This window comes from Rissa tridactyla, chromosome 6 (genome assembly GCF_028500815.1).
Source record: "Rissa tridactyla isolate bRisTri1 chromosome 6, bRisTri1.patW.cur.20221130, whole genome shotgun sequence".
NCBI lineage: Eukaryota > Metazoa > Chordata > Aves > Charadriiformes > Laridae > Rissa > Rissa tridactyla.
Genome location: NC_071471.1, coordinates 14,563,299 through 14,632,226, shown reverse-complemented (window position 1 = coordinate 14,632,226; position 68,928 = coordinate 14,563,299). Strand labels below are relative to the sequence as shown.

The following is a 68,928-nucleotide window of genomic DNA, read 5'->3' as shown; positions in this document are numbered from 1 at the left end:
CTGGTTGCTTCCCTGTTTTCCAAATAATGAAACTGATCAAGAGAAACCAAAGGAGTCTTGCACAGGGAGGTGGGAAGGAATTTACAAAGCCTCCAGCGCTTCCTTCTATGCCAGTCTCGCTGCTCCGAAAGAACCGTGCTGGAAGCGGAGACGATGTTGTCACACGTGTGCAACCGAGGCTGTAGTCAATATCAGCCTTGAAAAAGCATTTCTTGTCCAGAAGGTGAATTCTTGAGAATTCCGTGGGACAGTACAGGTCCACAGCTCACTGCTCTCTCTCTTTCTCTCTCCCTCGCCTCGCAGGGGCTCCCCACCAGCAGAACAACCTCTGGAACAGGATGGACCTGGTGAGGCCAAAAAGTCACCTGCCTGTGAGGTGGAAGAAAAGAAACCGCCAAGGCTGCAAAAAAGAGCAGAAGGCTTTACTCCACTCACAGAGGTACCGTAGCTGACAGGCTCTTTGACAAAAGAGAAGGCTGTGAAACAGCTGCAAGGAACTCCATTTGTTATAGGTGGTTCTTCAGGCTTTTTGAAATCTGAAGAACTTGCATTTAAGCTGTCAGGGAGTGTCTGCAGCTGTGACTTCCCAGTGCAAAGGTCAGCACTAAAGCTGGTTTGAAGGATTTAAAGGATTTAAGCATCTTGCTCCACACACTCCTTGAGTTGTGCTCTAACCTAAGGGTTGGTGGGGCTTCTGTTACTCGGACAAAAATGAGTGCAGGTTTAACAGCAGTCTCCCAGAATAGTGCTGACCTGATTCCTACAGTTATATGGGATCTGCCTCTCAACCTGTCCTAGCATGAAGATAGAACTTGAAATAGAAGCTTTTACTGCTCCGTGGTGTTGCCTTGCTTGTGGGGGACCTGAGCATCTTGCGTACGTCCTCGGGATGTCACCGAGCCGCGGATGCGCTCTGGGCATGGTTGCACTGCGTGTAGCAGTGGTCACAGGAGTTCACTTAGTTACGCTATGCAACAGGGAGTGGGAGTTGACGTTCCCCTGCTTGTCTGAATTTTGGCCGCTTTTATTCTTGGGAGTTGCAGTCTGATCGAGCGCCCCCTTTTTTGCCTCTTGAGGATTGACTTGGAAAGGGCTAGCAAGTCCAGAGTTTACAACGTCTGCGGGGTGATGCTCAGTACAAGGAAAACCAGGGGTGTTCTTATCCTGCTAGCCCACGTTCAACTGAGAAGAAGATGCTCTGGCAGTTCAGAGTATTTTATACTAACAGACCCAGTGGTTTATTTGCGTTCCTTAAGCGGACTTAGATGGAAACGTCCAAGTGACAACCAGCTGCATGCAGAGCCTGGACTCCCGATTGCCTGACTGCAGTGTAGCTGCCTCGGTTTCCCCCTTTGCTGGTACTTCAGCTCCCTTGAAGTTCCCCCCACCTTCCCATTCTTTCAGGCTCCTGACGTAGCTGCCTTGGCATGGAGAATGCCTGCTGCGGTTGCCTTAAACCTCAGCGTTGCGAGGGCTGCAGCATCGCATGGGAAAGGCGTTTGCTGTGTGTTTGCTCGTCCCTGCGTTTTGTCTCAGCTTCCTTGGTGAAAACAAATTGAGGCAAACCTGGGCCCTGAAGTTCCAAGTCAGGATGCTGAAACCAACCAACCAACCAAAAAGGGCGATTGCTAACCTAGCCGAAAGCCGGCAAAGGCAGTTGCTCTGTCACCTGAGCTTCGTCTCCAGGCCGTGTTTGAGTTGAAAGCTGCCCACAGGTTGGCATGCTCGATGCTGTGTTTCATAAGTCCTTCCCCATTTAATTGTCCATTTCAGGCCATGGAGAGAGAGGTCGTTGCCGCATTAGGCAAAGGTGAGCCAGATGAGATCCTGAGCAGTGCCTTCAAACTAAGGGTCACGCGCCAGGACGTCCACACCCTAAGGAAGCTTTGCTGGCTAAATGATGAGGTAAAAGTAGCTGCAGCACAGGGATCTTCTAATGGAGCGTTAATTTCAAAATACCCCTTCAGCGTGTACAGAAGTCTTTGCAAAGTTATTTGATGACCTGCACTGCAGAGCCTAGAAATCTCTGTGCAGTTCTTATTTTAGGTACTGAAGGGTCCGGTGCTTCTGGCAGTTCCTTTACTTGTATTGTGCAGCTTCCAGGAGTTAGTGTAGGTTCTTGGAGTGGGTGGCAGGTGTTTTTACCAAACTGCAGATGTAACCAAGTGGGAAATTCTCACAACAAAAGCTGGCAGCTGAGGCTGGAGTTCTCTCAGCTGCGTACTTCAGGGTGGCCAGAAAAGAGATGTCGCTGTGCTTTTCATTTGGTAAGCTAGTGTCTTGTTTTACATCTCAAGCTTACTCTTTATGGTACAGGTCATCAATTTCTACATGGGTCTTGTGATGGAGAGAAGTAAGAGGGAAGGATATCCATCAGTCCATGCTTTTAGTTCGTTCTTTTATGAAAAACTTGCTTCTGGGGGCTACAAAGCTGTAGGAAGATGGACCAGGCGTGTGGATCTCTTCAACAAGGACATCATCTTAGTGCCCATTAACTTGCGTTTGCACTGGACACTAGCGGTGAGTCAAACGGGCTTGTTATTTAGAGTTGGGTGGGGAGAAAAAGCTAGCAAGAAAAGTCATGGAGGTTTGTGCAGCACAAGGTGGTGCTTTGTCTAACAGTCACCTTTGAATAACAGGTCATAGACACCAGAACGAAGACCGTCAAATACTTTGACTCCCTGGGACAAGGAGGGGACAAGATTTGTGAGACTTTGCTGTAAGTAACTGCTCAGTCAGTGCTTTTGTGTTGTGAATGAGGAGAAGGTTTTTGGGTTTTGCCTCTGTGACAGGGCTGCAAGTTTCCACATTTCCTGTAGATAACAAACCAGAAATCTTGGATTCGCTTGCTGCGAGTTGTCTGACAGTGACTCCTTCCCTAGTGTCACGTCGTCCCCTCCACCCAGCGTCTTGGATGCCTGGGTTCTGCCACCTTCCCCCTATAGCACAGACAAAGACATGGTAGCCCCGTGGCACACGGGCACCAACCTTGTTAGTGATCAATAAAACCCTCCTGCCATTCATCTTCCTGTGATCTTTCAGCAGCTCTTTTTTTCTCGGCCTGAATTACAGCGATGAAGAGTGATTTTTTTTTTTCTTCTTTTGTTTTAAACAGCAAATACCTGCAAGACGAGAGCCGTGAAAAAAGAAACATGGAGCTGAATGTTTCGGAGTGGACTGTTCACAGCATGGAGCCACATGTGAGTGAGCACTGCTTGCACTTGAAACGTGAACTAGAACTCCTTGTCACAAAGCTCTTAACGCTTTCTCATAAGGCCAGGACTTCAGAGAACAGCCATAAGCATCTTCTTCTGGTCCCACATGGGGCTGCAAGTGGACCAGGAAACCATGCTGGGATGAAATCTTTGAGCAGTGCCTCTCCTTGCTGGCCGAATACTTTGTTGGTTTTTTTTTAATTCCTCTGCCACGTGAAGGTGAATTTGGCTTTGCCCCCATTTCACAAGTCAAATTTCAAGTCTCTTTAGCAGTCGTCAGAGAACGTGGGCTGCTTGTTTGCAGCCCAAATCCTGGCACGTGACAAAGCAAGGGCTTGGGCTGATGTTTCTCAGCAATAGCGAAAAGCAGCACCGAAAGCCTCGATTTAAGGGATGTCACTTCAGAAAGACACTGTAGAAACCTCCAGACACCTTGCAGGGAGGAAGCCTGCTGTCCCTTATCAGCCTGCCAGGAATTTGGCTTGTAACATCCGAGCGTAGGAAGCCGAGGGGAGGGATGATGTGCAGTTCCTGGGGTCTGTTCCTTGTGTTGGGGAGCGGTTACTGGGGATGGTGCAAGTTCAGGAGTGTCTGGTTAGGGTATTTTTGGTAATGGGTGCTACTTCCAATGGGTGCTTTTCCTTGAAGATAGAGGCAAATTCTCCATCTTCTTTGCATTCCTTAGGAAATCCCTCAGCAATCGAATGGAAGCGACTGCGGCGTTTTCACCTGCAAATACGCAGATTACATCTGCAGAGACAGACCGATGACCTTTACACAGGTGAGTGAAGGTTCTAAACAGCTCCAGCCCCTTTCGCACAGAGACAAGAGCCAGGGAAGTTACGCAGCGGCTGAGGTGTCTGCTCCCAGTGAGATTCCTCTTGGGGGACATACTGGAGCCAGGGGGTTTGTGGGATCTGGCCTTTGGATCTTTGGGAGAAATGGGTCTCAGCCTTTGACCAATGCAGACACTGGTTCTTTTCCAAGGCAGTGCTCTTCTGTGAAAGTGCTTGTGAGCTGTTGTGTGGTCAAGGAGATCTGGTTTTGGTGTCATGTCACCCTCTTAGGAGCTGTGCGGGTGAAAGCCAGGCTGTACCCGAAGGGCAAGTGTTGACAGTTCTTAAAAGGAACTTCATAGTAAAGAATTAACTGGGTGTTTCTGCGTATTTTGTGTCTCTTTCTGCCATGAGGTGCATTTCATGGATTTTCTTTTCTTTTCAGACCCACATGCCTTACTTCCGTAAGAAGATGGTCTGGGAAATACTCCATCAGGAGCTGCTGTGAGACCTGCACGACAGGAGGAACCGTTCTTCTAGTTATTTTTCTCATACGTTATTGTTGTTAGATGTTTTTCTCCGTAGGTTAAGGAAAGAGTTTTTCTCTGTAGGTTAAGAAGTAGTGGTTAAGATTATTTCCCCCGCCCCCCGCCTGCCCCTATTTTGGAGACAGTAACTCTCTTTGAAATTAGCTAACACACCTTAAGCACAAGCTGGAAAGGTTGGTGTCACCTGGCCAAGGAAATGGTTAAGAACAAATGCTGTGAACTTCCATCGCAGAGAGGGCTGCTCACACCTCGCAGCGCACGTGGCCGCGTTCTGGACGAATGGGACTCATCTGGTGGTGGTGACATTGCACGAGTGGAACTTCTCTCACAGCACACGTGGTCACGTTATGGACAAATGGGACTCATCTGGTGGTGGCAACAGTTGTGTGAGCTGAACTTCTCTTCCCAACAACAAGGTGCTGAACTACTGTTTCCTCAAAGAGAGTTTTCTTCTGTTTCTGGAGTAATCTGCCATCTACTTGATGCCTACAAGTGGATTTGTGATGACCATCAGAAGAAAGCATTTACCATCTTTTGATTTGCGAGAGAAACCCCTGTGGTTGGGGTTGGTTTGGTTTTTTTCTTTCTCCAGGGAGTTTTATAATGTGAAAAGAGAAGTATTTATTTATTTTTATTAAAATAAATATTTAAATTATTTAAAGAGCCTTACTGGAATGAAACTTGATCTGGTAATGAGAGTGATTTAGGGTTTTTTTGTCTTTGAAAATAAGGTTGACATATCAATGTGGGTTTTAGCTCACTCACAGTCTATGGAGGAAGACGACTCTGGCCAGGCTGGGTATCAGAGCACCAGAACCTCCAAGCGATTGTCCCAAAATGCTGAAGGGACAACCAGGACATTGTTCAGCAGCGAGAATCCCAGTAACAGCCAAGTAGGAGATTATTGCTGCTCTGCCGCAGGCGATGCCTCCAGGCGTCTGCCCAATGAAGAGCTTGTGTCGATCCTCGCTCTGTTACGCTCAGACCCAGCTAGATCAGTTTAAACATGGCGTTTCCCACTTTCTTTCATTTTTTTCCCCCCTCTAGCTTACACTCCGGAGCTGGAGTGGGATTTCAGGTCTTTCCTTGACCATCGCAGAGGAAAAATTGCCCAAGAGGTGGTTTGGAAGCCCCGTGTTGGAACGTTTGTACAAATGACCGTGTGGTGTTGTTTCTGTAATGGCAGTTACCATCATGTGAGGTGATTCCTGCCCGGTGATGCGGTCTCTCCTCTCCTCAGCTTTGGGGGAAAGCTGGTGATTTTGGGGCCATGCCCTCTGTCGCCGTGGGTGGGATCAGCCTTCCCGGGCTGCTCCTCGCCTGAAGGTCTGCTCTCCTGGGCCGGCTGACGCGGTGGTTTGGCTGTGGTGCGGGTCAGCAGCCACATCGCTCTCTGCTTTCAAAGTGATGAGCTTAATCCGTCCCCAAATCAGAGGAGATTCTCCAAAGGAAGAACTATTACAAAGGCAATGTGTCGTGGTTTGTCCCTCCATGAGATACTTCATCTTCCCGGAATCCCGGAGGACGTGGAAGATTTTAGCTGTTTATTACCGCTAGGACGCAGTAGCTGAATGCTCGAAGTGTCCTTTCCCCTTCCCTTGGGTTCTCGCTGTCTGGGGGCTGCAGTTTTGAGGCTGACCCTGTGTTCTGCTGAGTACAAAAGCAGAATCTGGGTTTTTTTGGGGAAAAAACCCCAGTGAACCAGAGAACAAGCCCTGCAGAGGGGCGAGTGGGGTAAGGACACTGCCCAGGTCCTCCTGGGCCCCCCCCGTTAAGCAGAGGGGGCTCGGGGGTGTGATGGAAGGAGCAGGGTGATGCTGCTGTGAACACCTTACCTGGTGCCTTCTCTGTCCTCTCCGCGACCCGCCAAGGACTTGTGTGGAGTAAACCCCGTCGGGGGACACCTGCTGCTGGTCGCTTGGCAGCGCTTGTGGCTGCTGAAAGCCTCTGTGTATGAGGCGGTGGGGAAATTGTACGCGTAGCAGCCGCCGTCCCCTCTGATCCATGGCTCTGGCCCTTCAGCCGGGGCTCGTGTCCTTGTGCCCCGAGGCGGTTCCCGGAGAGCAGCCCCTGGGGAGCAACAGCCTGTTAACACTGTGCTCTGGGTGAGCAGTTGTGTGGGAGCTGGGCCTCGCTTCTCCTTAGGAAATGGCCTTTTGGAGATGACGAGCTTGCTCTTTTTCGTGCTGATGGGCGAGCGCGTGTGCGGTGTGAGTAATGCCCTGCCGCCCTCGGCGGGGCAGGGGGGACACACGCTCCTCATGGGGCTTCTTCGCACAGTTGTGACGCTGCCGGCTGCCCCGTGAGGTGGTCCTTGCTCACAGGAAGGCCGTGGAGTGACTGGTTCGTTAGTGACTGGTTGACAAAGTCCCCTGGGAGGCAGTCCTCCAGGGCAAAGGAGCCCAGGAAGCCTGGATGGTTTTCAAGAAGGAAGTCTTAGAGGCGCAGGAGCAGGCTGTCCCCATGTGCCGGAAGACAAGCCGTCGGGGAAAAAGACCGGTCTGGCTAAACAGGGAGCTAGTGTTGCAATTTAGGGAAAAAAAGAGGATCTATGGCCTTTGGAAGGAAGGGCAGGCCACTCGAGGACTACAAAGAGGTAGTGAAGCTATGTAGGGAAAAAATCAGGAGGGCCAAAGCCCAGCTGGAACTAAGCCTGGTTTCTGTTGTCAAGGACAACAAAAAAAGTTTCTATAAATATATTAGCAATAAAAAGAGGCCTAAGGACAATCCCTGTCCTCTAGTAGATGGGGCCGGTAACACAGTGACCGAGGATGAGGAAAAGGCTGAGGTACTTACTGCCGTCTTTGCCCCAGTCTTCAGCAGTAGGACCAGTTGTGCCCTGAGTACCCAGACCCCTGAGCTAGAAGACAGGGATGGGGAGCAGAATGAAGCCCCTGTAATCCAAAGGGAAATGGTGAGGGACCTGCTTCAGCGCCTGGAGGTGCACAAATCGGTGGGGCTGGATGGGATCCACCCAAAGGTACTGAAGGAGCTGGCGGAAGTGCTCGCCAGGCCACTTTGCATCATTTATGAGCAGTCCTGGACAACCGGGGAGGTCCCAGCTGACTGGAGGTTGGCAAATGTGACAGCCATCCACAAGAAGGGCCGGAAGGAGGATCCGGGGAACTACAGGCCAGTCAGTCTGACCTCGGTGCCTGGGAAGGTCATGGAACAGATCCTCCTCAGTGCCATTACACGGCACGTGCAGGAGAACAGGGTGACCAGGCCCAGTCAGCATGGGTTTGTGAAGGTGACCCACTTAATGGATGAGGGAAAGGCTGTGGATGTTGTCTACCTGGATTTTTGCACAGCTTTTGACACCGTTTGCCACAGCATTCTCCTGGAGAAACTGGCTGCTCATGGCCTGGACAGGTGTAACCCTTCGCTGGGTAAAAAACTGGTTGGATGGCCGTGCCCAGAGAGTGGTGGTAAATGGAGTTAAATCCAGTTGGTGTCCGGTCACAAGTGGCGTCCCCCAGGGCTCGGTGCTGGGGACGGTTCTCTTTAATATCTTTACAATGACCTGGAGGAGGGGATCGAATGCACCCTCAGTAAGTTCGCAGATGACACTAAACTGGGCGGTGTGTTGATCTGCTTGAGGGAAGGTTGGCTCTGCAGAGGGATCTGGACAGGCTGGACCGATGGGCTGAGGTCAGTGGTATGAGGTTCAACAAGGCCAAGGGCTGGGTCCTGCACTTGGGTCACAACCACCCCATGCAGCGCTACAAGATTGGGGCAGAGTGGCTCGAAAGCTGCCTGGCAGAAAAGGACCTGGGGGTGTTGGTGGACAGCCGGCTGAATATGAGCCAGCAGCATGCCCAGGTGGCCAAGAAGGCCAACAGCCTCCTAGCCTGTATCAGGAATAGCGTGGTGAGCCGGACTAGGGAAGGGATCATCCCCCTGTACTCGGCACTCGAGTACTGCGTTCAGTTTTGGGCCCCTCACTCCAAGAAGGACATTGAGGTGTCGGAGCGTGTCCAGAGAAGGGCTCCAAAGCTGGTGAGGGGTCTGGAAGACAAACCTTATGAGGAACGACTGAGGGAGCTGGGGTTGTTTAGCCTGGAGAAGAGGAGGCTGAGGGGAGACCTTATCACCCTCTACAACTACCTGAAAGGAGGTTGTAGAGAGATGGGGGCTGACCTCTTCTCCCTGGTGACAAGCGATAGGACAAGAGGAAATGGATTCAAGTTATGTCAGGGGAGGTTTAGATTGGATATGAGGAAACATTTTTTCACTGAAAGGGTTATTAAACGTTGGAATAGGCTGCCCAGGGAGGTGGTGGAGTCACCATCCCTGGAGGTGTTTAAAAAAAGGGTAGATGGGGCACTTAGGGACATGGTTTAGTAGTGGTTTTTTTCAGGGTAAGTTAATGCTTGGACTTGATGATCCTAAAGGTCCCTTCCAACCTCAGCGATTCTATGATTCTGTGATTCTCTGTGTTAGTTTTTTTATAACAAGTTGATGTAGTTGCTGTTGTGCAAGTCAACTGAAAACCAGTTCAAGACGGCAGCCGAACTTTAGTAAAGGTTTGCCAGGATAACCTGCGCTGTATTTCCAATCAGAAGGAGTGGAAACACGAAGACCTTTCGAGCAAAGTCTTTTTGAAACACAATAGTGCAGGGTACGACAGGACAGCAATTGCTATCCCACCTGCTTCCCTAGTCTCTGCTTTTCTGTTCTTCCTGCTTCCCTACTCTTCCCTTTCCTATACTTTGATTTCAAACAAAAAATAATAAAATCACGTGCGGGCAGTCTTCCCCAAGGCTTCAAATGAGCGATGGCTGAACTTTTGTGGGTCATAACTAGGTAAGGTGTATGTGTGGGGGTGTGCTCTCCCCTTTTCCCCCCCCGGCTCCTGCTCAAGCCATGGCCATCAGCGGGAGTTGTTATGAGTTGCACTTGAACTGTGGGAGATGGCTGGCGACACAACCAAAGCACAGTCTGGAGTGGGACCCTAGGTACCCTGTTCCCATGAGCATATGACTATAGGTCCATTATCTTACTCCAGAAAGAGTGGACAGCCCAAGAGCCCTTTGAGCTCTCCTGCACGGCAGCGGGCTGCACGACAGGATCTCCCCTTGAGTGGGGACGCTCGCTTAAGGTTCTTCTCCTCGAGGCTGAGCGATTCCTTGCCGCAACAGATTCTCGGTAAGTGACTGACAGCATGCTAAACTTTGCAATCTTAGCTAAGTGATCTAAGGATCGATTGCGCGTACATAATCCTTTAGACATAAACCGTTGAGCAGGTCTGGGACTAGGATTGGATCCAGCCGCACCTCGACTCCTCTCTGAGAAGGAGTTTAGAAAGCAAGGGGGTCCTTTCTGAACCTCGTGACTCAACGGGAGGGTCTCCCTGAGAGCTTGTCTGACCCTGGCCTCTATGCAGTGACTAACCCAGTGTACCCTGGCATCGCATCGCGTAAAACACTGTCGCATTCACTACTAACTTTGTTACATCACTGTTTTATGTTCATAAACGTTTCACTACTCTCTTACAAGCGAAGTTATTCACTCCGCCCGCGACAGTATGCAATGTACGTGTTTGTAAAATTAAGAGAGAAAAGCACAGAGCTACAACCTGCTATTTCAGACTAGATCAGGGAGCGGCTTTTCTAATGCTCTTGCTAGTGTTATTTATGATAGTTTTGGCTTACTTAAGGCTTCTATTTTACCGAGTCAATGGCTTTTCTACTTTTTCAAGCGGGAAGCGCTCAAGTCTCTGCAGAGTAGCAGCAGCGTTTGGATAAAGAATCTAGGATATGACTTTCCGACTGTCTGTTGAGCTGCTCCAAGTCCATGCTGCCAACAAGAATTGTGCTCCTGAAAACGTGTTCTGCTTTCTCCCTTATACTAGTGTTTGGACAGCCAGTCGGATCTGGGAATTAAATCAGCTGATTTATTTTTTTTTCCCTGATTCCGTTTCCAGCTGCATTGCTTTGCAGGCTTGACTGGATTGTGGAGCCACGAGTCCTAGTGTCAGCATTGGGGATGGAGAAGAAATACCAGGTGCTTTCGCAAGTAATGGGACTTGCTATTTCAGCAGCAAAGCAAACTGAAACTGGTTTATGTCACAGTCTAAAAAGGGAGGGGAAAACAAAAAAGAAGGGAAAAAAATTGGAAGTTGTGGAAGAAGAACTAAGGAAGCAGTTTGAGAAGGTTCGAAACAATCTGATAGCTGGATGCCACCAAAAGGACAGGTCGTTCTTTGTGTTCCTCCTTCATCATCTGCCCCTGATCTGACTTTTTGTTGGGCTGGTCGGTACCCGAAGCTGTCAGAAAATCCTTTGCTTTTTGCTGCTGGACTAGTCTCCTGCCGGCTTGGTGGCACGGAGTGAGCCCCAGGGCCAGTGCAAGCGGCAGAGGTGGTGGGAGGAAGCTGGGCTTCCGTGCTTCTTGTCTGATAGTCTCATTTTTCAAAACACATTCTTGTCTTTTTTTGGCTTTTTTTTTTCTTTTTGGTGGAGTGTGGGAACTGTCATGGGAAGGGGCTGCTCTGCTTTCCCTCCCAGTGGATTCCCAGCCCCCCCAGCAGTGATCTGGTCTGGTGCTGGTGTGCTTCAGGGGGAGAGAGCCAAAAGCTGTTCCTTCTCTGTTGGATCGGTTGCTAAATTGAGTAGCAGGGGGGTGGAAGGAGTGTGAAGTGAGCGTAATTACACCTTGCGTAAATGTTATCGTAGATTTGATGATGTGTAATGTGGGGCTGCAGCTTTCCTTAAGAAAACAAGTGGAAATACATAATTGTATAGGAATTTAGGATTTAAAAAGTACCTCAATCCCTTTATTTGCCGGTATCTTCCACTAAGGAAGTGAAACCTGTAACTTGGGTCCCCGTGAGGAAAACCTGGATCTCGGAAGCGCAAAGAACACGCGGTCCTCACTTCCATACCTTACGGCTGCTTCTGTCCACGGAACCCTTTTCTGTCTGCTGCCCCCCAAATAATGCTGCTGCCCTGGCATTCCCTGCCTGTGGAGCAGAGGACTGTAACGCATCTTGATGAACGTGCTCCGAAATGTCTGTCATCCCTACAGCATTACCCGTTGTTTTCAATATGCTTCAAGGATGGAGAGAATGATTTGGAAACACACAAGCCTGGACTTCAGGGCTTCCACCTCGATGCCAGCAATGCCCAAGGAAGGGGAAGAACTGTTGGTAACCATCAAGGGAGCTGGTGGTTTGTAAAATGGACACGTCACAAATTCAAGGTCAGAACAAAATGGTTATTTAATACTAACACCAGTCCTGATCTGCTTACCAGCAGAGTTTGAATAGAGGGAGGATAAAGAAGTTTGGCTTTTCTTCTTTTTTCTTCCGCATTCATTCCAGGAGCCTGGTTTGGCAAGAGAGCAAGGATTAGGAAGAGAAAATGCCTGAAGAACAACAGAATGAGCTAGTAGAGACTGTGGAATTTGGGTGAGCTGTGGGAGTGGCTTGTACGAAGCCTCAATATGTGTCAGGATGCTGGGGCGTAAACTGCTTTTGGAGGGATGCAGGCTCCTGGTGTTTGACATTTTAGCCAGGGAGGATTTCCTGGGACTTGGTGGGGGGTGAGAGCTTTGCCATTGTAGGGGTTATTACCAGTCTCAGGAATATCTGGAGCAGGTGAGGTGCCAGGAGTTCCTTGGAGGCTGGAAGTACTAAAGAAGTGGCATAATCCTGTAAAATGGGGGAGATTGAAGAGGGAGGTTTCAAAGAATGATGATCTGGAAACAAAAACGTCGGTGTTTAAAAACTGGACAACGTTGTAAAGTCCAAAAGAGCGGAATGGATCTAAGCCAGCTGTTTAATTTTCTGGTTTAGATACACGTCTCTTTCTTCTCAGATCACAGGTGTCCCGCTTCCACATCCATCTTAACGTGACAGAGCAAAGATTGTTCTAAAAATATAGCAAAGGGATGAAGACTTCAGTCATTTGCTTATGCTCATGGAATTTCTCTACTGATTTCTTCAAAGCTTATTAACTTCTAAACACTAGAAAGGGGTACGGGGTATGTCTGTGGGCAAGATCCTCCCTGCTGCTTCCCTCCGGTTGTGCATTTCTGGTGTCCTTCTCGGTATCAGACCACCCGTATTTCGACAAGGTTCCTTCTGTCTTGCCTGATCCCGCCAAGAGGGTGAAGTTTTATGAACAGAAGTCTTTTTCCCCAAAGGAAGAACAGCCTTAGTTTGGGGTTTGGCCCTTCTTTAATCTGGCATTGTCTAACTCTTTTACAAAGAGTTGAAGGCTGCTTACAGCGCTATTAATACATTAACTCAGAACTCATGTCTGTGGATTGTTTCCTTTGGAAGGGAATAACACGTTGAGGTTAAATTTGTTGTTTGTAACCTAAATTAGTTCTCAGGATTTGCACTGCCCTTTGCAGGGTTAATATGTGAGGTGGCCATAGTTTAGGACACCTCCTCCAATATTTTGACGGAGAAGAATATGGCCTTGATTCTCTTGCTCCTGGAAGTCACTGAAAATCTGCTTCATCCTGCGAGTTGTGTCCCACCCCGTCCCCACAGTGTTGGATGGGAGGCAATTGTAAATAGTTCAACTTGAAGTTGTTTGGAAGTGGTTTAAGCACGATCCCATGTTGGTTTAGCAAATGAATTTCAGAACGCTTAATCTGGAATGCCCATTAGGCTGAATATTCAGGTTTAAGAGATGCTACAAAGACAAACCAGGTGATTTTTGAAAAAAATCCGGTACTGCGGTGTCATGGCTGAGCGTTCTTGATCAGAATTGACACAAAATTTAGAACTGTTTGGTTTTAGGAAAAAATAGAATTCTGCTGCTGCTGAACTTGAAATGTTCTTTAATCTCTTGAAAGAAAGAAAAAAAACCTTCTGGTGTGGTCAAACCAAGCGTTTAGGCAATGGCACTGAAGTTAAGTTTTATACCGATTAAAAAAAAGTCTCCAATGCTAATGAGGGTCTGTCATTACCAAAGAAGATTGCAAGTAAATAACAGAGTAGAGGGGGTATTATTTGAGAACAGTGTCTGAGCGTGTGACACAGAATTGCAGTTTCGGTCGGTGGAAAATGAGGATTTGTTTGGAAGTGTGAAGCCTGCACATGTAATGACACTTGTGCCGGTGTGTGTATATATGGATATATATGCACCATGCGGCAGGGGAGGGAGCAGAGCCCATCTCCAGGAGTGCTGGGCACCTCTCTGGTGACACCGGGAGGACAGAGCAGGGTCTCCGCACGCCTCCCCCAAAGCCATCCTCCCAGCCCAGACCAGATGTGGAGCAGACGCTGCAGCGGGGCTTCGCTGAGCTGATGTGCCACCTCCATGCAAGCCCCTGCCATGGCAATGGTGGCGGGAAGCTGAGGGACCCCTGCCCGGCACTCCTAGTCCTTCTGGGTCCACAAAGAGGTGGTGATGGCCACTAATCTGGCCACTGTTATGCCACTAAGTTGAAATATGCTGCTTCAGCATCCAGTTCTATGAAGCTGCTTTCACACTTTTCTCCACCGTGGACAGAAACGGGAGTGTTGCAGGTGAGTTTTGGCTTCACAGAGAGAAACCGAGAAAAACCTCGCATCTTTCCTCACCCAGGAACTCAAATGCCCTGCGCCCCCTCCAGCTCTCGGCTGCAGGATTCAGCTAACACCTGCGGGATGGGGAGAGGAGAGGGAGGCAGAAGCCGACTGAAGAGGCATCTCCAAGTCGCAGGCCCTGCGGGGGGCTGCCCTGCCCTCTGCCGGGCTGCTTCCACCGCCCACCCTGCCTGCAGCCTGCCTGCAACGCCTCTGCCATGGCCACTTCTGCCTCCAGCGCTCAGGCATCTTCCTGGGCCAGAGCCCTGAAGCATAAAGTGGAGCGGCAATTAAGTTCCTAAAGTAATGAGGAAGGTCGTTGTCATTAAACCACAGCCCACCACCACTTAAGACTCCCTGCAGGCGTCAAAAGCTAGGGGGACCTCCTGTGACAAGGGCTGTCCCAAAGGGCCATTCCTGCCCTGAGCCCTTTCATCTGCCCCCTTTGCTCCTCTTGGACTTAACCATTCATTTTCATTCCTCATGTGGAAAAGGCTCTCCAGGACGTGGCTGCAGCAGCACGGGCACATTTCCACCCCAGAGGCAACACCTGATAAACCACTAGGAAGAACCCTATTAAACCCCCCACCCCTTAACAGCGGGGCAGGGCAGAGGATGGCCCCCGAGCGCCAGCCAAGGCCACCAGGAGCCAGCTCAGCACTCGCCAGCCCCACAGCGGCCGCTTTAGCCGGGCTCCCTGCAGCGGGCCCTTGGCCGCCGCTACATCACGGTTCGTCACAATGGTCGAACGCAGCGTCCGCGTCCCTAGTTGCAGCGGAGCCATGGCGGAACCGCACGCAGCGCCTGCAGCTCCCCAGCGGAGAGGCACAAAGCGTCGCTTGGGCCGTGAGGCCAGGGCTGGGTAAGCGGGGCCTTGTGGGACCCCCCGGGGCCTGCTTGGGGGTAACAGGAGTCTCGGCCCCATGGCGTCGGCCTGAGGGGCTTGAGCCGTTAGCCGCTCTGCGGGCTGGGGCGCAGTGTGGTGTCCTGCCCCGGGGTCCCCGCCACGCTCCTGGGCTGGGCTCGGCCCCTTGAGGCTTTTCCGTGAGAGAAGGATGAACAATTACGGGCGTGAGTGGTGAAGGTGGTGGGCAAAGGAGATAAGCGTTAGCTACTCTCGTACTGCACTGCTGAAGCGCAGTCTGCGATTTTTTGGGATGGGGGGTTACCCTGTGAAAACTTGAATTTTTTACAAATTCAAATTATAAATCTTAATGAAGTGCCCTCAACACTGGTGGGGGAGGAGGTTTTGAAAAGAGGAGGGCCTGAGCTTCTGTGGGAGTCTACAGAGTTGCTGAGTTTTCCTAATACCTTCTTTCTTTCCTGTCCTTGCTAAGGAGGCAAGTCAAATGCTGGGCGTAAATAGGTGCTGTCTCCTGTAGAGCGTGGAGAAGGACATGAATGCGTCTCTCCCTGGAGAGCGGTCTCAAGTTGCTTTTATGTTCTGGCCCGTTTTTTCGGCATGTTTCAAATACTACTCAACACTCTGTGCGCTTCCCTGTTTCTGGCGGGTCCTTGGCAAAACCCCAGTTGCAATGACACAGTTTAACCTCCTCCCGGGGTTGTGTATTCCCATGGGAGAGAGAGGTAGCTAGGCTTAGATTGATTTTTTCCTTCCCTTTTGTCCATGCACGTTCCCTGGCCATGCCCGCTTCAGAACAGCAAAGGTTTCCACGTTTATTTCTGAACTGGCAAGAGAGAATTCATCTTTTCTTGTGATCCAAGTAATTCTAGCCCTCCAAGTGTCTGTTAAAGTGAAAAAGGAGAAGACAAGGCTGTCACAGGTGTTGGGTGCTCTGGTAAAGGTGGAGAAAGAGGCACTTGTGTTCACAAACTGTGGTTATGAACCGCAGTCAGGCGTTTAAACCGTGCTTCTCTGAGGAAGTAGCCTTGAGGAGGTTGGATTGTGCCGATCCCTGCAGAAGAATGAGGCTGGAAAGCTTTCACTGAAAAGCAGCCCAGAATGAGCTAGCTCTTGCTGAAGTCGAGCAGGAGGATACCAATATTTTGGGTTCCTTAGTTTTACCTTCTGCCACGTCAAATATGCTGAGTAAGGTTGCATTTTTATTATAGTGTATTTGCCTTTCAGACCTCCCTCCCCGATATTTTCTGCCTGACTTTAACAGCATAGTAAAAGCAAATATTCTTGGTATTGTATGAAAGGTGCCGCTAAGGATATCGGTTCCTTTTTGTGCTCCTGATACAGAGAGAAGATGAGATAGTCCATGAGTGGTGATAGCAGCAGGTTTTGGGGGCCTAACAGTTTAAAAGGAATGATTTTGTGTAAGAAAGACGGAAGAATTCTTCAAAGAATCCTTGGCGTCTGTCATGGCATTTTGTGGGGCAAATAGAGGAAAAAACCAACTAGGAGCAACCTTTGTGCTCCATTCCCAAAGTAAAAATGTGTACTGGATTTTATCGTTGTTATCAAGTGATAGAATATTTGGACATACGCTTAATAAGAAAGGGTGCAGCTAAGAATCCTTTGAAGAACGAGTTCCCGAGCACTGCTTTAGCAGTAAGTTATTGCAGTGGCTGTCTGCATGAGTTGCTTTCCCACCTTTTGTTTCCTGTCCTACTTAGTCTTTTCTTTGCAACTCCGTGTAGTGACTGAGGAACTTGGAAGGCTTAGTAGTGGCTGGTATGTGGCTTTCCTTGAGGAAAGAGGAAAACTTGGCATCGTAACTTCTGCAAGATTTTGGTGATAGGAACAGATGTAAAACATTAGGAAGCATTAAGAGAATGAGGAAAAGAGGCCTAATAGGGTGTAGTGGGATAATGAGCTGTGTGTGAGCGGTCCGTTGCCTGGGAGAGGTTGTGGGGGGTTGATGGGGGATGCTCAGCGGTGTGCTCAGGTTGGGTGTGTGTGCCTGAGATGATCGCAGGGGTGCTCGGAGGGGGAAACCTTTGGGCTATGAAAAGTAACTTTGGAAGTTTGGGTCCTGTGAAGGGAAGTCAGCCTGGTAGAAGCTTCAGGAAGTTTCAAACCACTCTTCTGTGTTTTCTTTCCTCAGGATTTCTACACCTGTGGAGGATCCCGATGAGCCTCCAGCCAAAAAGAGGAGGACAGGTATTGGACATTACAGAAGTCTTTAATAGGCCTGATTTTTCTTAGGTTTCATCTGCCTTAGAAAACTCTGGCTTTTGTACTTCTTTTGACTTTTCTACTTTTTCTATTTTAGTTTATTACTTTTGTGGTAAACACGTACACGTAATAAACTGCATGCATGTGTGGAGGGGGGAGGAGGATAAATTGCACCCTGTGCTGCTTCTCCGGAAACAGGGAATGTTCCCCAAAGCAGGGTTTTTTTGCAGATCTGGCTGGCAGACTCACGGGTGGGTTAGTCTTTGAGCTGTGGCTCTGAGGGGCTGCTCAGTGAGGCAACTAATACAAAAATTGCCACCAAGTGCTGTTGGCAGAAGGGCGTGAAACTTGAAATGGGTTACACTACTTTAGCTGTGGCTTTGGTGCCAATAGAAATCCTAATCTCCTTTCCTATCATGTTCTTATATGGCCTGTCTTTGCGTTTTTAGATTTCAACGACTCTGAGCCTGGAGAGAAACCTGGAGAAGTTTCCTCTGTGGTGAAGTTGCAACGCAAGGCAACTAAACGCCGGAGAGCGTCAGTCAGGGACGATGCTGCGAGCACAGAGTCTGGGGAAGAGGTTAGCAAGGGTTGGGAAAATAGGGCGAATCAGTGGAAGATGAAAGAGCAAGCGTCTCTCCCTGAAGCGTCCTGAAGTTGGGCCTTCCAGATACTTTCCCATCATCCCAGTTTATGGTTGTCCTGTGTTTGTAAACTGTTGTTACTCTCTCTCTCAAGCTTGTAGTTAAGGAATCAAAATACACTACTTTGCAAGAAAAACTGCGTACTTCCTCTGGATAAACCTCCTTCTCATAGGTTCATAATCCACCATTCCGGGGGAGGATGCCTGTAGGACTTGGACTCTGTCAAAATGAGTCATGAGCTGCTTGACTTCCCAGTTTGGTTCAAGTAGTAGTGCTATTTTTCTTATTGCCCTATAGGATAAGAGGAATAAGAATCTGTCATGCTCTGACTATTAGTTCGTGAGAGAGTCATTCTCTCTTATTTGTTCAAAATATGTTTTTGAAGGGCTAAACTACCACACTTTGGACTAGTGATAACTGCGTGACAAGCTTATATTGTTTTAATCACTGCAGGTATGAGAGCCTGTATTAAAAGCCTAAAGTGTAGTCATCAGAGATCCTGCAAAGATTGGCATTCTTCCGCAGTCTGAGCGGGCAAATCATGGTCCCCAAGTCATACCAGAGTTGACTAAATTTCAGGACGTTTCTGTTTGCTGACATTCACATGGAATTCACGTTTTACTCTCGTTGTTTTCCTTTTTCTTGTTTGCAGTCCATCTTTTCTGAGCCTCCAGCTAAAAGGGCGAGATGGTGTATGGAAGAAGGAGGAACGCTACGGATTGGTAAGGCTGACATGGAGTTATGAACTCGTTTCTTTTTCACCCGCCCTTGTGCACCGTACAGCTGGACCCCTAGAGTTCTGTGGGGCTTATTGCAGGCACAATACTAGGCAGCGTCTGGGAATACTTGAGTGTGAGCTCTGATTCCTGCCTGCATCCTTGCATTGCCTCTGGAGTGGAGCCAGGCGTTGATCTTGTCATCTCAGTAGACGAGCTGCCTTGGATGCAGTCCTTCAGTTCTGATATGTCCACTGTTGGCTTGCCAGAAGTCAGTAGTTTGAAAAGCTGATTTTGGGTAGTAGGTCCTGATAACCCTTTTTTATTTCGGGTTTTGGCTGACAATCCCTTGTGTGCACAACTTTCTGTAGTTGCCAGTATGAAACTCTGAAACTCTCCTCAAGTGACATAACACAAATAATATTATGATGTAGGAGAGAAAATGACAAGTTTTCTTTTGTGAAGCTCTTGACTGTAAACTCATAAAACCCTTCAATTTCTTTTTGTTGTTACTTCCGCAGCAGGCCGGCGCGGGGCCTATGTACCACCGGCTGCTGGGGGCCCTCGGCGTCGTCCTCGCCACCGTCGCCCACCGCCCCGTGCCGCCCGAAGGCGTCGTTGCCCTCCAAGAGGCCACCCCCGAGGTCAGTGAGCCGCCCCGCCGCCTGCGGGCCACCCGTGGTCCTCTCCCCCTCCCATCACCCCATCCCATTGCCAGACCCCGTACCCTGTGGCCTGCCCCGGCTCTGGGGCATTGTGGGACCCCCCCGGGGCCTGTTTGGGGGTGGCAGGAGCCTCGGCCCGAGGGGCTTGAGCCGTTAGCTGCTCTGCGGGCTGGGGCGCAGTGTGGTGTCTTGCCCTGGGGTCCCCGCCACGCTCCTGGGTTGGGCTTGTCCCCTCTGCCCGCCCAGAGCCCCCCCTGCGGGGCGGCAGGGCTCGGCGTGGGCTCCCAGGTGCCATGCGCCGCCCTCTCCCACCCTGGCACCCCTCCTCCCGGCCCGGCTCTTGCCTTGTGTGGCTGGCCATTGGTCCCGCCGCTGTCGGGTCGCCCTGTGCCCGCGGCCAGAGTTGTTCACTCGTGATGCTGAGATGAGTGTGGGTTCCAGGCGTTCCCCCCGACTCGCTTTCCCTCTGCACAGTGTAGGGGTTTGAAAAGAAAGAAAAGGGGAGGAGACTTGGAGTAGGAGTGTTGAAGGAGCAGGGAACAGTCTGTATACATGTAGGGATATCTTGGGTGGAGGAGAGGCATGGCATGGGGATGTGGCAGGTATGTGGGGTGGAAGACAGGGGGATGCCTTCCCAGACGTTAAGCATTGCAGGTGCCCCAGAGCTCCCAGTGACAGATGGCTGAGCCATCTGCGTGCCTGTCGCATGTGTCTCTGCAAGGAGAGGGAACATCTGGGAACACGTGCCACGTTTTGGGGAGTGTGGTTGCTCCCTCCGGGAGCAACTTGCTCCAGGAGGCTCTGCTGAGCGTCTCATGTTCCCCGGTGAATGGGAAAAGCGAAGGCCTTCTGGAAGGAGCCACTCGTTGCACAAGCAGTAGTTCACAGCTGCTGTGCAGAGCACAATCCCAAAGTGAAGAATGCGCCTTTGTGGGCGCTGCAGGCTGTCGTGTCACGGCCTGACCAGGAGACCCAGTTTTGCTAAGAGTTCACTGGGAGTGACAGGCGAAGCAATTAGGATGAAAGTCAAGCGAAAGTGTGTTAGACGGCTTGAGAAGCTGTCCTGCTGAAAATAAGTTTTCTAACAATGCTCTCCGAGATATGCAGTAAAATAGCAAAGCTCCCTTGTGTGAGTCTCTTGAAGGCAATCTAAAGCACAGGGTGGTTGTTATTGCTGCCCCTTGAGGTTTTTCCGTGATAGAAAGATGAACAATGATGGGCATGAGTGGTGAAGCTGGTGGGCAAAGGAGATAAGCATTAGCTTATCTACTACTGTAGGTAATAAACTGCATGCGTGTGGATGTATACGTAATAAACACGTACACGTGACAAACTACATGCGTGTGTGGAGGGGGGAGGAGGATGAATTGCACCCTGTGCTGCTTCTCCGGAAACAGGGAATGTTCCCCAAAGCAGGGTTTTTTTGCAGATCTGGCTGGCAGACTCACGGGTGGGTTAGTCTTTGAGCTGTGGCTCTGAGGGGCTGCTCAGTGAGGCAACTAATACAAAAATTGCCACCAAGTGCTGTTGGCAGAAGGGCGCGTAACATGGAATGGGTTACACTGCTTTAGCTGGGACTAAGAGGAGGGGCTTTGGTGCCAATAGAAATCCTAATCCCCTTTCCTATCATGTTCTTATATGACCTGTCTTCGTTTTTTTAGGTTATGAGAACTCTGAGCAGAGAGAGAAGGCTGAAGAAGTTGCCACTCTGGTGAAGTTGCGAGCCAAGGCAACTAAACGCCGGAGAGCGTCAGCCAGCCATGATGCTCCAAGCACAGAGTCTGGGGAAGAGGTTAGCAAGGGTTGGGAAAATAGGGTGAATCTGTGGAAGATGAAAGAGCAAGCGGCTCTCCCTGAAGCGTCCTGAAGTTGGGCCTGCTCTGAGCCTGTGCAGCAGTAGGTGGTTCTTTTCCATTTCTAGCAGGCAGCTCTTGTGTGCTGGGTTTGCCTTCCTCAGCTCTGCGTCCTCTGCTCTGGCACTTGCGGCCGAGGAAGGAGCAAAGCGTTTGTTGCCTTCCAGATACTTTCCCGTCATCCCAGTTTATGGTTGTCCTGTGTTTGTAAACTGTTGTTACTCTCTTTCTCAAGCTTGTAGTTAAGGAATCAAAATACACAACTTTGCAAGAAAAACTGCGTACTTCCTCTGGATAAACCTCCTTCTGATTGGTTCATAATCCACCATTCCAGGGGAGGATTCCTGTAGATTGCCATTCTTCTGCAGTCTGAGCGGGCAAATCATGGTCCCCAAGTCAGAACAGAGTTGACTAAATTTCAGAAAGTTTCTGTTTGCTGGCATTCACATGGAATTCATGTTTTACTCTCGTTGTTTTCCTTTTTTTTGTTTGCAGTCCATCTTTTCTGAGCCTCCAGCTAAAAGGGCGAGATGGTGTACGGAAGAAGGAGGAACGCTACAAATTGGTAAGGCTGACATGGAGTTATGAACTCGTTTCTTTTTCACCCGCCCTTGTGCACCGTACAGCTGGACCCCTAGAGTTCTGTAGGGCTTATTGCAGGCACAATACTAGGCAGCGTCTGGGAATACTTGAGTGTGAGCTCTGATTCCTGCCTGCATCCTTGCATTGCCTCTGGAGTGGAGCCAGGCGTTGATCTTGTCATCTCAGTAGACGAGCTGCCTTGGATGCAGTCCTTCAGTTCTGATATGTCCACTGTTGGCTTGCCAGAAGTCAGTAGTTTGAAAAGCTGATTTTGGGTAGTAGGTCCTGATAACCCTTTTTTATTTCGGGTTTTGGCTGGCAATCCCTTGTGTGCACAACTTTCTGTAGTTGCCAGTATGAAACTCTGAAACTCTCCTCAAGTGACATAACACAAATAATATTATGATGTAGGAGAGAAAATGACAAGTTTTCTTTTGTGAAGCTCTTGACCGTAAACTCATAAAACCCTTCAATTTCTTTTTGTAGTTATCGATGCCTTACGCTCACTGTCCCTTTGTGACAAGATAATTCCGCGTCTGAGGTAAAAATCCTTCCGTTTTCTTGGAGTTCTTCTCCGAAAGGTTTATTGCCTTTCTCTTTCGTTGTTGAACTTCCTCCGTATTGCCTAACATTTGTATTTGTGTCCACAGAGCAATATTCCTCCAAGGTAGCCTGGAACTCCCTCAGGCTGCTGTACTAAGGGAGGTCTCCAGCTGCTTTTTTGGTTTTTTCTCCCCCGACTGATTTTAAGCTTTTTCTTTAAATCCAGATACTTCATAGCCACAGGAGATTAGATAAAGATTAAAGGTCTGTGGTAAGAGGAAGTGTAGAACTTGAGAAGAGGCTGAGGTGACAAACAGCAGTGTATCTTCAAGGCAGTTGTTCTGATTTTCGCTTTGACTTCTCTGTACTTTCCCATGAGCTAGTTGAAGACAGCAGGTCTTCATCTAAAGGTTGTAAATCTTTAAATGTGAATTGGTATGTACTGACAAGAAATGCCCTAGGTATAAAAATAGTGATTCTCCTCTGTTGTTTTTGCTGCACCAAAGGGTTGAAGCCTATTCCAAGGAACCTGTGATGACTGACCCGGAAGAAACAAAAGGAGGAGGAGATGTTTATCCATATGCAACGCTAAGGACTGGTGAGTATCCCCATGATTCAAATCCCTTCCAGTTTGTAGGTAGACTTCAAATGAAAATAGGGCATTTCCTATACACTCCCACATGATATTCAAAGTTCACACTGCTTGCCAGAGTTCAAACTTCCTAACCGTACAGTCGTCATTTAAATGTACTTTTTTTATTTATTCCTCAGAAATGGAGAGCTACGTACATCTGATGGCAATCGAAAGTTGACTTAATTTTTTAATACTACTGCTTTTCTGTGCAGGTATCAAATTGGTAGGTGTTTGCTGCCCAGAGCTGTCGCAGGGAGATGTTGTGACCAGGTAGAGTCTCTTTTCATCACGGTTCTTGTTTCTTTTGGCTCTGTGCGCGTGTCTCTTTCCGTCCCTGTTCTTCTCCCCGCTTTAAACACTAGCGCTCTCTTTAGCCGTGCGGCACTGTTGTGTGCTTAAATTGTCAGTGGTTCACCTGAGCGTGAGGGGAGAGAAGGAAATAAAGGAACGGATAGAGTATGACGGGTTGAAGTGAAAGGAACATTTTCTTGCCTTTTTTTGTGGATTTAACTACTCAGTGAAGTCATTTGATGAAGCTTGTGAATACCTGCTCTTCCCCTGCTGGACTGAAAGTGGAGAATACTGTGAGAGTCTGTTGTAGGTCTCCCTCCTGAACAAGGGGGTCTTTGGTGACAAGTCAAATTATCGGTTTTGAGAAAGGCACGTATATACAGACATCTTTACTGTCTGTGTATTTGTTTGCTCTTAAGAGTCTGCGTGGTTTTACTGGTAATCCTCTCCAAATGGGGACAGTCACTCTCTTGACTAGCCTATAGGAGGCAAGTAAATATCCTGTAGGTGTCCCATTTTTAGTTCCCTGTGCTGGTCTTAGTTTCCGTAAGCTAACCGTATGTGGCTGCAGGTAGAGTTGCGGGTGTTCCTGTTATACCTTGCAGTATAAGCCCTAGCACGCAGCATTTATCCCCAGTAGATCCCAGAGCACTTGACAGAGGAAGTGCTGGTTGCTTCCCTGTTTTCCAAATAATGAAACTGATCAAGAGAAACCAAAGGAGTCTTGCACAGGGAGATGGGAAGAAATGTACAAAGCTCCCAGCGCTTCCTTCTATGCCAGTCTGGCTGCTCCGAAAGAACCGTGCTGGAAGCGGAGACGATGTTGTCACACGTGTGCAACCGAGGCTGTAGTCAACATCAGCCTTGAAAAAGCATTTCTTGTCCAGAAGGTGAATTCTTGAGAATTCCGTGGGACAGTACAGGTCCACAGCTCACTGCTCTCTCTCTTTCTCTCTCCCTCTCCTCGCAGGGGCTCCCCACCAGCAGAAGAATGTCTGGAAGAGGACGGAGCGGTGAAACAAGCTGTTGCAGTTGCAGGGGTAAGCTTGTGTTATTCATGATTTCATTTTTTAGGAAAATGTATCTGGTTGTGATCAGAAATTTTTGCGCTCCTCCCTTTCATTACTTCCTCAACAATATCTGTATTCGTCCAGGCCGTTTTTCCCAAGGGAAGCGGGAGCATGATTTGTTGAGTAGCACGATCACAAAGGGTTTCCCGCTGCCGTTCATTTTGTTTCTGGACTATGATGAGCGCACTACCCTATACTATTTTTCTTCTTCCCCTTTGATGTGTTGGGTACAGCCTCAGAGTCTTTACTGCACAGGCTTGGTTGACCTGCAGAGCTGGACTGTGGTATCTTTAGTGGTGTCTTGTTTTGTGAGATAGGAAGTACATCTCTTTGACTTTCGTCTCTGGTCAGGATTGAGATCAAAATTAAATTTTAGTCCTGGAAATCAGAGCTATTAATCTCCATCTCAACCTGATACCTACCTGCGGAGGCTTTTCTGGGGTTCTTAACGCTACTCCAAGCCAAACTAACTTCCTGCCTCTCTTGCCTCCGTTTAGTTTTGAGTGCAGCACTACATGGGTGCGCAGTTGGGATGCAGTCCTCGACAAAAAGTAACTTTGGAGTCGGCTGGTTAGATGCGTGTACAAAAACCCTTCCAGTTTTAGACATGAGCAAGATTTTCTGTGCTATCCCCTAGCAAAAAAATCTGTGCTGGATTGGTAGCTTGACGTCCTTTTGTCTCACAGGAACAGCGTGGAGCTCAGATCGCAGAAGGTGTGTTATGCCAAGTACCTCTGGCACCCGCCCAGGCCAAAAAGTCACCCGCCCTTGCCGTGAAAGGAAAGAAAGTCATAAGGCTGAGAAGAATAGGAAAAGACTTTACTCCGCTCACAGAGGTACCGTAGCTGACAGGCTGTTTGACAAAAGAGAAGGCTGTGAAACAGCTGCAAGGAACTGCATTTGTTACAGGTGGTTCTTCAGGCTTTTTGAAATCTGAAGAACTTGCATTTAAGCTGTTAGGGAGTGTCTGCAGCTGTGACTTCCCAGTGCAAAGGTCAGCACTAAAGCTGGTTTGAAGGATTGAAAGGATTTAAGCATCTTATGCTCCACGCACTCCTTCAGTTGTGCTAACCTAAGGGTTGGTGGGGCTTCTGTTACTCGGACAAAAATGAGTCCACGTTTAACAACAGCCTCCCCTGCTTGTCTGAGTGTTGGCCGCTTTTATTCTTGGGAGTTGCAGTCTGATCGAGCGCCCCCTTTTTTGCCTCTTGAGGATTGCCTTGGAAAGGGCTAGCAAGTCCAGAGTTTACAACGTCTGCAGAGTGATGCTCAGTACAAGGAAAACCAGGGGTTTTCTTATCCTGCTAGCCCACGTTCAACCGAGAAGAAGATGCTCTTGCAGTTCAGAGTATTTTATACTAACAGACCCAGTGGTTGCTTTGCATTCCCTAAGCAGAATTTCCTTTGCATGGAAACGTCCAAATGACAACCAGTTGCATGCACAGCCTGGACTCCCGATTGCCTGACTGCAGTGTAGCTGCCTCGGTTTCCCCCTTTGCTGGTACTTCAGCTCCCTTGAAGTTCCCCCACCTTCCCATTCTTTCAGGCTCCTGACGTAGCTGCCTTGGCACGGAGAATGCCTGCTGCGGTTGCCTTAAACCTCAGCGTTGCGAGGGCTGCAGCATCGCATGGGAAAGGCGTTTGCTGTGTGTTTGCTCATCCCTGCGTTTTATCTCAGCTTCCTTGGTGAAAACAAATTGAAGCAAACCTGGGCCCTGAAGTTCCAAGTCAGGATGCTGAAACCAACCAACCAACCAAAAAGGGCGATTGCTAACCTAGCCGAAAGCCGGCAAAGGCAGTTGCTCTGTCACCTGAGCTTCATTTCCAGGCCGTGTTTGAGCTGAAAGCTGCCCACAGGTTGGCATGCTCGATGCTCTGTTTCACAAGTCCTTCCCCATTTAATTGTCCATTTCAGGCCATGGAGAGAGAGGTCGTTGCCGCATTAGGCAAAGGTGAGCCAGAGGAGATCATGAGCAGTGCCTTCAACCTAAAGGTGACTCGTGAGGACATCCACACCTTAAGGAACGGTTGCTGGCTAAATGATGAGGTAAAACTAGCTGCAGCACAGGGATCTTCTAATTGAGCATTTCTTTAAAAATACCCCTTCACCGTGTACTTTTCAAAGTTATTTGATGACCTGCACTGCAGAGGCTAGAAATCTCTGTGCATTTCTTATTTTAGGTACTTGAGGGTCCAGTGTTCCTGGCAGTTCCTTTACTTGTTGTGTTATGTGCTTCCAGGAGTTAGTCCAGGTTCTTGGAGTGGGTGGCAGGTGTTTTTACCAAAGTGCAGTTTGATAAACAACTGTAACCAAGTGCGAAGTTCTCTCAACAAAAGCTGACAGCTGAGGCTGGAGTTCTCTCAGCTGCGTACTTCAGGGTGGCCAGAAGAGAGATGTGGCTGTATTTTTCGTTTGGTAAGCTAGCGTCTGATTTTACATCTCCAGTTTACTCTTTGTGGTACAGGTCATTAATTTCTACATGGGTCTTGTGATGGAGAGAAGTAAGAAGGCAGGATATCCATCAGTCCACGCTTTTAGTTCCTTGTTTTATGAAAAACTAGCTTCTGGGGGCTACAGGACAGTAAGAAGATTGACCAGACGCGTGGATGTCTTCCACAAGGACATCATCTTCGTGCCCATTAATTTGAGCTTGCACTGGGCACTAGCGGTGAGTCAAACGGGCTTGTTATTTAGAGTTGGGTGGGGAGAAAAAGCTAGCAAGAAAAGTCATGGAGGTTTGTGCAGCACAAGGTGGTGCTTTGTCTAACAGTCACCTTTGAATAACAGGTCATAGATATGAGAAGGAGGACCATCAAATACTACGACTCCCTGGGACAAGGAGGGGACAAGATTTGTGAGACTTTGCTGTAAGTAACTGCTCAGTCAGTGCTTTTGTGTTGTGAATTAGGAGAAGGGTTTTAGGTTTTGCCCCTGTGACACGACGGCAAGTTTCCACATGTCTTGTAGATAACAAACCAGAAATCTTGGCTTCGCTTGCTGCGAGTTGTCTGACAGTGACTCCTTCCCTAGTCTCACGTCGTCCCCTCCACCCAGCGTCTTGGATGCCTGGGTTCTGCTACCTTCCCCCTAGAGCACAGACAAAGACATGGTAGCCCCGTGGCACACGGGCACCAACCTTGTTAGTGATCAATAAAACCCTCCTGCCATTCCTCTTCCTGTGATCTTTCAGCAGCTCTTTTTTTCTCAGCCTGAATTACAGCGATGAAGAGTGATTTTTTTCTTTTGTTTTAACCAGCAAATACCTGCAAGAAGAAAGCTGTGAAAAAAGACACGTGAACCTGAATGTTTCGGAGTGGACTGTTAACAGCATGGAGCCACATGTGAGTGAGCACTGCTTGCACTTGAAACGTGAACTAGAACTCCTTGCCACGAAGCTCTTAACGCTTTCTCATCAGGCCAGGACTTCAGAGAACAGCCATAAGCATCTTCTTCTGGTCCCACATTGGGCTGCAAGTGGACCAGGAAACCATGCTGGGATGAAATCTTTGAGCAGTGCCTCTCCTTGCTGGCCGAATACTTTGTTGGGTTTTTTTTAATTGCTCTGCCACGTGAAGGTGAATTTGGCTTTGCCCCCATTTCACAAGTCAAATTTCAAGTCTCTTTAGCAGTTGTCAGAGAACGTGGGCTGCTTGTTTGCAGCCCAAATCCTGGCACGTGACAAAGCAAGGGCTTGGGCTGATGTTTCTTGCCAAGTTAATAGTGAAAAGCAGCACCGAAAGCCTCGATTTAAGGGATGTCACTTCAGAAAGACACTGTAGAAACCTCCAGACACCTTGCAGGGAGGAAGCCTGCTGTCCCTTATCAGCCTGCCAGGAATTTGGCTTGTAACATCCGAGCGTAGGAAGCCGAGGGCAGGGATGATGTGCAGTTCCTGGGGTCTGTTCCTTGTGTTGGGGAGCGGTTACTGGGGATGGTGCAAGTTCAGGAGTGTCTGGTTAGGGTATTTCTGGTAATGGGTGCTGCTTCCAATGGGTGCTTTTCCTTGAAGATAGAGGCAAATTCTCCATCTTCTTTGCATTCCTTAGGAAATCCCTCAGCAATCGAATGGAAGCGACTGCGGCGTTTTCACCTGCAAATACGCAGATTACATCTCGAGAGAGAAACCGCTGACCTTTACACAGGTGAGTGAAGGTTCTAAACAGCTCCAGCCCCTTTCGCACAGAGACAAGAGCCAGGGAAGTTACGCAGCGGCTGAGGTGTCTGCTCCCAGTGAGATTCCTCTTGGGGGAGATACTGGAGCCAGTGGGTTTGTGGGATCTGGCCTTTGGATCTTTGGGAGAAATGGGTCTCAGCCTTTGACCAATGCAGACACTGGTTCTTTTCCAAGGCAGTGCTCTTCTGTGAAAGTGCTTGTGAGCTGTTGTGTGGTCAAGGAGATCTGGTTTTGGTGTCATGTCACCCTCTTAGGAGCTGTGCGGGTGAAAGCCAGGTTGTACCCGAAGGGCAAGTGTTGACAGTTCTTAAAAGGAACTTCATAGTAAAGAATTAACTGGGCGTTTCTGCGTATTTTGTGTCTCTTTCTGCCATGACGTGTATTTAATGGATTTTTCTTTTCTTTTCAGATCCACATGCCTTATTTCCGCGAGAGGATGGTCTGGGAAATACTCCATCAAGAGCTGCTGTGAGGCATGCTCTACCAGAGTAACACTGTCATCACCTTTGGGTGACTACCTCTTCTTTTAGTTACTTTTCTACTACCTCATTTGAAATAGCAGCAGGCACACAAGTTTTTCGCTTTAGGTTAAGCAGTAGTGGTTAAGATTGTTATTTCCCCCCCTGCCTGCCCCTATTTTGGAGACAGTAACTCTCCTTGAAATTAGCTAACACACCTTAAGCACAAGCTGGAAAGGTTGGCGTCACCTGGGCAAGGAAATGGTTAACAACAAATGCTGTGAACTTCCATCGCAGAGAGGGCTGCTCACACCTCGCAGCGCACGTGGCCGCGTTCTGGACGAATGGGACTCATCTGATGGTGGTGACATTGCACGAGTGGAACTTCTCTCACAGCACACGTGGTCACGTTATGGACAAATGGGACTCATCTGGTGGTGGCAACAGTTGTGTGAGCTGAACTTCTCATCCCAACAACAAGGTGCTGAACTACTGTTTCCTCAAAGAGAGTTTTCTTCTGTTTCTGGAATAATCTACCATCTACTTGATGCCTACAAGTGGATTTGTGATGACCATCAGAAGAAAGCATTTACCATCTTTTGATTTGCGAGAGAAACCCCTGTGGTTGGGGTTGGTTTGTTTTATTTCTGTCTCCAGGGAGTTCTGTAATGTGAAAAGAGAAGTATTTATTTATTTTTATTAAAATAAATATTTAAATTATTTGAAGAGCCTTACTGGAATGAAACTTGATCTGGTAATGAGAGTGATTTAGGGTTTTTTTGTCTTTGAAAATAAGGTTGACATATCAATGTGGGTTTTAGCTCACTCACAGTCTATGGAGGAAGACGACTCTGGCCAGGCTGGGTATCAGAGCACCAGAACCTCCAAGCGATTGTCCCAAAATGCTGAAGGGACAACCAGGACGTTGTTCAGCAGCGAGAATCCCAGTAACAGCCAAGTAGGAGATTATTGCTGCTCTGCCGCAGGCGCTGCCTCCAGGCGTCTGCCCAATGAAGAGCTTGTGTCGATCCTCGCTCTGTTACGCTCAGACCCAGCTAGATCAGTTTCAACATGGTGTTTCCCCCTTTCTTTCATTTTTTCCCCCCCTCTAGCTTACACTCCGGAGCTGGAGTGGGATTTCAGGTCTTTCCTTGACCATCGCAGAGGAAAAATTGCCCGATAGCTGGTTTGGTGTTGCGTGATACGGCGGGTCCGTAGACCCCTTGACAGAAGAGATAGAGATTGCAGTGTACCCCTAAGAAGGCCGAGAGTTGCGTCATATAAGGACAAGGTAACAGAAAGGAGAAAGAAGAAGATTGCTTCAGAGAACAAGGAGAGTTAGGCTGTGAGAAAGCCAGATTTTGAGCAATGCGAACAGGATTTCAATATCATTTGTATTGTAGCTACGAGCATGTGCGCTATGTAACCTAACCAATTGAAAGCGTAGAAAGAACGCGTGAACGGAGCGTGAACAAAAGATTAGATATGTAAGAAAGCCAAGTTTGTAGTAAAGAGAGAGCTTAACTTAACTCTTCAAGGAGGGTCTTGTCGTTTGTCCGTCCCGACTGAAACGACAGTTTGGAAGCCCCGTGTTGGAACGCTTGTACAAATGACCGTGTGGTGTTGTTTCTGTAATGGCAGTTACCATCGTGTGAGGTGATTCCTGCCCGGTGATGCGGTCTCTCCTCTCCTCGTCTTCGGGGGGAAAGCTGGTGATTTTGGGGCCATGCCCTCTGTCGCCGTGGGTGGGATCAACCTTCCCGGGCTGCTCCTCGCCTGAAGGTCTGCTCTCCTGGGCCGGCTGATGCGGTGGTTTGGCTGTGGTGCGGGTCAGCAGCCACATCGCTCTCTGCTTTCAAAGTGATGAGCTTAATCCGTCCCCAAATCAGAGGTGGTTCTCCAAAGGAAGAACTATTGCAAAGGCCATCTGTCGTGGTTTGTCCCTCCATGAGATACTACATCTTCCCGGGCTCCCGGAAGACGTGGAAGATTTTAGCTGTTTATTACCGCTAGGACGCAGTAGCTGAATGCTTGAAGGGTCCTTTCCCCTTCCCTTGGGTTTTCGCCATCTGGGGGCTGCAGTTTTGAGGCTGACCCTGTGCTCTGCTGAGTACAAAAGCAGGATTTTGTCCCCCGTCCTCCGTCAGGGGATCCCTGCTGCTGGTCGCTTGGCAGCGCTGGTGGCTGCTGAAAGCCTCTGCGTCTGAGGTGGTGGGAAATGGTACGCGTAGCAGCCACCGTCCCCTCTGTCTACAGGGTCACCTCCTGGGCTCTGGCCCTTCAGCCGGGGCTCGTGTCCTTGTGCCCCAAGGAGGTTCTCTGAGAGCAGCCCCTGGGGAGCAACAGCCTGTTAACACTGTGCTCTGCACGAGCAGTTGGGTGGGAGCTGGGCCTCGCTTCTCCTTAGGAAATGGCCTTTTGGAGGGGACGAGCCATGGGATGAGGGGGAACGGTTTTTCACTGGAAGAGGGGAGATTTAGATGAGATGTGAGGAAGCAATTCTTGGCTGTGAGGGTGGTGGGACGCTGGCCCAGGCTGCCCAGAGAAGCTGTGGCTGCCCCATCCCTGGAGGGGTTCAAGGCCAGGTTGGACGGGGCTGGGAGCAGCCTGGGCTGGTGGGAGGTGTCCCTGCCCAGGGCAGGGGGTGGCACTGGGTGGGCTTGAAGGTCCCTTCCAAGCCAAACCCTTCTCTGCTTCCATGAAAGACAGGATCCTGGCCTTGGCCCCGCTCGGGCGGGCAGGACCAGCTCCACCGGGCACCGGAGCTGTCTCTGAAGGGGCCGCTCGTCGGGTTCCGCCCCCCCGGCCCCCAGCAGCTCCCGAGCCCGGGCAGGAGGGGGCCACCCCCGGCGCCCGCCGCCAGCCGCCACGGCCTCCCGCCAGGGCCGCCGCGGGGCGGGGCCTCCCCTCAGGGCCGGCGGCGGGGGAGGCGGGGCCTGGCGCGGGGGCCCGCGCGCCGGCGGGGCGGCGTCACTTCCTCTGCGGAGGGCGCTGGCGCCGGGGACGGTCGGGTCGGGTCGGGTCGGGTCGGCGGTGCCGGTGGCGGGGAGCGGCGGGACGATGAGCGACAGCGGGGAGCAGAACTACGGCGAGCGGGTAATACACGGAGCCTGAGTGCGCTGCCCGGCCGGGACAGCCCGCACTCCCCTCCATCCCTCCCTCCGCCGCCCCTCTCCGGGCGGCGCCGCGGCCCGAGGGGAGGAGCCGCCGCGGGAAGGGCCCGCCGTGGCCCCGGCGGCGGCGTCGGGCTCGGGGTGTTTTTCCTTTGGGAAATGAGTCTTGTTTTCCTTCGAGGTGTTTAGTTTTTAGAGAGAAGTGCAGTGCCGGGGTCAGCGCTGTGGTTTGGGTGCTTTTTTCCCTCATCAGCCTGTACTTTTTGAACTTCTCGCAGCCTCAGCAGGAGTTGTGGAGGTGATGAGTAGTTTGAAGTTTTAGCCTTCACTGGAGGTGGCAAAAAATCCATTTTGAAGAGAAGGTAACAATTCTGAGCAGGAAATTGGAGTGTCTTGCTTTGGGTAGGGCCTTTTCTCTTTCAGATTCCCTGTAAGAAGCTTTAATAGTGCAAGTGTTTGTCCTTCCATGGAGCTGAGGTTAGGAGAACTTGGTCTGCGGGAGGTTAAAAATGCTGCATGGGAATGAATGCTGAAAGACAGGGATTAGAGAATAGGCTCGTGCCGCCCCCGGTCTTCCCTCTCCGTTGGTGTCTTCACGTCGTTCTTACAACTGCTGTGTTGTTGGGGAGGAACTCTTAGTTCTGACTTGCTCAAGGTGGATTTCTGTGGGTTAGTTTTTTTTATAAAAGGTTGATTGAATTGCTGTTGTGCGAGTCCACTGAAAAGCAGTTTAAGACGGCAGCCGACCTTTAGTAAAAGTTTGGCAGGATAACCTGCGCTGTATTTCCAATCAGAAGGAGTGGAAACACGAAGACCTTTCGAGCAAAGTCTTTTGGAAAGGTAACTGTGCAGGGTGTGATAGGACAGCAATTGCTATCCCACCTACTTCCTAGTCTGTACTTTCCCATTCTTCCTGCTTCCCTGTTCTTCCCTTTTCTATACTTTTATTTACAAAAATAAAATCCCGTGCAGACAGTCTTCAGCAAGGCTTACAATGAGTTATGTCTGAACTTTTGTGAGTCATAAATAGGCAAGTTGTACGCAATGTAGGCGTTTGTAAAATTAAGAGAGAAGAGCACAGAGCTACAACCTGCTATTTCAGACTAGATGAGGGAGCGGCTTTTCTAATGCTCTTGCTAGTGTTATTTATGACATTTTTGGCTTACTTAAGGCTTCTATTTTACCGAGTCAATGGCTTTTCTACTTTTTGAAGCGGGAAGCGCTCAAGTCTCTGCAGAGTAGCAGCAGCGTTTGGATAAAGAATCTAGGATATGACTTTCCGACTGTCTGTTGAGCTGCTCCAAGTCCATGCTGCCAACAAGAATTGTGCTCCTGAAAACGTGTTCTGCTTTCTCCCTTATACTAGTGTTTGGACAGCCAGTCGGATCTGGGAATTAAATCAGCTGATTTATTTTTTTTGTCCCGATTGCGTTTCCAGCTGCGTTGCTTTGCAGGCTTGACTGGATTGTGGAGCCACGAGTCCTAGTGTCAGCATTGGGGATGGAGAAGAAATACCAGGTGCTTTCGCAAGTAATGGGACTTGCTATTTCAGCAGCAAAGCAAACTGAAACTGGTTTATGTCACAGTTTAAAAAGGGAGAGGGGTGTGAAAAAAAGAAGGGAAAGAAAATCCCCGCTCAAATTCTCTTTCAGAGTTTATAGTCCATAGTGGGATTAAACTCCGGAAGCTCTTTTTAACTGAAGAGGCTCTAAGTTATTAGGTGCTACTAATACTTCGAATACTGGAACACACTTGAGATACCATCGGTATGCTGTAATAATTGCCACGTTTTTCCAAGTCGCTTGTATTGTGTTTTCCTTCATTGAAATTGTGCTCACTGGAGTGCATGTGATTCAGGCATGGGAGGGCTGGGAAGAAGACTAGTTAAAGGGAAAAGTAGTGAGTCTCGTTGTGTGAATTAGTTAATGGTGGTGGTGATTACTTGGTATGTGCCTGGTCAGCAATGATTTAATATGGTAGTCAGGTCTTTTGGTTGGTTGGTTGTTTTTTTTTAATCAGAGTAACTTGAATAGTAGAAATGCTCAACGTACAGATGTACTTACAAGATACTTAAGGCATCTATTTTTAAGAATGCTGATTTTTATTAGTAAGTTGTGGAAGAAGAACTAAGGAAGCAGTTTGAGAAGGTTCGAAACAATCTGATAGCTTGATGCCACCAAAAGGACAGGTCGTTCTTTGTGTTCCTCCTTCATCAGCTGCCCTTGATCTGACTTTTTGTTGGGCTGGTCGGTACCCGAAGCTGTCAGAAAATCCTTTGCTTTTTGCTGCTGGACTAGTCTCCTGCCGGCTTGGTGGCACGGAGTGAGCCCCAGGGCCAGTGCAAGCGGCAGAGGTGGTGGGAGGAAGCTGGGCTTCCGTGCTTCTTGTCTGATAGTCTCATTTTTCAAAACACATTCTTGTCTTTTTTTGGCTTTTTTTTTTTTCTTTTTGGTGGAGTGTGGGAACTGTCATGGGAAGGGGCTGCTCTGCTTTCCCTCCCAGTGGATTCGCAGCCCCCCCAGCAGTGATCTGGTCTGGTGCTGGTGTGCTTCAGGGGGAGAGAGGCAAAAGCTGTTCCTTCCAGGTGTTCCAGTCCACAAGCCTGGACTTCAGGGCTTCCACCTCAATTCCAGTAGTGGCCAATGAAGGGGAAGAACTGTGGGTAACGATCAAGGGATCTGGTGATTTTGGGAATGTACACGTCGTCACAAATTGAAGGTTAGAATAAAATGGTTATTTAATAGCAAACACCAGTCGTGATCTGCTTACCGGCAGAGTTTGAATATAGGGAGGGTAAAGAAGTCTGTTTTTTCTTCTTTTGTTATTGCATATTCCTTACAGGAGCCTAGTTTGGCAAAAGAGCAAAAATTAGGCAGAGAAAATGTCTGAAGAACAACCAAAGGAGGTAGTAGAAACTCTGCGATTTCAGTGAGCTGCGGGGAGTGGCTTGTAGGAACCCTCAGTATGTGTCAGGATAATGGGGCATAAACTGCTTTTGGAGTGATGCAGGCTCCTGGTGTTTGACATTTTAGGTCGGGAGGATTTCCTGGGGCTTGGGGGTGGGTAAGAGCTTTGACATTTTAGGGGTTATTGCCAGTCTTAGTGATAGGCGGAGCAGGTGAGGTGCCAGGAATTCCTTTGAGGCTGGAAGTACTGAAGAAGTGGCATAATCCTGTAAAGTGGGGGAGATTGAAGAGAGAGGTTTCAACGAATGGTGATCTAGAAACAAAAATGTGGATGTTTAAAAACTGGAAAATGTTGTAAAATCCAAAAGGGCTGAATGAATCTAAGGCAGCTGTTTAATTTTCTGGTTTAGATACACATCTGTTTCCTCTCAGATCACAGGTGTCCCGCTTCCACATCCATCTTAACGTAATGTAGCAAAGGTTGTTGTAAAAATATGTCAAAGGGATGAAGACTGCAGTCATTTGCTTAAGCTAAAATGATTTCTCTACTGATTTCTTCAAAGCTTATTAACTTCTAAACACTAGAAAGGGGTACGGGGAATGTTTGTGGGCAAGATTCTCCCTGCTGCTTCCGTCCAGTCGTGCATTTCTTGTGTCCTTCTCAGTGTCAGACCACCTGTATTTCAAATTATGATTTGTTTGGAAGTGTGAAGCCTGCATACGTAATGACGCTTGTGCAGGTGTGTATATAGATGTCTCTCTGTATTTATAACCATTCAGTATAAACGAGAAAGTTTGCTGCAGAGTTCTCTCCCCCTTGCTGGCTGCCATCCTGAGCACTCCTTGCCCCGGTGCTGGGGCCCTGAGCCCTTCCCTTCCTCCCGACGCCGCAGCGCTCGCAGGGTCCCACACTGGCTGTCCCTGCTGGGAGAGCACGGCTTCTGCTGATGGGATGGGCTGGGAATAGTCCTTGTGCATTTTCTATTGGTATCGGGATCAATACTGGTTCTTTAGTGTTCTCAATGTTAATTGTCTAGTCTTATTCTATTAAACCTGTTTGAATTTCAGTCCTCGGCTTTCCTTGTTTTTTCCCAGTTCCCCTTCCTGGGTGGGGAGGGGCCATCGGGTGAGAGAATACCTGTCTAAACGACAATAAATTGTTGTGGGTTTCTCAGAGCAGAAGAGGGAGTTACGTTGGAGCAGTTACAGGAAGAAGTTGCCACCCGCAGCCGACTGCTGAGCCCTTCCCAAACAAGCGGGGCTTTCCCAGGAAGCCCCTGTGGCCGCCCTGAAGGCGCTCGCCCTTCCCTGCCAGGTACCACGCAGCAGGGGAGGGAGCAGAGCCCATCTCCAGGAGTGCTGGGCACCTCTCTGGTGACACCGGGAGGACGGAGCAGGGTCTCCGCACGCCTCCCCCAAAGCCATCCTCCCAGCCCAGACCAGATGTGGAGCAGACGCTGCAGCGGGGCTTCGCTGAGCTGATGTGCCACCTCCATGCAAGCCCCTGCCATGGCAATGGTGGCGGGAAGCTGAGGGACCCCTGCCCGGCACTCCTAGTCCTTCTGGGTCCACAAAGTGGTGGTGATGGCGGTGTCCCTTCTGAGCTGAGTGACAAACACCACCGCGACAGCCCGTGGAGGAGGAGGAACGTCTGGGAGGGGTTGGTGGGCAGGGGAGAAGACGGGCAGGAATTCAGATGTGCCCTGCTCAGCTCAGGCAGGAGCCGAGTTCACGTTCTGCCATTTTACACCCCGAGTAAGACCGCCCAGACCCGTGCTTGGCCACGAGACGGAGTCTGCCTCCCGGAGTGCCCGTTTTGGGGTGGGAAGCAGGGACGAGCTGCGAGGTGCCTTTAGGTGCCGACCGGCTAAACACACACGAGCCATAAGGCAGCTGTGGTGACAAACTGACTCATATCCAGGGGGATGGTACCCAAGGCAAAGAACCGCCGAGATTAGCCAGCCAAAGCCCCAGCAAAGGCGCGCTGCGGGGAGTCGCAGTGCTGGTTTGGAGTCTGGGATAGCGCTGTGCCACCCGGCATCATCCCGAACACATGCGAAATAAAGAGATTGAAATGCCAGATTAAGCATATTACGCTTTCCATACCTAAAAGTAGGGGTATAGCTAAAATGACCAAGCATTCCTCCAGCCCTAAGGTTAACTGTTCAGTTTGTTATGCCACGAATTTGAAATATGCTGCTTCGGCATCCAGGTGTGTGAAGCTGCTTTCACGCTGAAGCTGCTCTAAAGGCAGAGACTTTGGGTAACGCACAATTAATGAGCTCAGATTCTGGAATGATCCGCATTCCCTATCGGATCGGAGATGGGACTCCAGTAATCCATGTGGATGTAAACGTCTGGTAACGGGATTCCAGATTTTCGTGCACCAAAGAGCCTAATTTTGAGTCCTTACGCATCAATGTACTGAGCAAGAAGCTCAAAGGCACAGTAAGGAATTAAGTCATGACCATCAGCTGCATCAATTACAGGCACTGAGAAATGTAACTGATGTAAAACTGCACTGTAAAGACGTGCCAGGAATTACAACAGGCAGCCTCTGGCACATCCAGCTGTTGTATTTGCCTTTAGAAAAATGGGAATTTTTTGCCGTATACAGGACAGAGAGGAGGAAAATACCCAAAACATTTAATGTAAGGTGCAACAAGAGACTCCCCTCCAAAAAGAAAGACTCTCAGTCTGGTGGCTTTAATTTAATGAAATGGTAACTTCTTGATGTGTTTGGTTACTGACGTCTAGAGATCACAAGAGTCTCCACACCAAACACCACGCACAAAGGAATCCGACTGGGACAAAACCTTTGGACGGGCACCGCAGTCACACTGACCCTGTCGCCACTGTCAGGTACTTTTCTGGCACACACAAAGCCATTCACGCAGGTGTTTTCAAATCATTTAACAGCATTAAAACCCCTGTCCTGGTGAGGACAAGGAAGTGGTGTTACCAGGAAGCACAGAGGAGCTGCTTTAGAATAACCACCACAGTTCCCAGAGAAGATTTCTCATCTTTTTCTGAGCATTGTCCTGCGGTGGGTTATGCTGCAGGGTGGAAGAAACTGCGGCTGGGGGGACATGCCTGGCAGAGGAATCCTGCAGCCCCAGGGCTGGCTCCACACCTGTGCCCAGGGTAGGGGGTCCCAAGGCAGGAGAGAAGCCTCAGCATCACCCTGTGGCACAGGGCAGCTGTACGAGTCTCACGTGGGCCACATCTGCCTTGGGAGCAGGGAAGAGCCCTTCCCCAAAAGACCATCCTTCCCCCTTTCCTAGAATATTGTCCAGTGGGTTCACCGCTCTGGCTTTCTCTCTGCTGTGGACAGAAACAGGAGTGCTGCAGGTGAGTTTTGGCTTCACAGAGCTAAACCGAGAAAAACCTGGCAACTTTCCTTATTCAGGACCTCAAACAAATGGATGGGGAGAGGAGAGGGAGGCAGAAGCCGACTGAAGAGGCATCTCCAAGTCGCAGGCCATGCGTGGGGCTGCCCTGCCCTCTGCCGGGCTGCTTCCACCGCCCACCCTGCCTGCAGCCTGCCTGCAACGCCTCTGCCATGGCCACTTCTGCCTCCAGCGCTCAGGCATCTTCCTGGGCCAGAGCCCTGAAGCAGAAGTGGAGCGGCAATTAAGTTCCTAAAGCAATGAGGAAGGTCGTTGTCATTAAACCAGACACCACCATCACTTAAGACTCCCTGCAGGCATAAAAGGCTAGGGGGACCTCCTGTGACAAGGGCTGTCCCAAAGGGCCATTCCTGCCCTGAGCCCTTTCATCTGCCCCCCTTGCTCCTCTTAGACTTAAAAACTTGTTTTCACGCCTCATGTGTCTCTCCAGGAGAGAAAAATCTCTCCAGGACGCGGCTGCAGCAACACATGCACATTTCCACCCCAGAGGCAACAGCTGGTAAACCATTAGGAAGCACCGTATTAAAAAACCCCCCTGGACAGCGGGGCAGGGCAAGGCATTGCCCCCGAGAGACAGCCCAGGCCACCAGGAGCCAGCCCAGCACTCACCAGCCTGCTTGCCAGCCCCACAGCGGCCGCTTTAGCCGGGCTCCCTGCAGCGGGCCCTTGGCCGCCGCTACATCACAGTTGGTCACAATGGTCGAACGCAGCGTCCGCGTCCCTAGTTGCAGCGGAGCCATGGCGGAACCGCACGCAGCGCCTGCAGCTCCCCAGCGGAGCGGCACAAAGCGTCGCTTGGGCCGTGAGGCCAGGGCTGGGTAAGCCCGGCAATGCCATTCCCTCACCGCCGCAGAGCACAGGAGGCAGTAGCGGGCGCGCAAGAGCCAGCGTCGCCGGGCGCTGTGGCCCGCCCCCGTCCTGCGGGAGGCGGAACGGCTTCTCCAGCCTCTGGGTCCTCCAGGGCGCCCCTGCGGCCTCCGACGGGCCCCCCGGGCCTCTGTGGGTCCCCCGCGAGGTCCCTCCGGCCTCGGTTGGGCCCCTGCGGCCGCCCCTCCGGCCTCTGCGGGGCCTCTCCCTAAAGGGAGACGGGCCTGTCGCCCCCCACGGCCGTCCAGGGCTCGGCTCGGGGCTTTCTGGGAGGGAAAGCTCCCCGCCTGGCCGGGGGCGGGCCGGCACAGGCCCGGCCCCAGCGGGGAGGAGGCGGCGGAGGGCTGGGCGGCCGTTCCCGCCTCCCTCAGGCGGCGCCGCGCATGCGCGCGCCCCGCCGCCTGCCCGTCCCTCCCCTCCGTGTCGCAGGGGCGGGGGCCGCTCCCCGGCAGCCAATAGGGAGGCGGCGCCGGGCGCGCGGGCCGGGCGCATTTCCGGCGCGGGGTGTGTGTCCCGATGGCTGCTGGGGGCCCTCGGCGCCCTCCTCGCCGCCGCCCGCCGCCCCGCGCCGCCCGAGGGCCTTTCGCCGGAGGGGGAAACCTTTGGGCTCTGGAAAGTACCTTTGGAAGTTTGGGCCCTGTGAAGGGAAGTCAGCCTGGTAGAAGCTGAAGGAAGTTTCAAGCCGCGGTTCTGTGTGTTCTTTCCTCAGCACTTGTGCGCCTGCGGACGATCGTGCCGAGTCTGAGGCAAAAAAGAGGAGGACAGGTATTGCACGGTACAGAAGTCTTGAATGTGCCTGGTTTTCCTGAGGTTGCATCTGCCTTTGAAAGCTCTGGCTTCTGTGCTTGTTTTTACTTGAAAAGTAAAATTGCAAGTTGACGTATTTTTCTAATACTGCTGCTTTTCTGTGCAGGTATCACATGGGTGGATGTTTGCTGCCCAGAGCTGTCTCAGGGCGATGTTGTGACCAGGTAGAGTCTCTTTTCATCACGGTTCTTGTTTCTTTTGGCTCTGTGCGCGTGTCTCTTTCCGTGCCTGTTCTTCTCCCCGCTTTAAAGCCTAGCGCTCTCTTTAGCCGTGCGGCACTGTTGTGTGCTGGAATTGTCCGTGGTTCACCTGAGCTCGGGGGAGAGAAGGAAAGAAAGGAACTGAGAGGGTAGGATGGGTTCAAGTGAAAGGAACATTTTCTTGCCTTTTTTTGTGGATTTAACTACCAAGGGAAGTCATTTGATGAAGCTTGTGATGCTTACTCTTACCACGCTGGACTGAAAGGGGAGAATACTGTGAGAGTCTGTTGTAGGTCTCCCTCCTGGAAAAGGTCTCCCTGCCCTTGTCTTTGGTGACAAGGCAAATTCTTGGTTTTGAAGAAGGCACATGTGTACGGACAACTTTACTGTCTGTGTGTTTGCTCTTCAGAGTCTGTGTGGTTTTACTGGTAATCCTCTCCAAATGGGGACAGTCACTCTCTTGACTAGCCTATAGGAGGCAAGTAAATATCCTGTAGGTGTCCCATTTTTAGTTCCCTGTGCTGGTCTTAGTTTCCGTAAGCTAACTGTATGTGGCTGCAGGTAGAGTTGCAGACGTTCATGTTATACCTTGCAGTATAAGCCCTAGCACGCAGCATTTATCCCCAGTAGATCCCAGAGCACTTGACAGAGGAAGTGCTGGTTGCTTCCCTGTTTTCCAAATAACGAAACTGATCAAGAGAAACCAAAGGAGTCTTGCACAGGGAGGTGGGAAGGAATTTACAAAGCCTCCAGCGCTTCCTTCTATGCCAGTCTGGCTGCTCCGAAAGAACCGTGCTGGAAGCGGAGACGATGTTGTCACACGTGTGCAACCGAGGCTGTAGTCAGCATCAGCCTTGAAAAAGCATTTCTTGTCCAGAAGGTGAATTCTTGAGAATTCCGTGGGACAGTACAGGTCCACAGCTCACTGCTCTCTCTCTTTCTCTCTCCCTCTCCTCGCAGGGGCTCCCCACCAGCAGAAGCTACTCCGCAACAGCATGGACCAGCGAAACAAGCGGTACCCCTGGCACCTGGTGAGGCCAAAAAGTCACCTGCCTGTGAGGTGGAAGAAAAGAAACCGCCAAGGCTGCAGAAAAGAGCAGAAGGCTTTACTCCACTCACAGAGGTACCGTAGCTGGCAGGCTCTTTGACAAAAGAGAAGGCTGTGAAACAGCTGCAAGGAACCCCATTTGTTATAGGTGGTTCTTCAGACTTTTTGAAATCTGAAGAACTTGCATTTTAAGCTGTTAGGGAGTGCCTGCAGCTGTGACTTCCCAGTGCAAAGGTCAGCACTAAAGCTGGTTTGAAGGATTTAAAGGATTTAAGCATCTTGCTCCACACACTCCTTGAGTTGTGCTCTAACCTAAGGGTTTGTGGGTCTTCTGCTACTCGGACAAAAATGAGTCCAGGTTTAACAGCAGTCTCCCAGAGCAGTGCTGACCTGATTCCTACAGTTATATGGGATCTGCCTCTCAACCTGTCCTAGCATGAAGATAGAACTTGAAATAGAAGCTTTTACTGCTCCGTGGTGTTGCCTTGCTTGTGGGGGACCTGAGCATCTTGCGTACGTCCTCGGGATGTCACCGAGCCGCGGATGCGCTCTGGGCATGGTTGCACTGCGTGTAGCAGTGGTCACAGGAGTTCACTTAGTTACGCTATGCAACAGGGAGTGGGAGTTGACGTTCCCCTGCTTGTCTGAATGTTGGCTGCTCTTATTCTTGGGAGTTGCCGTCTAATTGAGCGCCCCCTTTTTTGCTTCTTGAGGATTGACTTGGAAAGGGCTAGCAAGTCCAGAGTTTACAACGTCTGCGGGGTGATGCTCAGTACAAGGAAAACCAGGGGTTTTCTTATCCTGCTAGCCCACGTTCAACTGAGAAGAAGATGCTCTGGCAGTTCAGAGTATTTTATACTAACAGACCCAGTGGTTGCTTTGCATTCCCTAAGCAGAATTTCCTTTGCATGGAAACGTCCAAGTGACAACCAGTTGCATGCACAGCCTGGACTCCCGATTGCCTGACTGCAGTGTAGCTGCCTCGGTTTCCCCCTTTGCTGGTACTTCAGCTCCCTTGAAGTTCCCCCACCTTCCCATTCTTTCAGGCTCCTGACGTAGCTGCCTTGGCATGGAGAATGCCTGCTGCGGTTGCCTTAAACCTCAGCGTTGCGAGGGCTGCAGCATCGCATGGGAAAGGCGTTTGCTGTGTGTTTGCTCGTCCCTGCGTTTTGTCTCAGCTTCCTTGGTGAAAACAAATTGAGGCAAACATGGGCCCTGAAGTTCCAAGTCAGGATGCTGAAACCAACCAACCAACCAACCAAAAAGGGCGATTGCTAACCTAGCCGAAAGCCGGCAAAGGCAGTTGCTCTGTCACCTGAGCTTCGTCTCCAGGCCGTGTTTGAGTTGAAAGCTGCCCAGAGGTTGGCATGCTCGATGCTCTGTTGCACAAGTCCTTCCCCATTTAATTGTCCATTTCAGGCCATGGAGAGAGAGGTCGTTGCCGCATTAGGCAAAGGCGAGCCAGATGAGATCCTGAGCAGTGCCTTCAAACTAAGGGTCACGCGCCAGGACGTCCACACCCTAAGGAAGCTTTGCTGGCTAAACGATGAGGTAAAAGTAGCTGCAGCACAGGGATCTTCTAATGGAGCGTTAATTTCAAAATACCCCTTCAGCGTGTACACAAGTCTTTGCAAAGTTATTTGATGACCTGCACTGCAGAGCCTAGAAATCTCTGAATCTCTGTGCAGTTCTTATTTTAGGTACTGAAGGGTCCGGTGCTTCTGGCAGTTCCTTTACTTGTATTGTGCCGCTTCCAGGAGTTAGTCCAGGTTCTTGGAGTGGGTGGCAGGTGTTTTTACCAAACTGCAGATGTAACCAAGTGGGAAATTCTCACAACAAAAGCTGGCAGCTGAGGCTGGAGTTCTCTCAGCTGCGTACTTCAGGGTGGCCAGAAAAGAGCTGTTGCTGTGCTTTTCATTTGGTAAGCTAGTGTCTTGTTTTACATCTCCAGTTTACTCTTTATGGTACAGGTCATCAATTTCTACATGGGTCTTGTGATGGAAAGAAGTAAGAAGGAGGGGTATCCATCAGTCCACGCTTTCAGTTCATTCTTTTATGAAAAACTTACTTCTGGGGGCTACAAAGCTGTAGGAAGATGGACCAGGCGTGTGGATCTCTTCGACAAGGACATCATCTTAGTGCCCATTAACTTGCGTTTGCACTGGGCACTAGCGGTGAGTCAAACGGGCTTGTTATTTAGAGTTGGGTGGGGAGAAAAAGCTAGCAAGAAAAGTCATGGAGGTTTGTGCAGCACAAGGTTGCGCTTTGTCTAACAGTCACCTTTGAATAACAGGTCGTAGACACCAGAAAGAAGACCATCAAATACTACGACTCCCTGGGACAAGGAGGGAACAAGATTTGTGAGACTTTGCTGTAAGTAACTGCTCAGTCAGTGCTTTTGTGTTGTGAATGAGGAGAAGGGTTTGGGATTTTGCCCCTGTGACAGGGCTGCAAGTTTCCACATGTCTTGTAGATAACAAACCAGAAATCTTGGATTCGCTTGCTGCGAGTTGTCTGACAGTGACTCCTTCCCTAGTGTCACGTCGTCCCCTCCACCCAGCGTCTTGGATGCCTGGGTTCTGCCACCTTCCCCCTAGAGCACAGACAAAGACATGGTAGCCCCGTGGCACACGGGCACCAACCTTGTTAGTGATCAATAAAACCCTCCTGCCATTCATCTTCCTGTGATCTTTCAGCAGCTCTTTTTTTCTCGGCCTGAATTACAGCGATGAAGAGTGATTTTTTTTTTTTCTTCTTTTGTTTTAAACAGCAAATACCTGCAAGAGGAGAGCCGTGAAAAAAGACACCTGAAGCTGAATGTTTCGGAGTGGACTGTTCACAGCATGGAGCCACATGTGAGTGAGCACTGCTTGCACTTGAAATGTGAACTAGAACTCCTTGTCACAAAGCTCTTAACGCTTTCTCATAAGGCAAGGACTTCAGAGAACAGCCATAAGCATCTTCTTCTGGTACCACATGGGGCTGCAAGTGGACCAGGAAACAGTGCTGGGATGAAATCTTTGAGCAGTGCCTCTCCTTGCTGGCCGAATACTTTGTTGGGTTTTTTAAAATTGCTCTGCCACGTGAAGGTGAATTTGGCTTTGCCCCCATTTCACAAGTCAAATTTCAAGTCTCTTTAGCAGTCGTCAGAGAACGTGGGCTGCTTGTTTGCAGCCCAGATCCTGGCACGTGACAAAGCAAGGGCTTGGGCTGATGTTTCTTGCCAAGTTAATAGTGAAAAGCAGCACCGAAAGCCTCGATTTAAGGGATGTCACTTTAGAAAGACACTGTAGAAACCTCCAGACACCTTGCAGGGAGGAAGCCTGCTGTCCCTTATCAGCCTGCCAGGAATTTGGCTTGTAACATCCGAGCGTAGGAAGCCGAGGGGAGGGATGATGTGCAGTTCCTGGGGTCTGTTCCTCGTGTTGGGGAGCGGTTACTGGGGATGGTGCAAGTTCAGGAGTGTCTGGTTAGGGTATTTTTGGTAATGGGTGCTGCTTCCAAGTTGCTTTTCCTTGAAGATAGAGGCAAATTCTCCATCTTCTTTGCATTCGTTAGGAAATCCCTCAGCAATCAAACGGAAGCGACTGCGGCGTTTTCACCTGCAAATACGCAGATTACATCTGCAGAGACAAACCGCTGACCTTTACACAGGTGAGTGAAGGTTCTAAACAGCTCCAGCCCCTTTCGCACAGAGACAAGAGCCAGGGAAGTTACGCAGCGGCTGAGGTGTCTGCTCCCAGTGAGATTCCTCTTGGGGGAGATACTGGAGCCAGTGGGTTTGTGGGATCTGGCCTTTGGATCTTTGGGAGAAATGGGTCTCAGCCTTTGACCAGTGAAGACGCTGGTTCTTTTCCAAGGCAGTGCTCTTCTGTGAAAGTGCTTGTGAGCTGTTGTGTGGTCAAGGAGATCTGGTTTTGGTGGCATGTCACCCTCTTAGGAGCTGTGTGGGTGAAAGACAGGCTGTACCCGAAGGGCAAGTGTTGACAGTTCTTAAAAGGAACTTCATAGTAAAGAATTAAGTGGGTGTTTCTGCGTATTTTGTGTCTCTTTCTGCCATGAGGTGCATTTCATGGATTTTCTTTTCTTTTCAGACCCACATGCCTTACTTCCGTAAGAAGATGGTGTGGGAAATACTCCATCAGGAGCTGCTGTGAGACCTGCACGACAGGAGGAACCGTTCTTCTAGTTATTTTTCTCATACGTTATTGTTGTTAGATGTTTTTCTCCGTAGGTTAAGGAAAGAGTTTTTCTCTGTAGGTTAAGAAGTAGTGGTTAAGATTATTTCCCCCGCCCCCCGCCTGCCCCTATTTTGGAGACAGTAACTCTCTTTGAAATTAGCTAACACACCTTACGTGCAAGCTGGAAAGGTTGGTGTCACCTGGCCAAGGGAAAGGTGAAGAACAAATGCTGTGAACTTCCATCGCAGAGAGGGCTGCTCACACCTCGCAGCGCACGTGGCCACCTTATGGACGAATGGGACTCATCTGGTGGTGGTGACATTGCATGAGCTGAACTTCTCTCACAGCACACGTGGTCACGTTATGGACAAATGGGACTCATCTGGTGGTGGCAACAGTTGTGTGAGCTGAACTTCTCATCCCAACAAGAAGCTGCTGAACTACTGTTTCCTCAAAGAGAGTTTTCTTCTGTTTCTGGAATAATCTACCATCTACTTGATGCCTACAAGTGGATTTGTGATGACCATCAGAAGAAAGCATTTACCATATTTTGATTTGCGAGAGAAACCCCTGTGGTTGGGGTTGGTTTGGTTTTTTTCTTTCTCCAGGGAGTTTTATAATGTGACAAGAGAAGTATTTATTTATTTTTATTAAAATAAATATTTAAATTCTTTAAAGAGCCTTACTGGAATGAAACTTGATCTGGTAATGACAGTGATTTTTTTTTTTTTTTTTTTTTTTTTTTTTTTGGTCACTGAAGAAAAGGTTGACATACCAATGTGGGTTTTAGCTCACTGACAGTGTATGGAGGAAGAAGACTCTGGCCAGGCTGGGTATCAGAGCACCAGAACCTCCAAGCGATTGTCCCAAAATGCTGAAGGGACAACCAGGACGTTGTTCAGCAGCGAGAATCCCAGTAACAGCCAAGTAGGAGATTATTGCTGCTCTGCCGCAGGCGCTGCCTCCAGGCGTCTGCCCAATGAAGAGCTTGTGTCGATCCTCGCTCTGTTACGCTCAGACCCAGCTAGATCAGTTTAAACATGGTGTTTCCCACTTTCTTTCATTTTTTTCCCCCCTCTAGCTTACACTCCAGAGCTGGAGTGGGATTTCAGGTCTTTCCTTGACCATCGCAGAGGGAAAATTGCCCAAGAGGTGGTTTGGAAGCTCCGTGTTGGAACGCTTGTACAAATGACCGTGTGGTGTTGTTTCTGTAATGGCAGTTACCATCATGTGAGGTGATTCCTGCCCGGTGATGCGGTCTCTCCTCTCCTCATCTTTGGGGGAAAGCTGGTGATTTTGGGGCCATGCCCTCTGTCGCCGTCGGTGGGATCACCCTTCCGCCTTCCCGGGCTGCTCCTCGCCTGAAGGTCTGCTCTCCTGGGCCGGCTGACGCGGTGGTTTGGCTGTGGTGCGGGTCAGCAGCCACATCGCTCTCTGCTTTCAAAATGATGAGCTTAATCTATCCCCAAATCAGAGGAGATTCTCCAAAGGAAGAACTATTACAAAGGCCATCTGTCGTGGTTTGTCCCTCCATGAGATACTACATCTTCCTGGGATTCCGGAGGACGTGGAAGATTTTAGCTGTTTATTACCGCTAGGACGCAGTAGCTGAATGCTTGAAGTGTCCTTTCCCCTTCCCTTGGGTTCTCGCTGTCTGGGGGCTGCAGTTTTGAGGCTGACCCTGTGCTCTGCTGAGTACAAAAGCAGAATTTGTGGGTTTTTTGTGGGAAAAAACCCCAGTGAACCAGAGAACAAGCCCTGCAGAGGGGCGAGTGGGGTAAGGACACTGCCCAGGTCCTCCTGGGCCCCCCCCGTTAAGCAGAGGGGGCTCGGGGGTGTGATGGAAGGAGCAGGGTGATGCTGCTGTGAACACCTTACCTGGTGCCTTCTCTGTCCTCTCCGCGACCCGCCAAGGACTTGTGTGGAGTAAACCCCGTCGGGGGACACCTGCTGCTGGTCGCTTGGCAGCGCTTGTGGCTGCTGAAAGCCTCTGTGTATGAGGCGGTGGGGAAATTGTACGCGTAGCAGCCGCCGTCCCCTCTGATCCATGGCTCTGGCCCTTCAGCCGGGGCTCGTGTCCTTGTGCCCCGAGGCGGTTCCCGGAGAGCAGCCCCTGGGGAGCAACAGCCTGTTAACACTGTGCTCTGGGTGAGCAGTTGTGTGGGAGCTGGGCCTCGCTTCTCCTTAGGAAATGGCCTTTTGGAGATGACGAGCTTGCTCTTTTTCGTGCTGATGGGCGAGCGCGTGTGCGGTGTGAGTAATGCCCTGCCGCCCTCGGCGGGGCAGGGGGGACACACACTCCCCATGGGGCTTCTTCGCACAGTTGTGACGCTGCCGGCTGCCCCGTGAGGTGGTCCTTGCTCACAGGAAGGCCGTGGAGGGGGCTCAGCCCCCAAGGCTGGCTCAGACCTGGCCTCACATGGCCAGTGACCACAGGTCTACCAGGAGCAGAGTCATCCTCGGCTGGGGATGGCGGGGGGACAGCAAAGGTGAAAACTGATGCTCCCTTTGTGATTGCTCATGCTAGAGGCAGGGAGGGGATTTATTTTGTTTCCAAAACACGTGGGCGTGACAAGTGCCCTGATTTGGTGCTTTGAAGTGTTACAGGAGCGGCACCGGAGCCTTCCCCCCTCAGGGGCCACCTCTCCGTGGCACTGTGTCCCTGGTGCCCGATGGGTGGGAGGGAAAGAGCACAGCTCTAGGGACCGTGGGGGTTCCCGTGAGAGCCCGCGTTTGGAGCACTGCATCCAGCTCTGGTGCCGCCAAGAGCAGAAGGACACGGAGCTGTTGGAGCGGGGCCAGAGGAGGCCCTGGAGATGCTGGGAGGGCTGGAGCCCCTCTGCTGGGAGGACAGGCTGAGGGAGTTGGGGGTGTCCAGCCTGGAGAAGAGAAGGCTCCGGGGAGACCTTCGAGCCCCTTCCAGTCCCTAAAGGGGCTCCAGGAGAGCTGGGGAGGGACTCTGGATCAGGGAGGGGAGCGACAGAACAAGGGGTGCTGGTTTCAAAGGGACGGAGGGGAGATTTAGATAAGATCTCGGGCAGAAATTCTTTGCTGTGACGGTGGTGAGCCCCTGGCCCAGGTTGCCCAGAGAAGCTGTGGCTGCCCCATCCCTGGAGGTGTCCAAGGCCAGGTTGGAGGGGGCTTGGAGCAAGCTGGTCTGGTGGCAGGTGTCCCTGCCCATGGGATCTCTCAGATGATCTTTAAGGTCCCTTCCAACCCAAGCCATTCTCTGCTTCTCTGATTCCACAAAAGACAGGATCCTGGCCTTGGCCCCGCTCGGCTGGGCAGGACCACCTTTTTTTCCTCATCAGCCTGTAATTTTTCAACTTATTGCAGCATCAGGAGGAGTTGTGGAGGTGATAAGGAGTTCAAATTTTTAACCTTCCCTGGAGGTGGAAAAAAAAAAAAAAATTTAAGAGAACGTAATAATTCTGAGCAGGAAACTGCAGTGTCTGGCTTGGAATATGGCCTTTTCTCTTTCAGAGTCACTGTGAGAAGCTTTAATAGTACAAGTGTTTCTACTTCAGTGGAGATGAGGTTAGGAAAATTTGGTTCCCAGGAGGTTAAAAATGCTACATGGGAATGAATGCTGAAAGACAGGGATGAGAGAATAGACTCGTCCCGCCCCCGGTATCACCTCTCCGTTGATGTCTTCATGTCCTTCCTACAACTGTTATGTTTTTAGGGAGGTACTATTACTTCTGACTTGCTTGAGGTGGATTTCTGTTGTGTTAGTTTTTTTATAACAAGTTGATGTAGTTGCTGTTGTGCAAGTCAACTGAAAACCAGTTCAAGACGGCAGCCGAACTTTAGTAAAGGTTTGCCAGGATAACCTGCGCTGTATTTCCAATCAGAAGGAGTGGGAACACGAAGACCTTTCGAGCAAAGTCTTTTTGAAACACAATTGTGCAGGGTACGACAGGACAGCAATTGCTATCCCACCTGCTTCCCTAGTCTCTGCTCTTCTGTTCTTCCTGCTTCCCTACTCTTCCCTTTCCTATACTTTGATTTCAAACAAAAAATAATAAAATCACGTGCGGGCAGTCTTCCCCAAGGCTTCAAATGAGCGATGGCTGAACTTTTGTGAGTCATAACTAGGTAAGGTGTATGTGTGGGGGTGTGCTCTCCCCTTTTCCCCCCCCGGCTCCTGCGCAAGCCATGGCCATCAGCAGGAGTTGTTATGAGTTGCACTTGAACTGTGGGAGATGGCTGGCGACACAACCAAAGCACTGTCTGGAGTGGGACCCTAGGTACCCTGTTCCCATGGGCATATGACTATAGGTCCATTATCTTACTCCAGAAAGAGTGGACAGCCCAAGAGCCCTTTGAGCTCTCCTGCACGGCAGCGGGCTGCACGACAGGATCTCCCCTTGAGTGGGGACGCTCGCTTAAGGTTCTTCTCCTCGCGCTTGAGCGATTCCTTGCCGCAACAGATTCTCGGTAAGTGACTGACAGCATGCTAAACTTTGCAATCTTAGCTAAGTGATCTAAGGATGGATTGCGCATACAGAATCCTTTAGACATAAACCGTTGAGCAGGTCTGGGACTAGGATTGGATCCAGCCGCACCTCGACTCCTCTCTGAGAAGGAGTTTAGAAAGCAAGGGGGTCCTTTCTGAACCTCGTGACTCAACGGGAGGGTCTCCCTGAGAGCTTGTCTGACCCTGGCCTCTATGCAGTGACTAACCCAGTGTACCCTGGCATCGCATCGCGTAAAACACTGTCGCATTCACTACTAACTTTGTTACATCACTGTTTTATGTTCATAAACGTTTCACTACTCTCTTACAAGCCAAGTTATTCACTCCGCCCGTGACAGTATGCAATGTACGTGTTTGTAAAATTAAGAGAGAAAAGCACAGAGCTACAACCTGCTATTTCAGACTAGATCAGGGAGCGGCTTTTCTAATGCTCTTGCTGGTGTTATTTATGACATTTTTGGCTTACTTAAGGCTTCTATTTTACCGAGTCAATGGCTTTTCTACTTTTTGAAGCGGGAAGCGCTCAAGTCTCTGCAGAGTAGCAGCAGCGTTTGGATAAAGAATCTAGGATATAACTTTCCGACTGTCTGTTGAGCTGCTCCAAGTCCATGCTGCCAACAAGAATTGTGCTCCTGAAAACGTGTTCTGCTTTCTCCCTTATACTAGTGTTTGGACAGCCAGTCGGATCTGGGAATTAAATCAGCTGATTTTTTTCCCCTGATTCCGTTTCCAGCTGCGTTGCTTTGCAGGCTTGACTGGATTGTGGAGCCACGAGTCCTAGTGTCAGCATTGGGGATGGAGAAGAAATACCAGGTGCTTTCGCAAGTAATGGGACTTGCTATTTCAGCAGCAAAGCAAACTGAAACTGGTTTATGTCACAGTTTAAAAAGGGAGGGGAAAACAAAAAAGAAGGGAAAAAAAATTGGAAGTTGTGGAAGAAGAACTAAGGAAGCAGTTTGAGAAGGTTCGAAACAATCTGATAGCTGGATGCCACCAAAAGGACAGGTCGTTCTTTGTGTTCTTCCTTCATCAGCTGCCCTTGATCTGACTTTTTGTTGGGCTGGTCGGTACCCGAAGCTGTCAGAAAATCCTTTGCTTTTTGCTGCTGGACTAGTCTCCTGCCGGCTTGGTGGCACGGAGTGAGCCCCAGGGCCAGTGCAAGCGGCAGAGGTGGTGGGAGGAAGCTGGGCTTCCGTGCTTCTTGTCTGATAGTCTCATTTTTCAAAACACATTCTTGTCTTTTTTCACTTTTTTTTTTTTTCTTTTTGGTGGAGTGTGGGAACTGTCATGGGAAGGGACTGCTCTGCTTTCCCTCCCAGTGGATTCCCAGCCCCCCCAGCAGTGATCTGGTCTGGTGCTGGTGTGCTTCAGGGGGAGAGAGGCAAAAGCTGTTCCTTCTCTGTTGGATCGGTTGCTAAATTGAGTAGCAGGGGGGTGGAAGGGGTGTGAGGTGAGCGCAATTACACCTTGCGTAAATGTTATCGTAGATTTGATGATGTGTAATGTGGGGCTGCAGCTTTCCTTAAGAAAACAAGTGGAAATACGTAATTGTATAGGAATTTAGGATTTAAAAAATACCTCAATCCCTTTATTTGCCGGTATCTTCCACTAAGGAAGTGAAACCTGTAACTTGGGTCCCCGTGAGGAAAACCTGGATCTCGGAAGCGCAAAGAACACGCGGTCCTCACTTCCATACCTTACGGCTGCTTCTGTCCACGGAACCCTTTTCTGTCTGCTGCCCCCCAAATAATGCTGCTGCCCTGGCATTCCCTGCCTGTGGAGCAGGTGACTGTAACGCACCTTGATGAACGTGCTCCGAAATGTCATCCCTACAGCATTACCCGTTGTTTTCAATATGCTTCAAGGATGGAGAGAATGATTTGGAAACACACAAGCCTGGACTTCAGGGCTTCCACCTCGATGCCAGCAATGCCCAAGGAAGGGGAAGAACTGTTGGTAACCATCAAGGGAGCTGGTGGTTTGTAAAATGGACACGTCACAAATTCAAGGTCAGAACAAAATGGTTATTTAATACCAACACCAGTCCTGATCTGCTTACCAGCAGAGTTTGAATAGAGGGAGGATAAAGAAGTTTGGCTTTTCTTCTTTTTTCTTCCGCATTCATTCCAGGAGCCTGGTTTGGCAAGAGAGCAAGGATTAGGAAGAGAAAATGCCTGAAGAACAACAGAATGAGCTAGTAGAGACTGTGGAATTTGGGTGAGCTGTGGAAGTGGCTTGTACGAAGCCTCAATATGTGTCAGGATGCTGGGGCGTAAACTGCTTTTGGAGGGATGCAGGCTCCTGGTGTTTGACATTTTAGCCAGGGAGGATTTCCTGGGACTTGGTGGGGGGTGAGAGCTTTGCCATTGTAGGGGTTATTACCAGTCTCAGGAATAGCTGGAGCAGGTGAGGTGCCAGGAGTTCCTTGGAGGCTGGAAGTACTAAAGAGGTGGCATAATCCTGTAAAATGGGGGAGATTGAAGAGGGAGGTTTCAAAGAATGATGATCTGGAAACAAAAACGTGGGTGTTTAAAAACTGGACAACGTTGTAAAGTCCAAAAGAGCGGAATGGATCTAAGCCAGCTGTTTAATTTTCTGGTTTAGATACACGTCTCTTTCTTCTCAGATCACAGGTGTCCCGCTTCCACATCCATCTTAACGTGACAGAGCAAAGATTGTTCTAAAAATATAGCAAAGGGATGAAGACTTCAGTCATTTGCTTATGCTCATGGAATTTCTCTACTGATTTCTTCAAAGCTTATTAACTTCTAAACACTAGAAAGGGGTACGGGGTATGTCTGTGGGCAAGATCCTCCCTGCTGCTTCCCTCCGGTTGTGCATTTCTGGTGTCCTTCTCGGTATCAGACCACCCGTATTTCGACAAGGTTCCTTCTGTCTTGCCTGATCCCGCCAAGAGGGTGAAGTTTTATGAACAGAAGTCTTTTTCCCCAAAGGAAGAACAGCCTTAGTTTGGGGTTTGGCCCTTCTTTAATCTGGCGTTGTCTAACTCTTTTACAAAGAGTTGAAGGCTGCTTACAGCGCTATTAATACATTAACTCAGAACTCATGTCTGTGGATTGTTTCCTTTGGAAGGGAATAACGCGTTGAGGTTAAATTTGTTGTTTGTAACCTAAATTAGTTCTCAGGATTTGCACTGCCCTTTGCAGGGTTAATATGTGAGGTGGCCATAGTTTAGGACACCTCCTCCAATATTTTGACGGAGAAGAATATGGCCTTGATTCTCTTGCTCCTGGAAGTCACTGAAAATCTGCTTCATCCTGCGAGTTGTGTCCCACCCCGTCCCCACAGTGTTGGATGGGAGGCAATTGTAAATAGTTCAACTTGAAGTTGTTTGGAAGTGGTTTAAGCACGATCCCATGTTGGTTTAGCAAATGAATTTCAGAACGCTTAATCTGGAATGCCCATTAGGCTGAATATTCAGGTTTAAGAGATGCTACAAAGACAAACCAGGTGATTTTTGAAAAAAATCCGGTACTGCGGTGTCATGGCTGAGCGTTCTTGATCAGAATTGACACAAAATTTAGAACTGTTTGGTTTTAGGAAAAAATAGAATTCTGCTGCTGCTGAACTTGAAATGTTCTTTAATCTCTTGAAAGAAAGAAAACCTTCTGGTGTGGTCAAACCAAGCGTTTAGGCAATGGCACTGAAGTTAAGTTTTATACCGATTAAAAAAAAGTCTCCAATGCTAATGAGGGTCTGTCATTACCAAAGAAGATTGCAAGTAAATAACAGAGTAGAGGGGGTATTATTTGAGAACAGTGTCTGAGCGTGTGACACAGGATTGCAGTTTCGGTCGGTGGAAAATGAGGATTTGTTTGGAAGTGTGAAGCCTGCACATGTAATGACACTTGTGCCGGTGTGTGTATATATGGATATATATGCACCACGCGGCAGGGGAGGGAGCAGAGCCCATCTCCAGGAGTGCTGGGCACCTCTCTGGTGACACCGGGAGACAGAGCAGGGTCTCCGCACGCCTCCCCCAAAGCCATCCTCCCAGCCCAGACCAGATGTGGAGCAGACGCTGCAGCGGGGCTTCGCTGAGCTGATGTGCCACCTCCATGCAAGCCCCTGCCATGGCAATGGTGGCGGGAAGCTGAGGGACCCCTGCCCGGCACTCCTAGTCCTTCTGGGTCCACAAAGAGGTGGTGATGGCCACTAATCTGGCCACTGTTATGCCACTAAGTTGAAATATGCTGCTTCAGCATCCAGTTCTATGAAGCTGCTTTCACACTTTTCTCCACCGTGGACAGAAACGGGAGTGTTGCAGGTGAGTTTTGGCTTCACAGAGAGAAACCGAGAAAAACCTCGCATCTTTCTTTACCCAGGAACTCAAATGCCCTGCGCCCCCTCCAGCTCTCGGCTGCAGGATTCAGCTAACACCTGCGGGATGGGGAGAGGAGAGGGAGGCAGAAGCCGACTGAAGAGGCATCTCCAAGTCGCAGGCCCTGCGGGGGGCTGCCCTGCCCTCTGCCGGGCTGCTTCCACCGCCCACCCTGCCTGCAGCCTGCCTGCAACGCCTCTGCCATGGCCACTTCTGCCTCCAGCGCTCAGGCATCTTCCTGGGCCAGAGCCCTGAAGCATAAAGTGGAGCGGCAATTAAGTTCCTAAAGTAATGAGGAAGGTCGTTGTCATTAAACCAGACACCACCATCACTTAAGACTCCCTGCAGGCGTCAAAAGCTAGGGGGACCTCCTGTGACAAGGGCTGTCCCAAAGGGCCATTCCTGCCCTGAGCCCTTTCATCTGCCCCCTTTGCTCCTCTTGGACTTAACCATTCATTTTCATTCCTCATGTGGAAAAGGCTCTCCAGGACGTGGCTGCAGCAGCACGGGCACATTTCCACCCCAGAGGCAACACCTGATAAACCACTAGGAAGAACCCTATTAAACCCCCCACCCCTTAACAGCGGGGCAGGGCAGAGGATGGCCCCCGAGCGCCAGCCAAGGCCACCAGGAGCCAGCTCAGCACTCGCCAGCCCCACAGCGGCCGCTTTAGCCGGGCTCCCTGCAGCGGGCCCTTGGCCGCCGCTACATCACAGTTCGTCACAATGGTCGAACGCAGCGTCCGCGTCCCTAGTTGCAGCGGAGCCATGGCGGAACCGCACGCAGCGCCTGCAGCTCCCCAGCGGAGAGGCACAAAGCGTCGCTTGGGCCGTGAGGCCAGGGCTGGGTAAGCGGGGCCTTGTGGGACCCCCCGGGGCCTGCTTGGGGGTAACAGGAGTCTCGGCCCCATGGCGTCGGCCTGAGGGGCTTGAGCCGTTAGCCGCTCTGCGGGCTGGGGCGCAGTGTGGTGTCCTGCCCCGGGGTCCCCGCCACGCTCCTGGGCTGGGCTCGGCCCCTTGAGGCTTTTCCGTGAGAGAAGGATGAACAATTACGGGCGTGAGTGGTGAAGGTGGTGGGCAAAGGAGATAAGCGTTAGCTACTCTCGTACTGCACTGCTGAAGCGCAGTCTGCGATTTTTTGGGATGGGGGGTTACCCTGTGAAAACTTGAATTTTTTACAAATTCAAATTATAAATCTTAATGAAGTGCCCTCAACGCTGGTGGGGGAGGAGGTTTTGAAAAGAGGAGGGCCTGAGCTTCTGTGGGAGCCTACAGAGTTGTTGAGTTTTCCTAATACCTTCTTTCTTTCCTGTCCTTGCTAAGGAGGCAAGTCAAATGCTGGGCGTAAATAGGTGCTGTCTCCTGTAGAGCGTGGAGAAGGACATGAATGCGTCTCTCCCTGGAGAGCGGTCTCAAGTTGCTTTTATGTTCTGGCCCGTTTTTTCGGCATGTTTCAAATACTACTCAACACTCTGTGCGCTTCCCTGTTTCTGGCGGGTCCTTGGCAAAACCCCAGTTGCAATGACACAGTTTAACCTCCTCCCGGGGTTGTGTATTCCCATGGGAGAGAGAGGTAGCTAGGCTTAGATTGATTTTTTCCTTCCCTTTTGTCCATGCACGTTCCCTGGCCATGCCCGCTTCAGAACAGCAAAGGTTTCCACGTTTATTTCTGAACTGGCAAGAGAGAATTCATCTTTTCTTGTGATCCAAGTAATTCTAGCCCTCCAAGTGTCTGTTAAAGTGAAAAAGGAGAAGACAAGGCTGTCACAGGTGTTGGGTGCTCTGGTAAAGGTGGAGAAAGAGGCACTTGTGTTCACAAACTGTGGTTATGAACCGCAGTCAGGCGTTTAAACCGTGCTTCTCTGAGGAAGTAGCCTTGAGGAGGTTGGATTGTGCCGATCCCTGCAGAAGAATGAGGCTGGAAAGCTTTCACTGAAAAGCAGCCCAGAATGAGCTAGCTCTTGCTGAAGTCGAGCAGGAGGATACCAATATTTTGGGTTCCTTAGTTTTACCTTCTGCCACGTCAAATATGCTGAGTAAGGTTGCATTTTTATTATAGTGTATTTGCCTTTCAGACCTCCCTCCCCGATATTTTCTGCCTGACTTTAACAGCATAGTAAAAGCAAATATTCTTGGTATTGTATGAAAGGTGCCGCTAAGGATATCGGTTCCTTTTTGTGCTCCTGATACAGAGAGAAGATGAGATAGTCCATGAGTGGTGATAGCAGCAGGTTTTGGGGGCCTAACAGTTTAAAAGGAATGATTTTGTGTAAGAAAGACGGAAGAATTCTTCAAAGAATCCTTGGCGTCTGTCATGGCATTTTGTGGGGCAAATAGAGGAAAAAACCAACTAGGAGCAACCTTTGTGCTCCATTCCCAAAGTAAAAATGTGTACTGGATTTTATCGTTGTTATCAAGTGATAGAATATTTGGACATACGCTTAATAAGAAAGGGTGCAGCTAAGAATCCTTTGAAGAACGAGTTCCCGAGCACTGCTTTAGCAGTAAGTTATTGCAGTGGGTGTCTGCATGAGTTGCTTTCCCACCTTTTGTTTCCTGTCCTACTTAGTCTTTTCTTTGCAACTCCGTGTAGTGACTGAGGAACTTGGAAGGCTTAGTAATGGCTGGTATGTGGCTTTCCTTGAGGAAAGAGGAAAACTTGGCATCGTAACTTCTGCAAGTTTTTGGTGATAGGAACAGATGTAAAATGTTAGGAAGCATTAGGAGAATGAGGAAAAGAGGCCTAATAGGGTGTAGTGGGATAATGAGCTGTGTGTGAGCGGTCCGTTGCCTGGGAGAGGTTGTGGGGGGTTGATGGGGGATGCTCAGCGGTGTGCTCAGGTTGGGTGTGTGTGCCTGAGATGATCACAGGGGTTCTCGGAGGAGGAGACCTTTGGGCTATGAAAAGTAACTTTGGAAGTTTGGGCCCTGTGAAGGGAAGTCAGCCTGGTAGAAGCTTCAGGAAGTTTCAAACCACTCTTCTGTGTGTTCTTTCCTCAGCATTTGTACACCTGTGGAGGATCCCGATGAGCCTCCAGCCAAAAAGAGAAGAACAGGTATTGGACGTTACAGAAGTCTTTAATAGGCCTGATTTTTCTTAGGTTTCATCTGCCTTAGAAAACTCTGGCTTTTGTACTTCTTTTTACTTTTCTACTTTTTCTATTTTAGTTTATTACTTTTGTAATAACCACGTACATGTAATAAACTACATGCGTGTGTGGAGGTGGGAGGAGGATGAATTGCACCCTGTGCTGCTTCTCCGGAAACAGGGAATGTTCCCCAAAGCAGGGTTTTTTTGCAGATCTGGCTGGCAGACTCACGGGTGGGTTAGTCTTTGAGCTGTGGCTCTGAGGGGCTGCTCAGTGAAGCAACTAATACAAAAATTGCCACCAAGTGCTGTTGGCAGAAGGGTGTGAAACTTGAAATGGGTTACTCTGCTTTAGCTGTGGCTTTGGTGCCAATAGAAATCCTAATCTCCTTTCCTATCATGTTCTTATATGGCCTGTCTTTGCTTTTTTAGATTTTGACAACTCTGAGCCTGGAGACAAACCTGAAGAAGTTTCCTCTGTGGTGAAGTTGCAACGCAAGGCAACTAAACGTCGGAGAGCGTCAGTCAGGGACGATGCTGTGAGCACAGAGTCTGGGGAAGGGGTTAGCAAGGGTTGGGAAAATAGGGCGAATCTGTGGAAGATGAAAGAGCAAGCGTCTCTCCCTGAAGCGTCCTGAAGTTGGGCCTTCCAGATACTTTCCCATCATCCCAGTTTATGGTTGTCCTGTGTTTGTAAACTGTTGTTACTCTCTTTCTCAAGCTTGTAGTTAAGGAATCAAAATACACTACTTTGCAAGAAAAACTGCGTACTTCCTCTGGATAAACCTCCTTCTGATAGGTTCATAATCCACCGTTCCGGGGGAGGATGGCTGTAGGACTCGGACTCGGTTAAAATGAGTCATGAGCTGCTTGACTTCCCAGTTTGGTTCAAGTAGTAGTGCTATTTTTCTTATTGCCCTATAGGATAAGAGGAATAAGAATCTGTCATGCTCTGACTATTAGTTCGTGAGAGAGTCATTCTCTCTTATTTGTTCAAAATATGTTTTTGAAGGGCTAAACTACCACACTTTGGACTAGTGATAACTGCGTGACAAGCTTATATTGTTTTAATCACTGCAGATATGAGAGCCTGTATTAAAAGCCTAAAGTGTACTCGTCAGAGATCCTGCAAAGATTGCCATTCTTCCGCAGTCTGAGCGGGCAAATCATGGTCCCCAAGTCAGAACAGAGTTGACTAAATTTCAGGACGTTTATGTTTGCTGACATTCACATGGAATTCACGTTTTACTCTCGTTGTTTTCCTTTTTTTTGTTTGCAGTCCACCTTTTCTGAGCCTCCAGCTAAAAGACCAAGATGGTGTATGGAAGAAGGAGGAACACTACGGATTGGTAAGGCTGACATGGAGTTATGAACTCGTTTCTTTTTCACCCGCCCTTGTGCACCGTACAGCTGGACCCCTAGAGTTCTGTAGGGCTTATTGCAGGCACAATACTAGGCAGCGTCTGGGAATACTTGAGTGTGAGCTCTGATTCCTGCCTGCATCCTTGCATTGCCTCTGGAGTGGAGCCAGGCGTTGATCTTGTCATCTCAGTAGACGAGCTGCCTTGGATGCAGTCCTTCAGTTCTGATATGTCCACTGTTGGCTTGCCAGAAGTCAATTGTTTGAAAAGCTGATTTTGGGTAGTAGGTCCTGATAACCCTTTTTTATTTCGGGTTTTGGCTGGCAATCCCTTGTGTGCACAAGTTTCTGTAGTTGCCAGTATGAAACTCTGAAACTCTCCTCAAGTGACATAACACAAATAATATTATGATGTAGGAGAGAAAATGACAAGTTTTCTTTTGTGAAGCTCTTTACCGTAAACTCATAAAACCCTTCAATTTCTTTTTGTAGTTATCGATGCCTTACGCTCACTGTCCCTTTGTGACAAGACAATTCCGCGTCTGAGGTAAAAATCCTTCCGTTTTCTTGGAGTTCTTCTCCGAAAGGTTTATTGCCTTTCTCTTTTGTTGTTGAACTTCCTCCGTATTGCCTAACATTTGTATTTGTGTCCACAGAGCAATATTCCTCCAAGGTAGCCTGGAACTCCCTCAGGCTGCTGTACTAAGGGAGGTCTCCAGCTGCTTTTTTGGTTTTTTCTCCCCCGACTGATTTTAAGCTTTTTCTTTAAATCCAGATACTTCATAGCCACAGGAGATTAGATAAAGATTAAAGGTCTGTGGTAAGAGGAAGTGTAGAACTTGAGAAGAGGCTGAGGTGACAAACAGCAGTGTATCTTCAAGGCAGTTGTTCCGATTTTCGCTTTGACTTCTCTGTACTTTCCCATGAGCTAGTTGAAGACAGCAGGTCTTCATCTAAAGGTTGTAAACATCTCGCGTCTGTCTCCATCATCATCAGCGTACGTGCTTTAACACAACAGCTGTTGGTAAAGCTAGCATCAGGAGCTGCATATTTGAACCTTCTCTTGATACTATTTCTTTTGCCCTTGATGTTTTTAGCACAAGCCAGAGGGGCAAGCAGGACATCAAACCTGCCTCAGGCAGCGTCTTGACACCGAGGCCACCCATTAAGGAGCGCGCTGCGCCAGAACGCAGCACTTTGGAAGCCAGCAAAATGGGGAGGCTTTTCTGTACTGCTGAAGAGGTAACCTGAGTGCGAAATGTGTCTTTTGAATGGAAAGAACTTAGCACTGATAGCAAAACGGCGTGTAAAGGCTGAAGGAACAGTTTGTAACAGCACAGTGGGTGTAGTGAAAGAAGTTGAAGGGATGCTTCTGGGAAATCAGCATATAGCATTTCATTTGCCTTTACGTGCATCAAGTCTTGGAACAGAGCAGTGGTTTGTTGCCAAAGGATTGAATTTTAAACCATTTTCATGGACCTGGTGTAGTGGGGGAGGACGCTGCAGCCAGTTTCCCTTGTCAGTGGAGCTGTACTGCCTTGTCACTAAGTATGTATTTGTTGCAGAGTTGTTTCACTATGTTGTCCTTAACCTAGCTCAACTCTGCTCTTTAGGTAGCAAGTCTAAAAGGATGGCGGAGGGAAAAAACCCACTGAGTTGCTGCTACTCCTTCCTTACAGGGCTATCTGAGAGGTCTTTCCCTGTCCTTTCCTTCCAATACCTGAAGGAACCATTGGAAAATTCCTGATGAGCTTACATGGGAGAAGAATGTAGGGCAAAGTGCTGGAGAAGCAGGCCATGGCAAGCTGTGGAGCATGATTAGGATACGCCCGGGGACTCATAGCAGCCAATCATGATGTCTATTGGCAGGAATGCCTATTAGCCTGAATTATTAGGCAAGGGGTGCAGACCATAGCTGAAGAGCAGAGGCCCCCAATTGAGGAAACAGTTGCAGAAGGAATTTTGAGCGTTCTGGTGGGACACGAGCTCCTAGAGCAGGGCTAACACAAAAGGAAGGTGGGAATTCCTGCTAAAGTAAATGTGAATAACGTGCCAGTATTTTGGGAGCAGCCTGTGCAGTCCACGCTATATCCGGATGACAAACGTTTGCTTCACATGCAGTGGTTCTAAGCTGTTTGTTTTTCCCTCCATTTTGCTAGGATGTTCAGCGAGGAGAAAAGGTGAAACATCAAAAGCCTTTGGAACCAGTAAAGGAAGAAGATGCTGGAAGCCGTCCTAATCCAGAGCCGACAAGGTTCCGCAAGTAATTATAGGCAAAATTACCTTTAACTTCTTGGTGGTAACTTTGTAGGTGTTGTACATGGAAGCGGAGGGGATGACTGTGTCCTACTGTGGGGGTTCTGGGCAGTGTCCCAGGGCAAGTGTTGGGGCAAAGTAATTTTTAAAAGACCGACCCCCCCGCTTCAGCTCCCTGCAATGAAGCACGAATAGTCCCTGAATGATCTGTTGGGCTCATATCTCAGAGCAGAGCTGGAGCATGTGAAGCAGATTCCTTTCAGGTGAAGCTAAACCAGAGCGTGTTCCCAGGGCACGTGCCTAATGCACTCCGACTGCTAATGAGCATGTAGTCTCTGAGGTCAGGGTAGAGCAGGTCTGAAGTAAAATGTCCTCCTCGGTGGCCTCCTCAGGTTAATCCAGCTATTTGTAGGATGTGCAAAGAATGTTTCTTTCTTTTTAAAGACAAACCAAAAAAGCCACTGATTGACTGGTAAAGGGAACAAATACCACGATTGATTGATCTCTCTTGAAATTCTGAAGAGACAGAAAATTGGACTCGTGTATCTTCAGTGTGCCCGAGTTGAAAGTGGCCGAGTTTCTGAACGTAAACTCCCCATGGAAATCCCTTTGCATTTTGTCCGGAAACTAGTGCAGGAGACAGGATGTTTCTGCCAAGGGATTAAACAGCTTAATTTTACGTTACGTATACCTGTTGCTTTACCCATGACTTCCAACTCTAACGTAGACAGTTGCGTCCGTCTGAACTGGATCTGTCCTAGTGAATTGGTATGTACTGACAAGAAATGCCCTAGGTATAAAAATAGTGATTCTCCTCTGTTGTTTTTGCTGCACCAAAGGGTTGAAGCCTATTCCAAGGAACCTGTGATGACTGACCCGGAAGAAACAAAAGGAGGAGATGTTTATCCATATCCAACGCTAAGGACTGGTGAGTATCCCCATGATTCAAATCCCTTCCAGTTTGTAGGTAGACTTCAAATGAAAATAGGGCATTTCCTATACACTCCCACATGATATTCAAAGTTCACACTGCTTGCCAGAGTTCAAACTTCCTAATTTAAATATTTTTTTTTTATTTATTTATTCCTCAGAAACGGAGAGCTACGTACATCTGATGGCAATTGAAAGTTGACTTATTTTTTTAATACTACTGCTTTTCTGTGCAGGTATCAAATTGGTAGGTGTTTGCTGCCCAGAGCTGTCTCAGGGAGATGTTGTGACCAGGTAGAGTCTCTTTTCATCACGGTTCTTGTTTCTTTTGGCTCTGTGCGCGTGTCTCTTTCCGTGCCTGTTCTTCTCCCCGCTTTAAAGCCTAGCGCTCTCTTTAGCCGTGCGGCACTGTTGTGTGCTGGAATTGTCAATGGTTCACCTGAGCGTGAGGGGAGAGAAGGAAATAAAGGAACGGATAGAGTATGACGGGTTGAAGTGAAAGGAACATTTTCTTGCCTTTTTTTGTGGATTTAACTACCAAGGGAAGTCATTTGACAAAGCTTGTGATAGCTACTCTTACCACGCTGGACTGAAAGTGGAGAATACTGTGAGAGTCTGTTGTAGGTCTCCCTCCTGAAAAAGGGGGTCTTTGGTGACAAGGCAAATTCTTGGTTTTGAGGAAGGCACGTATAGACAGACATCTTTACTGTCTGTGTATTTGTTTGCTCTTCAGAGTCTGTGTGGTTTTACTGGTAATCCTCTCCAAATGGGGACAGTCACTCTCTTGACTAGCCTACAGAAGGCAAGTAAATATCCTGTAGGTGTCCCATTTTTCATTCCCTGTGCTGGTCTTAGTTCCCGTAAGCTAACTGTATGTGGCTGCAGGTAGAGTTGCGGGTGTTCATGTTATACCTTGCAGTATAAGCCCTAGCACGGAGCATTTATCCCCAGTAGATCCCAGAGCACTTGACAGAGGAAGTGCTGGTTGCTTCCCTGTTTTCCAAATAATGAAACTGATCAAGAGAAACCAAAGGAGTCTTGCACAGGGAGATGGGAAGGAATTTACAAAGCTCCAGCGCTTCCTTCTATGCCAGTCTCGCTGCTCCGAAAGAATCGTGCTGGAAGCGGAGACGATGTTGTCACACGTGTGCAACCAAGGCTGTAGTCAGCATCAGCCTTGAAAAAGCATTTCTTGTCCAGAAGGTGAATTCTTGAGAATTCTGTGGGACAGTACAGGTCCACAGCTCACTGCTCTCTCTCTTTCTCTCTCCCTCTCCTCGCAGGGGCTCCCCACCAGCAGAAGAATGTCTGGAAGAGGACGGAGCGGTGAAACAAGCTGTTGCAGTTGCAGGGGTAAGCTTGTGTTATTCATGATTTCATTTTTTAGGAAAATGTATCTGGTTGTGATCAGAAATTTTTGCGCTCCTCCCTTTCATTACTTCCTCAACAATATCTGTATTCATCCAGGTCGTTTTTCCCAAGGGAAGCGGGAGCATGATTTGTTGAGTAGCACGATCACAAAGGGTTTCCCGCTGCCGTTCATTTTGTTTCTGGACTATGATGAGCGCACTACCCTATACTATTTTTCTTCTTCCCCTTTGATGTGTTGGGTACAGCCTCAGAGTCTTTACTGCACAGGCTTGGTTGACCTGCAGAGCCGGACTGTGGTATCTTTAGTGGTGTCTTGTTTTGTGAGATAGGAAGTACATCTCTTTGACTTTCGTCTCTGGTCAGGATTGAGATCAAAATTAAATTTTAGTCCTGGAAATCAGAGCTATTAATCTCCATCTCAACCTGATACCTACCTGCGGAGGCTTTTCTGGGGTTCTTAACGCTACTCCAAGCCAAACTAACTTCCTGCCTCTCTTGCCTCCGTTTAGTTTTGAGTGCAGCACTACATGGGTGCGCAGTTGGGATGCAGTCCTCGACAAAAAGTAACTTTGGAGTCGGCTGGTTAGATGCGTGTACAAAAGCCCTTCCAGTTTTAGACATGAGCAAGATTTTCTGTGCTATCCCCTAGCAAAAAAATCTGTGCTGGATTGGTAGCTTAACGTCCTTTTGTCTCACAGGAACAGCGTGGAGCTCAGATCGCAGAAGGTGTGTTATGCCAAGTACCTCTGGCACCCGCCCAGGCCAAAAAGTCACCCGCCCTTGCCGTGAAAGGAAAGAAAGTCATAAGGCTGAGAAGAATAGGAAAAGACTTTACTCCGCTCACAGAGGTACCGTAGCTGACGGGCTGTTTGACAAAAGAGAAGGCTGTGAAACAGCTGCAAGGAACTCCATTTGTTACAGGTGGTTCTTCAGGCTTTTTGAAATCTGAAGAACTTGCATTTAAGCTGTTAGGGAGTGTCTGCAGCTGTGACTTCCCAGTGCAAAGGTCAGCACTAAAGCTGGTTTGAAGGATTGAAAGGATTTAAGCACTTGATGCTCCACGCACTCCTTCAGTTGTGCTAACCTAAGGGTTGGTGGGGCTTCTGTTACTCGGACAAAAAGGAGTCCACGTTTAACAACAGCCTCCCCTGCTTGTCTGAGTGTTGGCCGCTTTTATTCTTGGGAGTTGCAGTCTGATCGAGCGCCCCCTTTTTTGCCTCTTGAGGATTGACTTGGAAAGGGCTAGCAAGTCCAGAGTTTACAACGTCTGCGGGGTGATGCTCAGTACAAGGAAAACCAGGGGTTTTCTTATCCTGCTAGCCCACGTTCAACCGAGAAGAAGATGCTCTGGCAGTTCAGAGTATTTTATACTAACAGACCCAGTGGTTGCTTTGCATTCCCTAAGCAGAATTTCCTTTGCATGGAAACCTGCAAATGACAACCAGCTGCATGCACAGCCTGGACTCCCGATTGCCTGACTGCAGTGTAGCTGCCTCGGTTTCTCCCTTTGCTGGTACTTCAGCTCCCTTGAAGTTCCCCCACCTTCCCATTCTTTCAGGCTCCTGACGTAGCTGCCTTGGCATGGAGAATGCCTGCTGTGGTTGCCTTAAACCTCAGCGTTGCGAGGGCTGCAGCATCGCATGGGAAAGGCGTTTGCTGTGTGTTTGCTCGTCCCTGCGTTTTATCTCAGCTTCCTTGGTGAAAACAAATTGAGGCAAACCTGGGCCCTGAAGTTCCAAGTCAGGATGCTGAAACCAACCAACCAACCAAAAAGGGCGATTGCTAACCTAGCCGAAAGCCGGCAAAGGCAGTTGCTCTGTCACCTGAGCTTCATTTCCAGGCCGTGTTTGAGCTGAAAGGTGCCCACAGGTTGGCATACTCGACGCTCTGTTTCACAAGTCCTTCCCCATTTAATTGTCCATTTCAGGCCATGGAGAGAGAGGTCGTTGCCGCATTAGGCAAAGGTGAGCCAGAGGAGATCATGAGCAGTGCCTTCAACCTAAAGGTGACTCGTGAGGACATCCACACCTTAAGGAACGGTTGCTGGCTAAATGATGAGGTAAAACTAGCTGCAGCACAGGGATCTTCTAATTGAGCATTTCTTTAAAAATACCCCTTCACCGTGTACTTTTCAAAGTTATTTGATGACCTGCACTGCAGAGGCTAGAAATCTCTGTGCAGTTCTTATTTTAGGTACTGAAGGGTCCAGTGTTCCTGGCAGTTCCTTTACTTGTTGTGTTATGTGCTTCCAGGAGTTAGTCCAGGTTCTTGGAGTGGGTGGCAGGTGTTTTTACCAAAGTGCAGTTTGATAAACAACTGTAACCAAGTGCGAAGTTCTCTCAACAAAAGCTGACAGCTGAGGCTGGAGTTCTCTCAGCTGCGTACTTCAGGGTGGCCAGAAGAGAGATGTGGCTGTATTTTTCGTTTGGTAAGCTAGCGTCTGATTTTACATCTCCAGTTTACTCTTTGTGGTACAGGTCATTAATTTCTACATGGGTCTTGTGATGGAGAGAAGTAAGAAGGCAGGATATCCATCAGTCCACGCTTTTAGTTCCTTGTTTTATGAAAAACTAGCTTCTGGGGGCTACAGGACAGTAAGAAGATTGACCAGACGCGTGGATGTCTTCCACAAGGACGTCATCTTAGTGCCCATTAATTTGAGCTTGCACTGGGCACTAGCGGTGAGTCAAACGGGCTTGTTATTTAGAGTTGGGTGGGGAGAAAAAGCTAGCAAGAAAAGTCATGGAGGTTTGTGCAGCACAAGGTGGTGCTTTGTCTAACAGTCACCTTTGAATAACAGGTCATAGACACCAGAAAGAAGACCGTCAAATACTACGACTCCCTGGGACAAGGAGGGGACAAGATTTGTGAGACTTTGCTGTAAGTAACTGCTCAGTCAGTGCTTTTGTGTTGTGAATTAGGAGAAGGGTTTTGGGTTTTGCCCCTGTGACACGACGGCAAGTTTCCACATTTCCTGTAGATAACAAACCAGAAATCTTGGATTCGCTTGCTGCGAGTTGTCTGACAGTGACTCCTTCCCTAGTGTCACGTCGTCCCCTCCACCCAGCGTCTTGGATGCCTGGGTTCTGCCACCTTCCCCCTATAGCACAGACAAAGACATGGTAGCCCCGTGGCACACGGGCACCAACTTTGTTAGCGATCAATAAAATGGGGCTATTGACGAAAGGGAAGAATTTGAGGGCAGAAGTGTTTGAGGATACCACTGGGTGCTCTTTGTAATTCTGACATTCTCGTTCAAGACAGATACCGTGTAGCCAGCTTTTGCAGCTGTGTCAGCTGGCACGCACACCTCTCCAACGTAACGGGGACAGGTTTTCCTGTTGTGCAAGCAGGCGTCCTTAGAAGTCTCTGCCACTGATGCAGAGGTAGTAAAACCCCTTAATCCAGCAGCTTTGTAGCCCAAGAGCAAGGAGAGCGGCCCCGCAGAGACAAACCAAGCGTTGGTTTAGTCCGGTGCTGTCCTGAACAGTTAAGAGCAGGTGCCTGGGAAAGGCTATAAGAACAGGTCTGCATCCAGTCCTTTTTTCCAGCAACTGCTGGCCTGGAAACTTCCTCAGCCAGAGGTGCTGGCCCAAAAGCTTTTGTATTTGTCCTTCCGGAGGCGCACGCAGTCTGTGGGATTCAGGCACGTGGTGGGCTGACGACATTAGGGTTCCTTGCTTGGTTTTTCTGTTCTTCCTCTGATAACATGGGATTTGGGGTTTTTTGACCTCTGCTAAGCAATGACCTTATTTGGAATTGTCGGAATTGTCGGTCTCATTCCTGATGGTTAGCTCGCAGCCTCTCGCAGCGTTTGTAAATTTAAGATTTGGATTTTTCCTCCAAATGCCTGAAATCAGCTGCTGTGAGGATCCTCTGACATGTTTACTCTCCGGCCATTCGTCTTCCTGTGATCTTTCAGCAGCTCTTTTTTTCTCGGCCTAAATTACAGCGATGAAGAGTGGCTTTTCTTTTGTTTTCAACAGCAAATACCTGCAAGAGGAGAGCCGTGAAAAAAGACACGTGAAGCTGAATGTTTCAGAGTGGACTGTTCACAGCATGGAGCCACATGTGAGTGAGCACTGCTTGCACTTGAAATGTGAACTAGAACTCCTTGTCACAAAGCTCTTAACGCTTTCTCATAAGGCCAGGACTTCAGAGAACAGCCATAAGCATCTTCTTCTGGTCCCACATGGGGCTGCAAGTGGACCAGGAAACCGTGCTGGGATGAAATCTTTGAGCAGTGCCTCTCCTTGCTGGCCGAATACTTTGTTGGTTTTTTTTTAATTCCTCTGCCACGTGAAGGTGAATTTGGCTTTGCCCCCATTTCACAAGTCAAATTTCAAGTCTCTTTAGCAGTCGTCAGAGAACGTGGGCTGCTTGTTTGCAGCCCAAATCCTGGCACGTGACAAAGCAAGGGCTTGGGCTGATGTTTCTCAGCAATAGCGAAAAGCAGCACCGAAAGCCTCGATTTAAGGGATGTCACTTCAGAAAGACACTGTAGAAACCTCCAGACACCTTGCAGGGAGGAAGCCTGCTGTCCCTTATCAGCCTGCCAGGAATTTGGCTTGTAACATCCGAGCGTAGGAAGCCGAGGGCAGGGATGATGTGCAGTTCCTGGGGTCTGTTCCTTGTGTTGGGGAGCGGTTACTGGGGATGGTGCAAGTTCAGGAGTGTCTGGTTAGGGTATTTTTGGTAATGGGTGCTGCTTCCAAGTTGCTTTTCCTTGAAGATAGAGGCAAATTCTCCATCTTCTTTGCATTCGTTAGGAAATCCCTCAGCAATCGAATGGAAGCGACTGTGGCGTTTTCACCTGCAAATACGCAGATTACATCTCGAGAGAGAAACCGCTGACCTTTACACAGGTGAGTGAAGGTTCTAAACAGCTCCAGCCCCTTTCGCACAGAGACAAGAGCCAGGGAAGTTACGCAGCGGCTGTTAATTGCATCTGGTGCAGCGGCTGAGGTTTTGTACCTCTCTCCGTTCTTGGGAGATAGTGGCTGGGCTGGAACTTCCAAGTGGCCTCAGCAGGGCAGAGCTGTGTTCTCCATCCTGGCGTCCGGTATCTGCTCCCAGTGAGATTCCTCTTGGGCGAGGTACTGGAGCCAGGGGGTTTGTGAGATCTGGCCTTGGGATCTTTGGGAGAAATGGGTCTCAGCCTTTGACCAGTGAAGACACTGGTTCTTTTCCAAGGCAGTGCTCTTCTGTGAAAGTGCTTGTGAGCTGTTGTGTGGTCAAGGAGATCTGGTTTTGGTGGCATGTCACCCTCTTAGGAGCTGTGCGGGTGAAAGCCAGGTTGTACCGGAAGGGCAAGCGTTGGCGGTTCTTAAAAGGAAGTGTATAATAAGGAAGTAACTGGGCGTTTCTGCGTATTTTGTGTCTCTTTCTGCCATGATGTGTATTTAATGGATTTTTCTTTTCTTTTCAGATCCACATGCCTTATTTCCGCGAGAGGATGGTCTGGGAAATACTCCATCAAGAGCTGCTGTGAGGCATGCTCTACCAGAGTAACACTGTCATCACCTTTGGGTGACTACCTCTTCTTTTAGTTACTTTTCTACTACCTCATTTGAAATAGCAGCAGGCACACAAGTTTTTCTCTTTAGGTTAAGTAGTAGTGGTTAAGATTGTTATTTCCCCCCCTGCCTGCCCCTATTTTGGAGACAGTAACTCTCCTTGAAATTAGCTAACACACCTTAAGCACAAGCTGGAAAGGTTGGCGTCACCTGGGCAAGGAAATGGTTAAGAACGAATGCTGTGAACTTCCATCGCAGAGAGGGCTGCTCACA

The 68,928-nt window shown here is 49.3% G+C and overlaps 3 protein-coding genes across 3 annotated transcripts; all 3 read left to right on the top strand.

The window, feature by feature from the left end:
* Positions 1–17,138: 17,138 nt before the first annotated feature.
* Positions 17,139–28,795, top strand: LOC128911223 (sentrin-specific protease 2-like; the record flags this gene model as incomplete). Its single annotated transcript, XM_054205688.1, has 7 exons — positions 17,139–17,153; positions 26,064–26,195; positions 26,614–26,817; positions 26,937–27,016; positions 27,406–27,490; positions 28,196–28,291; positions 28,733–28,795. Coding segments are annotated over 7 exons (675 nt in total), but the record flags the coding sequence as incomplete, so codon positions are not given.
* A 13,759-nt stretch (positions 28,796–42,554) lies between these two features.
* On the top strand, positions 42,555–45,366 carry LOC128911071 (sentrin-specific protease 2-like). Its single transcript, XM_054205323.1, has 4 exons — positions 42,555–42,683; positions 43,103–43,306; positions 43,426–43,499; positions 45,351–45,366. The coding sequence occupies exons 1-4, from the start codon at positions 42,555–42,557 to the stop codon at positions 45,364–45,366; spliced, it is 423 nt and encodes a 140-aa protein (XP_054061298.1).
* Positions 45,367–46,617: 1,251 nt separating this feature from the next.
* On the top strand, positions 46,618–68,630 carry LOC128911070 (sentrin-specific protease 2-like). Its single transcript, XM_054205322.1, has 8 exons — positions 46,618–46,680; positions 57,191–57,208; positions 65,067–65,198; positions 65,617–65,820; positions 65,940–66,019; positions 67,126–67,210; positions 67,909–68,004; positions 68,568–68,630. Exons 1-8 carry the CDS (start codon positions 46,618–46,620, stop codon positions 68,628–68,630), a joined length of 741 nt encoding a protein of 246 aa, XP_054061297.1.
* Positions 68,631–68,928: the final 298 nt, after the last annotated feature.

Coding starts and splice junctions, on each gene's coding strand:
- LOC128911071 (XM_054205323.1), top strand. CDS start 42,555: ATGGAGAGAGAGGTCGTTGCCGCATTAGGCAAAGGCGAGCCAGATGAG. Junction 42,684..43,102: donor TTTGCTGGCTAAACGATGAG/GTAAAAGTAGCT, acceptor TTTATGGTACAG/GTCATCAATTTCTACATGGG. Junction 43,307..43,425: donor GTTTGCACTGGGCACTAGCG/GTGAGTCAAACG, acceptor TTTGAATAACAG/GTCGTAGACACCAGAAAGAA.
- LOC128911070 (XM_054205322.1), top strand. CDS start 46,618: ATGCCCTCTGTCGCCGTCGGTGGGATCACCCTTCCGCCTTCCCGGGCT. Junction 66,020..67,125: donor AAGATTTGTGAGACTTTGCT/GTAAGTAACTGC, acceptor TGTTTTCAACAG/CAAATACCTGCAAGAGGAGA. Junction 67,211..67,908: donor TTCACAGCATGGAGCCACAT/GTGAGTGAGCAC, acceptor TGCATTCGTTAG/GAAATCCCTCAGCAATCGAA.